At 38.6% G+C, this 72,089-nt stretch overlaps 2 protein-coding genes and 1 long non-coding RNA gene across 3 annotated transcripts; 2 read left to right on the top strand and 1 right to left on the bottom strand.

Annotated features, from left to right (window-relative positions):
* Positions 1 to 28,572: 28,572 nt before the first annotated feature.
* On the top strand, positions 28,573 to 29,676 carry LOC138874605 (uncharacterized). The gene is made up of 4 exons (XM_070153354.1): positions 28,573 to 28,708; positions 28,881 to 29,046; positions 29,154 to 29,436; positions 29,524 to 29,676. The coding sequence occupies exons 1-4, from the start codon at positions 28,573 to 28,575 to the stop codon at positions 29,674 to 29,676; spliced, it is 738 nt and encodes a 245-aa protein (XP_070009455.1).
* Positions 29,677 to 52,891: 23,215 nt separating this feature from the next.
* Positions 52,892 to 53,506, top strand: LOC104232432 (uncharacterized). Its single transcript, XR_712334.2, has 3 exons — positions 52,892 to 53,033; positions 53,239 to 53,303; positions 53,388 to 53,506. It is a non-coding gene; the product is annotated as an uncharacterized lncRNA (long non-coding RNA).
* Positions 53,507 to 56,109: 2,603 nt separating this feature from the next.
* Positions 56,110 to 61,204, bottom strand: LOC104232439 (ATP-dependent Clp protease proteolytic subunit 5, chloroplastic-like). Its single transcript, XM_070168060.1, has 9 exons — positions 60,972 to 61,204; positions 60,760 to 60,876; positions 59,954 to 60,068; positions 59,762 to 59,854; positions 58,784 to 58,829; positions 58,555 to 58,627; positions 57,680 to 57,714; positions 57,497 to 57,585; positions 56,110 to 56,538 (listed from the first exon to the last, which is right to left on the bottom strand). The coding sequence occupies exons 1-9, from the start codon at positions 61,088 to 61,090 to the stop codon at positions 56,332 to 56,334; spliced, it is 894 nt and encodes a 297-aa protein (XP_070024161.1). The 5' UTR covers positions 61,091 to 61,204; the 3' UTR covers positions 56,110 to 56,331.
* Between the last annotated feature and the right edge of the window lie 10,885 nt (positions 61,205 to 72,089).

The raw sequence follows: 72,089 nt of genomic DNA, 5'->3' as shown, positions 1-72,089 counted from the left end.
GGCATCATCTTCAAGTATAATCTTGTGTATGCAAAAGGCGGGGCTTATTCCCCGAATATCAGCTAGAGTCCATCCAATTGCCTTCTTCCTTCTTTGGAGCACCTCCATTGTTGCATCTACCTGCACGTTAGTAAGACAAGACGAAAGAATAACAATTGAAGTTGAACTAGGGCCAAAGAATTCATACATGAGGTATGATGGCAAAGGCTTCAACTCCAAAACGGGAGGTTCCTCAATTGAGGGCTTTGTTGGGGGAATCTTTCTATTCTCAATATCCAAAGATAGCTTACGACGCTCATAAGAGTAAGAGCCCATTCCCTGCAAAGCATTGACACACTCCACCCGACCTTCATCATCATTTATATCAAGGTTCAACAATACCGCTTATAAGGGGTCCTCCACATTAACCATGGCACTAGTATCATCAACTATCACCTCCGTGACAAGATCCACGAAAGAGCAAACTTCAGTACTATTCGGCTGCCTTATTGATTTGCACACATGAAAGATAACTTTTTCGTCACCTACCCAAAAGGTGAGCTCCCCTGCTTCCACGTCAACCAATGCATTCCCTGTTGCAAGGAAAGGTCTTTCCAATATTATTGGTACCTCACAGTCGACTTCGCAGTCCAGAATCACAAAGTCAGCAGGCAAAATAAACTTGTCCACCCGGACAAGAACATCATCAATAATACCAAGCAGCCTCTTCATTGTTTTATCAGCCATTTGCAATCTCATTGAAGTAGCTCTCGGTTGACCAATACCCAAAGTTTTGAACACAGAGTAAGGCATCAAATTGTTACTTGCTCCCAAATCACATAATTCTTTTGCAAAATCTGCACTCTCAATGGTACACGGAATGGTGAAAGCACCGTGATCTTCAAGCTTTGGAGCCATCGAGTGCACAATTGCACTTAATTGATGAGTCATTTTGATGGTCTCACAATCCATAGATCTCTCTTTAGTCACCAAGTATTTCATAAACTTGGCGTTACGCATTTGCTCAAGAGCTTCCACCAAAGGAACATTGATCGAAAAGCTTTTCATCATCTCAATAAACTTATTAAATTGGTTTTCATTCTTTTTCTTCACAAGTCTTTGAGGGTAAGGTAGAGGAGGCCTTGGCAAGGGAGCTTAGACTTGGGCACTACCATTTTCGGTATGTCTATTACGTTTTCCCTACATGGATTCATGCCATCTTGAGTCTCCACCTTATTATCATGAATATCATTTCTAACTTCCGCATTCAAACTCTCTTCACTTACTTGCTCATCAATTATAGGAACATCATTATCATGCACTTCAACCTCATCACTCATAACTTTCTTTTTCTTGGAGGTATTCACTTCACCCTCTCTACCACTTCTTGTGATCACCGCTATTGTATGCCCGATATTATTTCCACCCTTTGGGTTTACTATCGTATCACTAGATAGAGCCTCCTTAGAGCGAGTGTTCAAAGATTGCAAAATCTGGCCAAGTTGAACCTCTAAGTTTCAGATTGAAGTATTATGGGATGCCAACTGGGCATCAGAGTCGGCATTCTTCTTTATCATTTGTTCAAACATCATCTTGATTCTTCCCATCTCATTGTTTGACGAGCTAGGACCTTGGGACAGAAATGAAGGCAGGTTGTTTGGTTGCTAATACATCGGAGGTGTTTGAAAGCCTTTCCCCCGATTTCCTTGATTGCTATTATTCCAACCCCCTTGGTTGTTGTTTCCTCCCCAATTGTTGTTGTTTCCACTCCAGTTGCCCTAGTTGTTCTGGTTGCCCCAATTCCGATTGTTGTTCCCCCAATTTCTATTTCCCTGTTGGTTTTGATTTCTCTAGTTTCCTTGGGATCTCCACTGTTTTTGTTGGTTGGGAGCATTGCCCCTTTGTCTTTGGTAATTGTTCACGTACTGGATTTCTTCACTTTGCTCATCATACCCATCATCTTGGTTGAAACTACCACTACCCTGCTCATATTGATCCAGACTACCTTTACCTTGTTGACCTCTTTGTCTCCTCTTATTGGCCAACATATTGACACCTTCCATAGCATTTACTTGTCTCGGCACTTGAACTTGTTGCAATTGAGCTTTTGCCAACTGGTTCATTATTGTAGTTAACTCTGCTATTGCCTGGCCATGGTCGTGGAGCCCTTTGTGCAGGTGAATGACTGTAAGATCAACCTGTGGCGCATTAGCTCGACTTTGCCAAGCTGAGGAAGTATCTGCCATATCATCCAATATCTCACACGCCTCAGCATAAGGTGTGTTCATTTAATTTCCCCCTACTAGCTCACTACACATTGATTGGTCGTGTTAATGCCACGATAGTATGTCTCCTGGATCATTGCTTTGGTCATGTCATTGTTCGTACATTCTTTCACCATTGTCTGATACCTTTACCAGATCTCATGAAGTGGTTCATTAGGTTCCTATTTGATGGCCAAGATCTCATCTCTCAATGTCTCCATATGCCCCGGCAAGAAAAATTTAGCTATAAACTTGTCCGCCAACTCATACCACATAGTGATGGAGTGGTTGGAAAGCCTTTCGAGCCAGTCCAAAGCTTTCCCTCTAAGTGAAAAAGGGAACAATCTCAATCTCAATGCATCCTTCGACATATTTGTCTGTTTTCTTTCCCAACAGGTATCCACAAAGCCCTTAAGATGTTTATATGCATTCTGATGGGGAGCCCATATGAAGTACCCTCGCTGATCCAATAAAGCAAACATCACATTTCTAATTTGAAAATTGCCCGCCCGGATCCGGGGTGGGACAATTGCACTACGTATCCTTCATTTGGAAGCACCTGAGAAGCGACTCTTGGAGGAGCTGGGGGAGGGTCTGGAATGTTTTCATTGGCCCGGCGGCCTCTTCTTTGTCCTTGAGGTACTAGAGGCACCTCATCTTCACCATTATCATCTACCTTCTCCCCCGAGAGAACATATCCAAGAGGATCATTGTTTGCCATTTTGCACCTGAATTAATTGACTCAAACAAGTTAGTAAAATAGAAGGAAAGCAAAATAAGACACAAAACTAGTCATATCGATAGCCAAAACCATTTAGCTCCCCGGCAACGGCGCCAAAAAGTGATCGCCTCCAACCCTATACCACTAAAGAATGGCAAGAATGGTCGATGCAGCTTTTACTTGAAAGGTCGGGATCGAATGTACAGAGAGCTAATATTGGTTTGGAATTGGGTTTCTATCTAATCTAGCTATGAGCGATGTTCTTAATTACACTGCTAATCATGCTTTGTTTTGGTTACTATTCTACTTTTAATCACTAATGAAGAATGAAAATAAGCTAAGTATGATATTTTGTAAAGTTTTCTCAATTGGTAAATAGGCACTAGGGAAGTGACTTACACCTATGTGGGTATCTAATGGGGTCTAAAACTTAGGGAAAAGTTGTTGTAATTGGGATCATGATATAACCATTGAACATAGTTACTCACTCTATACCTCTCAGTAGTTTGAGTGACTTTGCCCTAATTGGCTTTCTCAAGCCTAATTGGATGTTTACACAATGCAAGCAAAATTGGCTCAAGTCGGGTATTACTATCTCTAGGTTTAACCCTTTAATTGGGGCTATCAATCTCTTGAATGCACACCAATTCCTTGTTAGCTTGAATTTCCTAGACTTAGTCTCTCTTTCTCAAGAAGATCCTTAGTCAAAAACACAAATTAGTGTTTACAACCACCAATTCAACAAATTAAGCATGAATCAAGCTAAATATCATTAACTCATAAATATTTAAGCCCTAAAATTGAAAAACCATTAAATACCCACACTAGGGTTGGGTCACAACACTAGCTAATGGGTTTAGCTACTTATAATCAAAGAAGAAATCAAATATGGAGATGAAATATAAGCCATGAAATATAATTACAAGAATAAAATATAAGATTAATTGCTAAAGATGTTCTAAAATTTCTTTAAAAGGCTAAAAATGGTTGTTCACGTTCTTTACCAAACAACAGATAACCTAAAAATCTGAAAATGAACTATTTATACACAGCTCAATTTTCCAGACAAAACTGTCCCTACAAGGATTCCGCTGACAGCGGAAAATAGACCACTACAACGCTATGACTACCGCGACCGCGCAAAAGCAAGCGCGGACCGTAGTCGTCAATTTTGAGCTCCACTTTTAGTTCTCTGATTCTCACTTCCGCTGAGGGCGATAACTTGACCGCGGTTACGTCAAAAGATACCGCTACCGTGCAATTTCACCGCGGGCAGCAGTGCTTGTCAAGCCCAAAATATATCTCTGAACCTTGCCGCCGCTGAGAGCGTAATCAAGACCGCCTCAGCAGTGGACCCTCCATCCACGTCTGTTTCTTCATTGTCAGCGCCCTTTTGACTCAGCTTTGCACTTGTGCAAGTTTCACTCTTTTATGAGCTGGTTTTGACTTTCTTTGTCTCTCTTTGACAAAACACTGCAAACAAGCAAAATAAGTTAGCTTTCGGGAACACTTGTACACACTTTTAATCCAGAACTCAAGCAAAAAGGAGCATAAAATAGGCTAGAATCCCTAGTTATCAGCGAGATGAGATCTCTTCCCTACCTGTCTTTCACCTTGTAGACGATTTGTCTAATGGAGAAGAGTCGCCATCGAGGAAAAGGTGAAAAATGGTGCTCGAGAAGTCCGTCGCCATTGGTATTGAACCGGAGAAGCTCGATGCTCTAGGAGCGACGTCTGCACTTATACCAAACGTAGAGGCCACATTTATAGTGGATACCGTTATGGAGAAAAGGCCCTATAGGGTCTAGAAGATGCATGACGGCCGGGAGATTATAAGGACCGCAGAAGGGGGTGCGTCATCGATGGCTGGGAAAGATAGAGCGTTACCTGCATGGGAAGACGATTCTCGCTCGGACATCGATCCTGAAGAGGTACGAGCCTTCTTGAAGCAGAATACTTGCATGGAGGTGAGGACTGAGGGTCCTAACCGGCACGTAATCATTCCCGTGGGTTATTACCTTTTGGCTAACTCTGAACGGGCAAAGCCGTACTTTACCCCCTTATTCGCGGCTTCTAAGAACACGGTGCTACAAAAGATGAGTGATGCAGAGGAGTATTTCTTGTATGGATTTGCGAGTAAGTGATTTTTAATGTTTGGATTATTTTTGCAAGCGTAATCTGCTCATACTGACTTTTTTCTTTTGCATGTCAGACTCCCATCATGGGGATCGAGCGCGACCGACAGAGGAGTGTAGGACAACCATTTTTAAGAAGGTGACCTCTAAGTATAAAGAGTACCGTACCAAGCAACAAACGCTGGCCGATGTCTTTGTTGGCCCAAGTAAAGGCGAGTTTTGAAGACTGACAAAGGAACTCAGACATAGACCAGGTCCATCCTAGTGAACCACAGATATGGTCAACTCAAGCATGTGAGATGCACGTGAAAGAGATAAGCCTCACTTACCAGAAGTGATATCTCCTGATCCTGATCGAAAAGGTTGCATATTGGATAATGAGAAAGACTCCTTATACAAAGAGAACACGGTTTAAGAGATGGATAGAGTTAGAGAATGAGACTAACTAGAACTCTTCCACCAAGGAAAAGTAGCACCAGCTTTCTAATCTCTATTTACTAACTCCATAAATATCAGTGTTGTTCTCTTTTACAGGTAATACAAAAACAGAAGTTAAACGTGAATTGAGAGCAAAATAGCAAGGCAATTTTGCAAGCAATTTATGTGTGATCCAAGCGTGCAATCCTGAAGCTACATGAACCAGATAGAAGAACTAGTTCCAAGTGTCTATCTTTTATTCTAGTTCAATTGTAGTAGGTATTTTCATATTGTACCTTTCAGCTTTATCTAGAAGCAATTATATTAGGTGCTCATAGTTTTCAAGTTAGAGTTAACTTGAAGGTGTCACAACAGTTGAGGTTGTGTGCTACAACGGGATTAGAGTTAATCCTAGGTTTACATAAGAGTTTTGTAAATACAGTTTTTGGCTCAATGATTTTAGTGTAGTGTTTGGGAAAATCCTACTGGAAGGTAAGTCGTGTTTTTTTACCTTTTGAGCAAGGTGTTTTCCACGTAAAATCTCTGTGTTTTTTAATTTCTGTATTTATAATTCCGCAACATTAGTAGTTGGAATACATAGAAGAACCAGGTCCTTCTATAATTAGGTTAAACGAAAAATTGGGAACCACACAAATCACCCCCTTTTGTATGGTATTGAAGTATAGAATCAATTGGTATTAGAGCGGGTTATCCTTGAAGTGGTTAACACCTTAGGAACAGATCAAGATGAGTGCACCACCTGGAAACTAGGAAGGATAATCCACTGCTAGGCCTCCACTCTTTAATGGCCAGTACTACTCCTGGTGGAAAAACAGGATGAGGGATCATATCATCGGAGAGGACTATGAACTCTGGGACATTGTTACTGATGGTCCCCTGGCTACCACGAAGAAGAATGCTGAAGGAGTGGATGTGCCAAAGACTAAAGTTGACTGTACCGGTGAGGACTTGAAGAAATGGGAAAATAATGCTAAGTCCAAGAAATGGCTTGTGTGTGGACTTGGTCCAGACGAGTACAACAGAATTCAAAGTTGCACTACTACTAAGGAAATTTGGGACACTTTACAAGTAGCTCATGAAGAACTCCTCAAGTGAAGAGATCAAGAGGAACACTGTTGTATTCTCAACATTAGAATTTCACCATGAAGGAAGGAGAAACCATCTAAGAGATATATACAAGGTTCACAACACTAACAAACGAACTTAAGTCTCTTGGAAGGATTATCCTTGAAAAGACAAGGTTGAGAAAATTTTGACAAGGGTTTTGCCAGTTACTTGGGAAAGCAAAATCACTGCTATTCAGAAATCGAATAATATTTCCACTCTCAGGTTGGACGAGTTGATTGGAAATCTCACTGCCTATGAACTGAGAAGGCAGACCATGAAGATGGATGCTCCCAAGAAAGAAAGAAGCCTGGCTCTCAAAATTGCTGAAGGTGCAGATCTAGAGGAATATGAAATAGTTATGATCACGAGGGACTTCAAAAAGTATCTAATGAGAGGAAAGAGTTCTTCAAGAGGTGCAACTTACAACAAACCAAGGGTCCCTGAAAAACAGACCAACGAGGGCTGTTACAAATGTGGTAAGACTGGCCACATGATCAAAAACTGTCCTCAATGGGAAATTAAATGGAAGAAGGAAAGGGCAAGACGAAGGAACAAGAATAAAGAATATGTCCATCCCAAGAAGAACAAAGGATCTATGAAGGCTATGGTTGCCGCCTGGGGAGAAAGCTCAGATGAGGATTCAGAAGATGAAGATGGAGATGAACAAGCACTTATTACCATTGGAGAATCAGATGATGAATAAGAGGTAAGTGTGATTCATCTCAAAGACAAGATAAATTTTTTGTCTAAAGAAAGGCTATCTGAGTTACTGCTAGATTTCATTGATGAGTCTGAGGTCATAAATAATGAAAAGGAACAACTATCTAAGGAATGTGTAATCTTGGAAACTAAGTGCAAATTTGGAACTCAAGGCTAGTGAAAGTGATAGTAAAAATATTGAGTTGAAGGGCCAAGTTCTTGAACTTGACACCACTTTGTAAGAGCTTAGATCTAAAAATTTAAAACTGAAATTAGGAACAGGTAAAAAGAAAGTTGATCACATACACCTCACCTTAGAAGAAAATTTAGGAAAAATGAAGGATGATTTGTATAAAAAGGATGGGTAGATAAGAGTTCTAAAAGAAGATCTAGGCAAGGTTAAGCATGAACTAGACAGAACTTGCAAATGGAATAAGTCCTTTGATGCACTATTCTGGCTACAAGAACATCACAGTAGCAATAAGAGAGGACTTGGCTATGAGACCCCTACACCTAAGTGGGATCCCAAAAGCAAGTATATCACACTTCCTGAGAACAAAATCTGCACACACTGTGGTAAGACTGGTCACTTTAAAAGTGAATGTAGTGCAAAAGAAAAGGCTAGTCAAAAGAACAAAATCTTTGTTCAAGGGAAAAATAGGCTGCCAGGATGGGCTAAAAGGAATTTAATTCACCCTTTTGCATATAGAAAGGGACCCAAACTAGTTTGGGTTCCTAAGACTAACCCCTGATTTTCTCTTGCAGGTCAAAGTGAAGAGAAGCAACCAAATATGGTACATAGATAGTGGCTGCTCAAAGCATATAACTGGAAGCAAGAACCAGTTCCTTTCACTTGAGGACCTCAAAGGAGGTAATGTCTCCTTTGAAAATGGTAAGAAATATGAGATCATTGGGGTTGGAAAGGTAGGTAAGACAGACTCACATTCCATTGAGAGTGTCTACTTGATAGATGGCTTGAAATATAGCCTAATCAGTGTATCACAACTGTATGATAGAGGTAACTTGGTAGTATTCACCTCTACCAAATGTTTTGTGATAAATATTACCACTGACAAGATTGTTTTGCAGGAAAAAATAGTAAACAATATATACATTATAGATCTGTCCACTCTTTCAAAAAATGAACTCACTTGCCTAAGTGTGTTGGACAATGATCCCCCATTTGGCACAAAAGACTTGGACATGCAAGTCTAAGTCAAATCAACAAATTAGTCTCCAAGGACCTAGTGATAGGGTTGCCTAACATCAAGTTTAAGGAAGACAAAGTTTGTGACGCTTGTGCAAGGGGGAAACAGGTAAGATCCTCTTTTAAAAGCAAGAAAGTGGTAAGCACGACCAGGTCGATGGAACTGGTTCATATGGATCTCTGTGGTCTAATGAGAACATTAAGCAGAGGTGGTAAGAAATATGTGATGGTGCTTGTTGATGATTACTCTATGTTTACTTGGACATTGTTTTTAACATCTAAGGATGAAACATCTGACATGTTTACTGTCTTTGTTAGAAAAACTCAGAAACAACTAGGTAATCAACTTGCATCAATTAGGTATGATCATGGAACTGAATTTAAAAATGCTAAGTTTGCTGAATTTTGTGATGAGCATGGTAAAGATAATAATTTTTCTACCCCTAGGACTCTTCAACAAAATGGAGTAGTTGAAAGAAAGAATAAGATTCTTGAAGATATGGCTATGACAATGCTTCTTTATAGTAAACTGACCCATAACTTCTGGGTAGAAGTTATAAACACTGCATATTACATTATTAATAGGTGCATGACTAGACCTCTTGTAGAGAAAACTCCATATGAGTTACTTAAAAGGAGAAAACCAAATATATCCCATCTTAAGGCATTTGGATGTAAATGCTTTGTGCACAACAATAGAAAGAACTCCCTAGGTAAGTTGGATCACAGAAGTGATGAGGGAGTATTCTTGGGATATTCTTCACATATCAAAGCTTATAAAATGTATAACAAAAGAACTATGTGCGTAGAAGAAAGTGTATATGTAGTTTTTGATAAAACTAACATTCTTTATGAGAGACATGAACATGAAGATGAAGCTATTGGGATGGTAAAAGAGTTAAATGAAGCTGCACCAGAAGAAGGAACAGGTTCTTCCATCCAGGGCAACCTGATAGGGGGAACTAAACAAAGAAGAACTGAATCTAATCCCCAAATGGAACCTGTCCATGAGCCTGTTCCTCAACAACAGAACATGGGAGAAATATCAAACAGAAACCAGTTGGTTGTGAAACCTTACAAGTACCAAAGTTCTCATTCCATTGAGAACATAATTACTTATCCAACCTCTGAAATTAAAACTAGATCTCAGTTAAAGAATTTGTGTGCTTTTGATGCTTTCTTATCTCTTATTGAACCTAAAATGTTGCTGAGGCTTTGCAGGATGCAGATTGGGTGAATGCAATGCAAGATGAACTCAATCACTTTGAAAGAAGTCAAGTTTGGCATGTGGTTCCAAGACCCAAGGACAGATCAATAATTGGCACTAAATGGGTCTTTAGAAACAAACTTGATAAAGATGGAATTGTTACAAGGAACAATGCAAGGTAGGTGGTTCAAGGTTATAGCTAGAAGGAAGGCATAGACTATGATGAGACCTTTGCTCCAGTTGCAAGATTGGAAGCAATAAGACTCCTCATAGCCTTTGCAGCATACATGGAATTTGCTCTTCACCAGATGGATGTCAAAAGTGCTTTCCTAAATGGCTACTTAAAGGAAGAAGTATTTGTCAAACAACCTCCAGGGTTTCAGAGCAAGGAGTGTTCGGAACATGTATACACATTAGACAAGGCTCTCTATGGACTCAAGCATGCTCCTAGAGCATAGTATGAACGACTATCCAAATTCCTACTTGAACATGGCTACAAGAGAGGTAAAATTTACAGTACTCTATTCTCGAGGGAAAAAGGTAAGGATCTTCTTCTAGTACAAATATATGTTGATGACATAATTTTTGGGGCAACCACTAAAAAACTAAGTAAGGAATTTGCAAAACTTATGGGGAGTGAATTTGAAATGAGTATGATGGGTGGGCTTAATTTCTTCTTAGGCTTACAAATTAAACAAAACTCAAATAGAACCATGATACATCAGCAGAAATATGCAAAAGAGTAGATTAAGAAGTTTAAAATGGAAGAATCAAAGGAAATAGACACTCTTATTGCGACAGCCAAAAAATTGGACATAGATGAACCTGGTTCATCTGTTGATCAGAAGTTGTATAGGGCCATGATTGGTTAACTTTAGTATCTTACTGCTAGCAGACCTGACATTATTTTCAGTGTAGGGCTTAGTGCTCGATTTCAAGCAAATCTAAAGGAATCCCACTTGACTGCTATCAAGAGAATATTGAGATACTTGAAAGGCACTACTGACCTTTGTCTTTGGTATCCAAAAGGTAGTAACTTTAACCTGGTGGGATGTGTTGATGCTGAATATGTAGGTTTCCTGGTGGATAGGAAGAGCACATCAGGTATGGCACACTTCCTTGGTTCATGTCTTGTGTCATGGGATACTAAGAAGCAAAATTCAGTGGCCTTATCCACTGCTGAAGCTGAGTATGTTGTTGCTGCTTCCTGTTGTGCTCAATTACTGTGGATCAAACAGCAGTTGATGGATTTTGGTATTGAAGTTGGTTGCATCCCTATTTTCTGTGATAACACTAGTTCTATTAGTATGACTAAAAACTCGGTTCATCGTAAGAGAACTAAGCACATAGATGTTAGACACCATTTTTGAGAGAAAACTATGAGAAATGACTGATTACTATAGAATTTTGTGCTATTGATAAATAGATTGCTGACATCTTCACTAAAGCACTGAGTAGAGAGCACTTTGAAAGGAACATGTTAGAATTAGGGATGATTAAGATCACCTAATGGGACCAGTTTAGAATGCACAATGAAAAAAACAATTTGGTTAGAAAATCTAGAGCTTGTGTAAATATCTAGATTAATCGTTGCTCAGTCTCATACTGTAAATAGTATACTCTTGTAGCATGTGTTGATATGACTCACTGATCTCTAACAAAATTTTCTCTACTTTGGTAAATTGAGACATGATCAAGAGGATTCACAGTGAAGAACCTGGTTCATCTGAATAACGAGGTATGTTTTCTGCACTCTGCATAATTAGAAATATTAATATTTAATTCACGAGCAGAGTCCTACATTTGTTCAAAATCGTCACAAATACTTATCCCTCTAAAGTTTGAACCAATTCTGTCTCAAATAGAATCCTCACCGCATAAAATGCCTAGAATCTATGGAAGCTTAACCGCTCATTCAACCTGAAATTTTAGGTTGATTGGACTTCTAATTGACTACAAAAAGCTGTCGTTAGTCATTAATTAAACCTCTTTATTTCAAAACTGTCAAGACCCCAGTTTGCCCTCCATGAACTATCGTGACGCCACCTAGTCTCTACGACTAGGTAATCCTTACAATGCAGAAAAGAAATAATTTGCGGAAAGAAAATAATATAAAACCGAAATAACAAAATAAAATAGTGTTTAAGATACTGCCTAACACATAATAGTACAAGAATCTCAACCTAACACTTCCCAAAATAAGGAACCCCATGAATCACAAGCTAAGAGATACATAAGAAGCTCCAACTCCAGAAATGTCTAACAAAAAGGAAAATACTGAAGGGATATACTATTATAGAAATATAGAAAGGGACTCCTCGGTCTGCGGATGCAGCAGAAATACCTCAAAGTCTCTACAGATGTGTCTCGCCTCAAGGATGATAAGACTGAGTGGAAGCACCTAGATCTACACATGAAAAACATGCGCAGAAAGGGCATGAGTACACCACAGCGGTACCCAGTAAGTGTCAAGCCTAACCCCGGTCAGGTAGTGACGAGGAAAGTCAGGGCCCTACTAAGGTTAAATAAAATACAAGGTATAACAGTGTAAAAATGAGACAGTATAATAAGTGCAACAGTAAGGAGTAACATAGAATAACACAAAATAAAAGAACATCAACAACTACTACAAAGACAAGGTAAACACAAAGAGAATTACAGCTCAACACAGAAATAACAACCGGGAATCTCCCAGGATACCATCCTGTAGTCCCAGATATAAATATCTAGTGGATCTCCGGGGATACCGTCCCGTAGTCCAACTTATAATGCGAGGGGATCTCCCAAAATACTGATCCGTATCCCAAATGTAAATACTCAGTATAGGGGGAATCTACCAGGTGCAATATCGTAGTTCCAATGTAAATGTGCAGGGGGATCTCCCAGAATACCGTTTCGTAGTTACAAAGTAAACATACAAGGGGATCTCCCGGGATACCATTGATAATATTGGATTTTAACATGTTTTATGCCCCTACCTGCCTATGCTTTGATCATATATTGTTATAAAATCATCCTAAAAGGCTCACAAGTTGTGCTTGATTGCAGGTTTGATCGACAAAGTGACGAAATGTCAAAGATCGGCTCAAAAAAGAGTGAAACCTGCTCAAGTATCAAGGACCAAGAAATTTAAGAAAAGAAGGCCTAGTGCGGACCGCGCAAAGTGGAATGCGGCCACACTAGGTGGTTCAGAGAGTTGGTGAATCAAGCTAGAAGAAGCGCGACCGCGGTACACATCTCGCGGTCCGCGGTGAAGGCTCTGCGGCCGCACTACTCTTTTATGCGGTCTGCGGTCATGGGATTCAGAGAGATGAAAGTTTGCAAAGTCAGTGCCATGCGGTCCGCGGTCGTGATTGCGCGGACCGCGCCAGTTCCCTCCGTGACCGCGGTCCATTCTACGCAGTCCGCGGAGTCCAAGTTCACAGAAGCACAAGTCAAAGTTAAAGAGCCCAGTGCGGCCGCGGTCCATTTAGTGCAGCCCGCACTGACCCCGTAGGGGTATTTTTGTCTAGTTTTTCCAGCCTAGTATAAATAGAACATTTTACCATTTTTTAGAGGAGGGAGAGATCAGAAAAAGGCTGCACTCGTGAGAACGAATTTTGTAGCCATTTTTGGCACTTTTGCTTTATATTTACAATAGATTCTTGTACTTTAATTTTAGCAATTAATTAATATGCTTAGTTCTTCATCTATTTCTGTATTTTATTCTTTAAGCATGAGTAGCTAAACTCATTAGCTAGGGTTGTGGCTCAACTCTAGTGTAGGTAATTGATGGGTGTTGCCATCTAATGTTAGATTGGCTATGGGTATTTGCTATTTGGGTTGATTTTATGTTTTAATCTAGAATTGGTGGTTGCAAACACTGATTCAAGCTTTGTGGGTTTAACTCTTCTTGAGAAAGAGAGTCTATGACCCCAAAATTGACCCAACAAGGAATTGGGATGGACTCATGAGAAATGATAGTCCCAATTAACGGGTTAAACCTCGAGAGAGTAATTACCCTACTTGAACCCTAGTTGCTTGGACTAATTTGCCTACCCATTTGGTCTCGAGAGAGTCAACTGGGCAAAGTCACTTTCTCTACCGAGAGTTGTGAGAGTGGGTAAAATTGTGCAACAGTTATAGCATAAGCCCCAATTATGTCAATCGAACCTTAGTAACATCTACCCGTCAATTAGCCACCTAGGTAGTGTCACGACCCTAGTGCCCTTCTTCCCATTAGATACAACTTAGCAATATTCTCGTAGCATAATTTAGTGTTAATCAATAGTTTTATAAAAATAGTTATAATTCGAAAACCCAAAAATGTTTGAAGTGACATTAGGAGTACAAACACATCTCTAGGCTAGACAGACAATCCAACTCCACTACTAGCTCCCTGAGGAAGTCGATCCCGACCTTCATATCGGGTAAAAGCTATTGCGACCCGCTCTTCCTACCTTAGTGTAACATTGAGTTGGCAGTGATCACTTTTTGGCGCCGTTGCCGGGGAGCTTACGGTGTTGACTATCTATTTAGTTAATTTTGTGTTTTGCTTCTCTTTCCTTCTTGTTTACTAATTCTGTTTGTGTCGATCAATCAGGTACAAGTGGCTCTTAATGCAAATGACCCTCTCGGCAATGTGATAGCAGGGAAGGAGGTAGAGGATCTAGAACAAGATGAGGTCTTACCTCAAGTTCCACGGAGGGGCCGAAATGCCAATATAAATGCAAATGGGAACAACAATATTCCAGACCCTCCTCCGTAACCGCCGAGAGTGGCTCCCAGAGTTTTACCAAATTAAGGATACTCAAGTGCTATTGTGCCTCCCCGAATCCGGGCGGGGAACTTTCAAATCACAAATGTTATGTTGACCTTGCTCGAGCAAAGAGGGTATTTCACGGGCACCTTCGATCAAAATGCCTACAAGCACTTGAAGGGGTTCGTGGATACATGCTGGGGTAGCAAGCAGGAAAACGTGCCCGAGGATGCGTTGAGTTTGAGGCTTTTCCCGTTCTCTCTACGGGGTAAAGCATTGGATTGGTTAGAAAGGCTCCCCAATCATTCTATTACAACATGGGATGAATTGGCGGACAAATTTATTGCCAAGTTCTTTACTCCAATTCATATGGCGGCTCTTCGGGATGAAATTCTAGCCTTCAAGAAAGAGCCAACGGAACCTTTGCACGAGATATGGGAAAGATATAGAACAATGGTGAAAGAGTGCCCTAATAACGACATGACCGAGGCTATGATTCAACCAACCTTTTATCGGGGCATCAACACCACAAATCAATGCATTGTGAACCAATCGGCCGGAGGGAACTTTATGAAACTTTCTTACCAAGAGGCATGTGATGTACTTGATGAAATGGCCGACACCTCTTCGGCATGGCAAAACCGAGCAAATGTGCCCCAAGGTGACCCTATGGTCATCCATTTGCACAAGGAATTGCACGATCATGGCCAAGCTATTGCCGAGCTTACAACAACTATGAATCAACTGGCAAAGGCGCAATTTCAACAAGTCTAAAGCCACGCCAAGTCAAGGTAATTGTGAACAATATGACAACAACAATTATGGTGGTGGTTATTCAAATGAGTGTTATGATGATCAAAGCGAAGAGGTCCAATATGTCAATAACTATCAAGGGAATAGAGGCAACTCTTCGAATCAACAATGGCGTCCTCAAGGAAATTGGAGAAATCAACAACAAGGTGGTGGCAATTGGAAGAATAACAACCAAAACAAAAATTGGGGTAATCAAAGCAACCAAGGGAATTGGAATGGTAATAACAATAATTGGGCAACAACAACAATCAAGGAGGGTGGAACAATAGCGGTAACCAAGGTAACCGGGGGCAAGGCTTTCAAAGGCCCCCCATATACAAACAACCGAACAATCCACACCCCTTTCCTTCTCAAGGTCCGAGTTCCTCCGAGAGTGATATGGGGCGAATTGAAAGCATGTTCGAGCAAATAATGAAAAAGAACCAAGATTCCGATGCCCAATTAGCTTCTCATAATACATCTATCCGGAACTTGGAGGTGCAATTAGGACAAATCTCTCAAGAGTTGAATACTCGTCCCAAGGGTGCGCTATCAAGTGATACGGTAGTGAACCCGAAGGGTGGGAATAATTTTCATATGATGGTGGTTACAACAAGAAGTGAGAGAGGCAGTGATGTAAATGCCTCAAAGCAAAAGCAAGTTATGGATGAAAATGTTGAGTTGCGGGATGATGATGTACCTTTGATTGTTGATGATGTGGTTAATCAAAATGTGAACAATGATGTGCGGATTGATATTGATGATGAAGCCGAGGTAGAGACTCAAGATGCCGTGAACCCGTCTAGGGAACACGCGATTGACATGCCCAAGCCGGTTGTACCAAAGGCCAAGGCACCTTTGCCTAGGCCACCTCCACCTTATCCTCAACAGTTAGCAAAGCAAAAGAGTGACAATCAATTCAAAAAGTTCATTGAAATGATGAAGAGCCTCACAATCAATATGCCTTTGGTGGAGGCACTTGAGCAAATGTCGGGGTACGCTAAGTTCATGAAATATTTGGTAACAAAGAAGAGGTCGATGAAGTGTGAAACAATTAAAATGACTCATCAAGTGAGTGCCATAGTGCATTCAATGGCACCCAAGCTTGAGGATCCCGGAGCTTTTACTATCCCTTGTACTATTGGAAGTGCGAATTTTGCCAAGGCCCTTTGTGACTTGGGGGCTAGCATAAATTTGATGCCGTACTCGGTCTTCAAGACTTTGAGAATTGGACAACCTCGACCCATCTCAATGAGACTTCAAATGGCGGATCGATCAATGAAGCGACCTTTGGGCATAATCGATGATGTACTTGTCTGGGTGGATAAGTTTATACTGCCGGCCAACTTTGTCATATTGGATTGTGAAGTGGACTTTGAAGTGCCGATTATTCTTGGTAGGCCTTTCCTAGCTACGGGGAAGGCATTGGTTGATGTTGAAGTGGGTGAGTTGACTTTTTGAGTGGGGGATTAGAAGGTGGTATTCCATGTTTGCAAATCAATGAGACAACCCAATAACACGGAGGTATGTTCATTTGTAGACATTGTCCCGGTTGTGATAGTGGATGACACAAGTTCCATGATCCATGTTAAAGATCCCCTTGAGGTCGTGCTTCTTAATATGGATGTCAATGAGGATGCTAGTAGAGTGGGATGTGTGAATGCATTGCATGGTATGGGTTCATATTCATATGAGCCTACGAGGCTATCCTTGGATCCTGAAAACCGCAAAACTCTACCAACAAAGTCATCGATTGAGGAGCCACCGGTGTTGGAGTTGAAGCCACTTACTCCACACCTCAGGTATGAATTCTTGGGTTCAAATTCTACTTTACATGTTATTCTTTCTTCTTGCCTTACTAACATGCAGGTTGAAGCCACCTTGGCGGTTCTTCAAAAGCGGAAAAGGGCAATCGGATGGACTCTAGCTGATATTCGGGGAATAAGCCCTGCATTTTGCATGCACAAAATCATCTTGGAGGAAGATGCAAAGCCTTCCTTGGAGCATCAAAGAAGACTAAATGAGGTGATGCAAGAGGTGGTGACGAAAGAGGTTATCAAGTGGCTAGATGCAGGGGTGGTTTATCCTATTTCTGACAGTTCGTGGACCTCTCCGGTGCAATGTATGCTGAAGAAGGGTGGTATGACCGTGGTGACCAATGACAACAATGATCTCATTCCTACTAGAATGGTCACCGAGTGGAGAGTTTGTATGGATTACCGGAAGCTAAACAAGGTGACTAGAAAAGATCATTTCCCATTGCCATTCCTTGATCAAATAATTGATCGTCTTGCGGGCCGGGCTTTCTATTGTTTTCTAGATGGTTACTCGGGTTACAATCAAATTCTAATTGCCCCAGAGGACCAAGAGAAGACCACATTTACATGTCCTTATGGCACATTCGCTTTCTCTAGAATGCCATTTGGATTGTATAATGCTCCGGCGACCTTCCAATGTTTTATGATGGCTATTTTCACCGATATGGTGGAGGATATCTTGGAGGTCTTCATGGATGATTTCAGCGTGGTTGGGGATTCTTTTGAGGAGTGCTTGGTAAACTTGGATAGAGTGTTAGCCCGATGTGAAGACACCAACCTTGTTCTCAATTGAGAAAAGTGCCATTTTACGGTAGAAGAAGGTATAGTGTTGGGTCACAAGATCTCGAAGCGAGGAATTGAAGTTGATAAGGCCAAGATTGAGGTTATTTCGAGGCTCCCTCCCCTACTTCTGTCAAAAGGGTGGGGAGTTTCCTTGGGCACGCGGGTTTCTACCGGAGGTTCATAAAGGATTTTTCTAAAGTGGTACCTCCGTTGTGCAAGTTTCTAAAGCCCGTAGGCACGCGGGCTTCGATGAGAGTTGTATGCAAGCATTCGAGCTTCTTAAGCTCAAGTTGACTTCTACCCCCATCATTACCACACCAAATTGGAGCTTGCCTTTTGAGCTCATGTGTGATGCTAGTGACGTTGCGGTTGGGGATGTTTTGGGCCAAAGAATCAACAAGATGTTTCATCTGGTGTAATACGCAAGCAAGACCATGAATGAGGCTCAAAGAAACTATACAGACACCGAGAAAGAATTGTTGGCTACTGTGTTTGCTATGGAAAAGTTTCGACCTTACCTTATGGGGGCCAAAGTTATAGTGCACACCGATCACGCCGCCCTTAGGTATTTGGTGACCAAGAAGGACTCTAAGGCAAGATTGATGAGATGGGTGCTACTTCTTCAAGAGTTTGATCTAGAAGTTGTTGATCGGAAGGGTAGTGAGAATCAAGTGGCGGACCACTTGTCCTGTTTGGAAGAGGAGGGGAGGCCTTGTGACGGCCTTGAGATCAATGATTCATTTCCCGATGAACAACTCCTTGCAGTGTCAATGAAGGATATGCCATGGTTTGCCGATGTCGCCAATTACCTTGTGACCAGAATAATCTCGTGTGAGCTCTCTTCTAACCAAATAAAGAAGCTCAAGAAGGATAGTTTGGATTTATATTGGGATGAGCCATACTTGTTCAAGATTTGCACGGATGGTGTGATTCGTAGATGTGTCCCGGAGAAAGAACAATTGAGTATCCTAGAGGCTTGCCATTCTTCACCCCATGGTGGATATCATGGCGGGGCGAGAACGGCTTCTAAAGTGCTTAGTTGTGGATTCTATTGGCCCACCTTGTTCAAAGATGCGGGCGACTTGGTGAAGAGATGTGATGAGTGCCAAAGAGCGGGCGAAATTTCAAAAAGGGATGAGATGCCCCTCAATACGATTCTTGAAGTGGATATCGTTGATGTTTGGGGCATCGATTTTATGGGTCCATTTGTTAGCTCTTGTGGGAATACTTACATTCTCGTGGCGGTTGATTATGTATCAAAGTGGGTTGAAGTCGTGGCTTTGCCTAATAATGAAGCCCGGCGTGTTGTTGCATTTCTTAAAAAGAACATCTTCACAAGGTTTGGCACTCCTCGTGCTATCATTAGGGATGGGGGGTCTCACTTTTGCAAAAAAGGTTTTCGACACATTGCTTTCTAAGTACGGTGTCAATCATAAGGTTTCGACCCCCCATCATCCTCAAGCTAGTGGCCAAGTGGAAGTCTCCAACAGAGAAATTAAGAGTATCTTGTCTAAAACTGTGAATGCTCATATGACCAATTGGTCGAAAAAGTTGGATGACGCTCTTTGGAATTATCGGACGGCTTACAAAACTCTGATTGGTATGTCACTGTATCGGTTGGTGTTTAGAAAAGCTTGTCATCTTCCGGTGGAATTAGAGCACAAGGCCATGTGGTCTTTGAGGAAGTTGAACTTAGAATGGGATGTTGCGGCAAGTCTGCGGGTTGAACAACTTATTGAGCTTGATGAGTTTAGATTCCATGCCTACTCCAGCTCATCCTTGTACAAGGACAAAATGAAGTACCTTCACAAAAAATATGCTCGGGGCAAGGAGTTCAAGGTTGGAGATATGGTTCTCTTGTTCAATTCCCGGTTACGTCTGTTTCCTGGTAAGCTCAAGTCAAAGTGGAGTGGACCGTTTGAAGTTATGTTCGTGACCTCATTTGGTGCTCTTGATCTAAGGAACAAGAATGGTGAAGTATTCAGAGTCAATGGACATCGTGTCAAGCATTATCTTGGGAAATTTTATGATAGCCACGTGGTGGCACTTCTCCATCTAAAGTGATGTGCTGGTAACATGCGTCGTGCCGCGATGTTAAATCAGGCGCTGCTTGGGAGGCAACCTATGACTTTTTTCCTTTTTGTTGTTTTCTGTGTTTTCTTGGTAGTGTAGGTTTGATTTTTGAGCTAACTGATTGTGAGATGTTGCAGGGATTGAGTTGATGCAGTGCAAAATAGTTTGAAAAAAGAGTTGAACAGTCTCTGAAGATTGCCAGTACGACCACGGTTGCTTTTGTGCGGTCCGCACTGGTGATGGTCAAAAGTGGTGCTCTCTGAAGTCTGCCACCGCGGCCGTATTCCATTTAGTGCGGTCCGCGGTGGACCTCCGTGGCCGCATTCCATTTAGTGCGGTCCGCGGAGGTTGCCTACTCAAGCTTCATTTGAGCAAACCTAGAGCAGTCTGTGGTCGGTTTGTGCGACTGCGCTGGTAGGTAAGGCTGGGTCCCATGGTTTTTCTATAAATAGATCCCACATGTCACTATTTACCCTTTTCGAACTTTTTACACTCAGGGACATAATAGTACTGTTCATAACCTCTTTTGACCGTGATTCTTGCTTGAGATTAACTAATTACATTTCATCTTCTCATATGGTAATGTTTTACTCAGTCCTTGTGCATTCACTTGATTAATTTTGTTTTATTTTTTAGCTCATAACTTCTTTTTCTTCTCGATAATTTCGTCTTCTTTATTTAGTTGTTAGCTTAGGGTAGTTTTAAAAGCTGAGTTTGTGTGTTGGATATGCATAATGGTTGGGCAAATGAGTAGGGACAAAGTAGGTGAACAAATTTGAACAATTGTGCAAAAATATGAAACCCTAACTTATTGCCTGTGCAAAATACTCTATGCGGCCCGCGGTGCCCTAATGCGGTCCGCATTACCATTTTACGCAGACCGTGGTGCCCAAGTGATTGAAATTGAACTTATGCTCAGCGCGGCCGCATTGCACTTTAAGCGGTCCGCGCTGGCCCACTGCGACCGCGGTGCTACTTTCTACGGGCCGCGGTGGTTGGATTCATAGAGGTGGTGTTACAGTCCTTACATCAGTGCGGACCGCGGTCGCTTTTATGCGGTCGGCGGTGCCCCAATGCGGTTGCACTACTTTTTGTGCCAGCCACGGTAGGGAGAATCAGAGAGTTATCCAGGGCCTTGTCCCAATGCGGACCGCGGTCGCCTTTGCGCGGTCCACGGTGCCCCCAATGCGGTTGCACTGCTTTTTGTGCGGGCCGCGGTGGGGAGATTCAGAGAGATGTTTTCCAGGGCCTTGTCCTAAAGCGGACCACGGTCGCCTTTGCGCGGTCCGCGGTGCCCCCAGTGCGGCTGTACTCCTGTTTGTGCGGGCCGCGGTGCCATGTTCTGCAATTATTTCTGCAACATTTAACCTGTTGTCTGCAATTCAATTTCAAGACTTGTTTCACTACCTGTGCTGATACTAACCATGTTAGATGTGTATGCTTGCAGATAATGGTCAAACAACGAGGTAAAGGTGCCAAACAACCCGACCGAGGTAATTCCTCCTGGGGAGGGAAGAACGGATGGTAAAACTCACTCCCCAGGCTAGACAAAACATAAAGGACACGAGGAAAGCAATCAAAGCGGCTGATAGAGCCCTTGACACCTCGGGGAGTGAGTACGAGCCCTCCCGGGAGATCTCTTTAGATTCAGTCCCTCTATACATCCCATATCCGGAGAACACCATACATAGAGACACTACCCCATCTTCCCCCGATGCTCGAGCCTCAATCAACATTTCTTCTGAGTCGTTTGAGGGCTTAGTGGTAGGTAGTGGGTATGAATACTCTACCTCTCCCACATCATCAATATCTGGAGAGGGTGCTAGAGGTGATGAGGGAGATGAGGAGTTACCAAGGGTGGTGTGCCGCAGGTTGGGGGTGTTGATCGGACTAGGAATCTCGCAATATGGCCCACATCTTGAAGGGCACTAAGGTGACCAAAGTGAGAAACAAAAATGTGGTATTTACCGGGAAGGAAATAAATGAATACCTGGGGTTCAATGATGAAGATGAGTCCCTTTACAATGAAAAGTTGGCAATGGGCGAGGAGGTTCGTCCGTGGTTAGCTTCATACTTGGCAATCCCGGGTATGGTTCCAGAGTGGTTACAAGTAGGGACCAAAATACTTTGGAGAACCTTTAACTTTGAGGCTAGAGGGTGGTTGACTTTTGTGTGCAGTCGGCTCGACCCCACTACCCATGATCAGACTATTCCACTCGCCCGGGCTGTTCTTATTGCTTCTATTATGGCGGTATATCCTATTAATGTGGGCAATGTGATGTCCCACGTCATTTCTGCAGTGGGGGTTGAGCATGACCGGCACTACCCGTTTCTTAGCACCCTCACTATGTATTTCCGGGACCTGGAGGTAGAGAAGAGACCTTTTGACGTCAAGGTCATACCTGTGGCTCCGTTTTCATGGTACAGTTTGAAGGGGTCAGACAACCCCAAGGACAAAAATTACAAGCCGCCTGCTTCTGCCCCAACCGGCCAGTCTGAAGAGCCGGCTACGGTAGAGCCCTCCACTGAGCCTACTTCCACAGTTGCTGACGTACCTCCCAGACCTTCCACTACTGCTGGTCCCTTTATTTCAGCTGGCCCGGGGATTCCATCTTCCCGGGTCCATCCTATCACCGCCCACCAGTTGAGCCAGACACTTCATAACTTGAACAACTGGATAGCGACTGCTTCATCAAAGTTGTCCACCTTGACTTCTATCATTGCGGCTCAGTCGGCACCACAGCCAGTGCAGGTGCCCTAGTCTATCGAGGATTCACTTAAGTAGATTATTACCAACCAGCAAAAGATCCTCGATTCTCAGGCTGCCTTGGCTAAGGTGGTGGATTCACATGGCAAGGTCCTTAAGGAGCTTGCCATGGAGCACAAGAAGATGCGCAAAACACGGGCATCCAAGGAGTCTATGAAGGCTCTGAGGGAGGATGTTGACAAACTGAAGGCAGACCAGCTGCCTTTAGACTTGCTATTCGAGGATCCATCCCTAGGAACAACACCAGTAGCAGAGCCACAGTAGGAGTAGACACAACAGCTTCCAAAGAAGAAGAGGAAGCTCCCTAGTGCAGATGAGGCGATCATCCAATTGGCGGACCCACCGGAGGCTTCCTCCAGTCAGCCACAGGATGTTCCTGATATTCAGCCCATACAGGTGCAGGCCCCAGTCCCAGCAGCTGAGCAGCAAGAGACCGGGAACCAGTTTGAGGTTCCCGTACATATAGAGGACCCGGTGACCACTCATGTTCCCATGCATACAGACGAGGCTTAGAGAGCCCCTATATCCTTTCATTTTGTTTTTTTTATGCTTAATTGTTTAGTTGGCATTGGGGACAATGCCAGCTTTTATTTGTGGGGGTGCGCCCTACTCTTTTTTTTATCCGGATGATTGTATATATTAGTTGACTTAGTTTATGTTTCTGTTGATTTTTTTTATTTGGTCTATATATAACTTTACATTTAGTTACTTTTATCGCACTTTTTATCTTCTCTTTGGTCTGTATATAAAGTTACATTTTTGTATATATATTCATCCCCCGTTGTATATTCTAATCCCCTATTGTAAATATTTATTCTATTTTCTATTTTTGTACAAAGTTTTCATTTTTAGCTTATTAGATAGGCTCGCAGCCTTTTTGTTTCGGTTTTGGTGCTTTCAATAAGCCCTTGGCTTTATTAATGCCACGGTTCTTTCCAAGGGTGGAGTATTGTGCGAACCAGGTGGCTCTTCCCGAAGATGGATGGCGTGACAACCTTCTTAAGGGTTTGAGTACGTTTTTGATTTTTTTTTTGTTTTTAGTAGTTTATAGTTAAAGGTACCTCAAGCAAAGCTTCACTTAGGCCTAACATATTTACCTTTGATCCCATGGTCAAAGACAAGTGGTTGTGTTTAGGATAATGAAAGTAGTGACCTTGAGACTCTTGTTTTGACCAAACAAACATCATGTGGTCTTTCGGGACTATTGTGTGCTCAAAGGTGTCTAAGGTTGTTGTGGGCCCCCGACTCTATGTCTTAAGAAATCCTTGAGTGTGTGGTGAGAAATCGAATTGTGAGTCCAAGTCCCGAGCCAATGGTCAAGAACTTGCCCTGAATGTTTGTTGAGGCAAAATTTTGAGTGAAATTCGACTTGAGAAGTGATTATAGGCTCTCCTTGATCCAAACAATAGTCAAACAATTCCATATCCTACCAATGATATAATCCATATCTAACCCTTTTGAGCCTTAAACCTTTTTCTTTTAAGAACCAATGCTACAAGCCTATGCCCGTTCTAAATTATACCCTCTCTTGGCACCCAAATCGTCCCTTAGGTAATGGCAAAAGTCTAAGTTTGGGGGGGAAGATACAAGAAAGGAAACAAAGTGATAAAAGGTACAAAAGCAAAAGGAAAGGAAGGCGATGAAAAGAAAGAAAAGGAAAAGACAAAAAAAAGCCCAATGTGCAAAGAATAAAACAGGATTCAAGAAAAACAAAAATGAAAAAGGTGTGGAAAAAATATAAAAAGAAGAAATGCTTTGAATTGCATAAGAAAGAGTGACAATGTGTCTCTCTAACCCCTTGAAAAGAAGTGAAATACTCAAAGAGTCAAAGAGAATTGTGCCAGAATGAATCAAAAGAAGTGCTTAAGAGAAGATGGAACCCATATAGACTAACAACTTTTCCTACCCTAAGCCAAAATCCTTCACATTGACTCCACGAAAACCCTATATGATCTTGAGTTGGATGACACTCGCATCAGTGGATACTTACATGAGGGTCAAACATATGGTACTTAGAGCCGGACTTGTGACCTTTCCTTGAGAGAGACGAGTGAATCCACATTAACCTTGGTTTGCGTGCTTCTACTCTAAAAGGTGAGGGTTGCTTAGGGAGAGTTGAGGATGAGTGAGTTTGAGTTCCACAGCGACCAAAGTAATTGAGAGAGTTCTTTGATGTAATGAGTCAATTCTTGATGCTCTTGTGTCACACTTGATCCATAGTTTTTCAAAGTTTAAATTTTGTTAATGATCCATTCGTATTGAGGGCAATTGTTAGTCCCAATTGATGCTTGTTGAGGTTACTTTAGGACAACTAGAATTACTTGGGTTTTCCTTTAAGGGGTGGGTCTTATTTTGTTTGCTTGAGGACAAGCAAAGGTTTAAGTTTGGGGGAGTTGATAAGAAAGGATTTTGACATGTTTTATGCCCCTACCTGCCTATGTTTTGATCATATATTGTTACAAAACAGTCCTAAAAGGCTCACAAGTTGTGCTTGATTGCAGGTTTGATCGACAAAGTGACAAAAGGTCAAAGATCGGCTCAAAAAGGAGTGAAACCTGCTCAAGTATCAAAGACCAAGAAATTTAAGAAAAGAAGGCCTAGTGCGGACCGCGCAAAGTGGAATGCGGCTGCACTAGGTGGTTCAGAGAGTTGGTGAATCAGGCTAGAAGAAGCGCGGCCACGGTACACATCTCGCGGTCCGAGGTGAAGGCTCCACGGCCGCACTACTCTTTTGTGCGGTCCGCGGTCATGGGATTCAGAGAGATGAAAGTTTGTAAAGTCAATGCCATGCGGTCCGTGGTCGTGATTGCGCGGACCGCGCCAGTTCCCTCCGCGGTCGCGATCCATTCTACGCGGTCCACGGAGTCCAAGTTCAGAGAAGCACAAGTCAAAGTCAAAGAGCCCAGTGCGGCCGCGGTCCATTTAGTGCGGCCCGCACTAACCCCGCAGGGGTATTTTTGTCTAGTTTTTCCAGCCTAGTATAAATAGAATATTTTACCATTTTTTGGAGGAGGGAGAGATTAGAAAAGGCTGCGCTCGTGAGAACGAATTTTGTAGCCATTTTTGGCACTTTTGCTTTATATTTACAATAGATTCTTGTATTTTAATTTTAGCAATTAATTAATATGCTTAGTTCTTCATCTATTTCTGTATTTTATTCTTTAAGCATGAGTAGCTAAACCCATTAGCTAGTGTTGTGGCTCAACTCTAGTGTGGGTAATTGATGGGTGTTGCCATCTAATGTTAGATTGACTATGGGTGTTTGCTATTTGGGTTGATTTTATGTTTTAATCTAGAATTGATGGTTGCAAACACTGATTCAAGCTTTGTGGGTTTAACTCTTCTTGAGAAAGAGAGTCTATGACCCCAAAATTGACCCAACAAGGAATTGGGATGGACTCATGAGAAATGATAGTCCCAATTAACGGGTTAAACCTCGAGAGAGTAATTACCCTACTTGAACCCTAGTTGCTTGGTCTAATTTGCCTACCCATTTGGTCTCGAGAGAGTCAATTGGGCAAAGTCACTTTCTCTACTGAGAGGTGTGAGAGTGGGTAAAATTGTGCAATGGTTATAGCATAAGCCTCAATTATGTCAATCGAACCTTAGTAACATCTACCCGTCAATTAGCCACCTAGGTAGTGTCACGACCCTAGTGCCCTTCTTCCCATTAGATATAACTTAGCAATATTCTCGTAGCATAATTTAGTGTTAATCAATAGTTTTATAAAAATAGTTATAATTCGAAAACCTAAAAATGTTTGAACTGACATTAGGAGTACAAACACATCTCTAGGCTAGACAGAAAATCCAACTCCACTACTAGCTCCCTGAGGAAATCGATCCCGACCTTCATATCAGGTAAAAGCTATTGCGACCCGCTCTTCCTACCTTAGTGTAGCGTTGAGATGGCAGTGATCAACCGTCCCAAAGTAAATACACAACAACAAGAAGAAGAATACACAGTTTAATTCAAACTCCATACCAAGGTAAAATAAGTATTTCTAGCCTAGCATGCTACACATAATCCAAATAAGGTAGTTTGAGCAAGTAAAGCAATTAAGTCAATTAGACATGCTTCCCTAAGCTAACAACATGCTTAAATTGCAAGTAGTATAAACAGGAAAAAGAAACACAATTAAAATTACTTAAAGAAAAACTGGATTTCTCAACAATTAGCACAAGTACACACTCGTCACCTCATGTACAAGGCATTTCAAATATCAATAATACCAAATCTTAAGGGGAGTTCCCCCACACAAGGTTAGGCAAGCCACTTACCTCGAACTGGCTCAAAATTAACCCGAACTCACGTTCTTGCCACAAGTACTCGACTCCAAATGGCCCAAATCTATTCAATTCAATTGCATAATGTAAATAACACTTCAAGTAACTGATTCTAGAAATAAATTCTAAGCTAATACGCAAAATTAGGTAAAATGACCAAAATGCCCCTCGGGCCCACGTCTCAGAATCGGGTAAAAATTACATTTTTAAAATCTTCATACTCTCACGAGTCTAACCATACCAAAATTATCCAGATCCAATGTAAAATCCTCAATCAAAACTCAAACTTTTGATCTAAGAACTTTCTCCCAATTTTCATACAAATTCCGAAATTAAATGATGAATTCATGTTTAGATTAATGGGTTACAAGTAAAAAGGAGTTAAGAATTGTTACCTAATCTATATCTCTAAAAATTCCTCAAAACGTCGCTCAAATCCGAACTCCCAAGCTCTAGTTTTCACAAAAATGGCTGAACCCTCGGTTTTGAACATAAACATTTTGCCCAGACGCGTTCTTCTTCGCGAACGTGAGACAACAGTCGTGAACATGATGCACTAAAGTTCCACTAGCCAGTATCCCTCTTCGTGAACGCGATGCCCGAGCCGCGAACTCGATGATCATTTCTCTTCTCCTACGCGAATACGAGACTGCCTTCGCGAACGCGTAGGAACAAGGTCCCACACCCTCGCGAACGTAGGAGCTCCTTCGCGAACGCAAAGCGTTAATTCCTCACCAGCCCCAGCTCCTATTCGCGAACGTGAGACCCCAATCGCGAACCCGAAGAAGGAAACCAGAACTGACTGCAACAACATTTTTCTACAATTTCTAAGTTCTAAAAATGACCCGTTGTGCATCCAAAACATACCCGAGGCCTCCGGGACCTCAACCAAACATGCAAACCAATCCTAAAACATCATTCAAACTTTTTCCAATCTTCGGAACGCTCAAAACAACATCCAAACACCAATTAAACAACGGATTCAAGCCTAAGAACTCCAAAAACTTTCAAATTGCGCTTTCGATCAAAAAGTCTATCAAACCTCGTCCGAATGACCTAAAATTTTGTAAGCACGTCATATTCAACACTATAGAGCTACTCCAACTTCCAGAATCCCATTTCGACCCCGATATCAAAATCTCACTATCGAACCGGAAACTTCAAAAATTTGACTTTCGGCATTTCAAGCCTAAATAAGCTACGGACCTCCAAAACACAATTCGAACATGCCCCTAAGACCGAAATTAGCCAACAAAGCTAAAGGAACCCACAGAATTCCATTTCAAGGCCGTCTTCACACTGCTCTGACTACGGTCCAAATTCTAAACTCAAAACCAAACATCCCGGCAAATTAAAATAGCAGAAACAAACACGGGGAAAGCAGTTAATAGGGGATCAGGGCGTAAATTCTTAAAATGACAGGCCGGGTCATTACAAAAACCCATCATCGCAATCACTGGCACTCTCATAATTTTCTAAACCGTCGAATTACTTTTGCTCTCCATTCTTCTCTCTTCCAAAACCACAATTCAGAATTCCTCTTCCAAAATTAGCAAGGATGTCTAACCCCCAAGATAACCCAGGCACTCCTCCACAACCTACCCCCTCTGATTCCTCCACCCCCTCAACCCAGCACAACCCCCAACCTAGGAGAAGGAGAGTGAAGATGTTTGCTCGCAAAACTGTGGCTACAGGTGCGCTTTCAAAGAAATTGAATGCGAAATTAAAGGCAAGCCAAGCCCAAGATTCTAAAAACTCAGATGACTCCTTCAAATTTGAGAGTGAGGGGGAGGAACTGGGTCTTCTAACTCTAAGAAGACTCAAAATTCCCCTTCTGAAGTACGTTCTATTTTGATTGAAAATTAGATAGTAGGTTTGTTCTGGTTGGGTCTGTTAGGAATGTGGAAATTCCTGAGTCAAGAAGAAGAGGTGGTAAAAATAAAAGTAAAAAAGAAAAGGAGAGTAAAGGTATGAGTAGTGATATGAGGGGAAAAGGGAAAGAAGTAGCTGATCCCTCACCCACTTCTGAAATGTTTAGGCTGGCTATCTGAGAGGCTGAACATGAAACTATGGAAGAGAGTAGCAAGAAAACAGGGGGAAGTGGTTCAGGGAAGCTGCTGAAGGGTTGGTTAATCTCAGTTCACAGGCAGATGAACCTGGTTCATCTATTAATGAGACCTTAGCAGACCTTCTGAAGAAAGTGGGTGCAAGCTATGATCCAAAGAAAAGAAGAACCCTAACACCAAAAGCCCCCAGCAGTGCAAAAACTACCAATAAAAGAAAGGCTTCTTCTCCAACAACTGTTGAGATTTCTCTACCAAAAGGAAGGGCTACAAGGAGTAAGTTGAAACAGAGTGTGGAGGAGTTACAAAAAGCTATGGCTGAAAGCAAGAAGATGAGAATGGACAAAGGTAAAGCGAAGGTTGCAGAGCCTAGTGAGGCAGTTAATATGAATGAGATGGAACATGTCCATCAAGATAAACATGTGAATGTGGATGTGGAGGTTTAGACCCCTAAACCAAAGAAAACCAAGCCTTCTTCCAAGAAGTCTTCATCGGTTTCCAAGGCTGATGAACCTTCTTCCTTGGCTAAAAGAACAAGGTCTGCTGTAAAAGCCAAGCAAGTTAAGATTACTGAAGATGACGATTGGAGTGATGAATAAGAGGGTGAATTTGACTATGAACAAGATAAGCTGGCCAAGTTTGGCAAAAGAAAAATCTTGAAGGGTAGACTTTTGAAGGATTTGGTGGAACCGGGGATGGTTCGATTGGTTAATGCTCTAGCTGCTCAGGGATGAAGGACATGGTCCTTCAGTTGGATGGTAGGCTAGCAAGGAATAAGGTCATTGAATTCATGGCCAATGCAGAGGTCAAGGATGGCAGAGTTACTAGCCAGGTGAAAGAGGTTCAAGTGACCTTTGATGCAAAGGAGCTAGTTGAGATTCTTGACATCCCTTCTGAAGGATATGATGACTACACAAGGCAAATATGGCCAAGTCTAGACTCCCTTCCTACTGCCCTTGTAATCACTAGGAGATTCTATGATGTCACAGAAGTGAATGAGGCCAAGGTTGTGCATAAGAGTGAAATGAAGCCATGTCCTGTTTGAATTTGTCAACATATGCTTGCTGCCCAGGCAGTAAAAAGGCATATTGCTAACTATATGGACTTGGTTTTGATGGAGTGTCTTGAAAGTGGAAGGCAGATCAACTGACCTGCATTTATTATCAAGTATGTGAGATGCACGTGAAAGAAATAAACCTCACTTACCAGAGTTTTCAAGTTAGAATTAACTTAAAGTTGCCGCAACAGTTGAGGCTGTGTGATACAACTGGATTAGAGTTAATCCTAGGTTTACAAAAGAGTTTTTGTAAATGCAGTTTTTGGCTCAGTGATTTTAGTGGATAGTTTGGGAAAATCCTACTGGAAGGTAGGTCGTGGTTTTTTCACCTTTTAAGGCAGGTGTTTTCCACGTAAAATCTCTGTGTTCTTTAATTTCTATATTTATAATTCTGCAACAGTAGTAGTTGGAACACATAGAAGAACCAAGTCCTTCTATAATCAGGTTAAACCAAAAATTGGGCACCACACAAATCACCCCCTCTTGTGTGGTATTGAAGTATAGAACATCAGTCTTTAACCAACATAGCGAGTTTCAGTAGTTTCGTGGCGGGCTTAAACATAAGGAGAAGGAGTTGGTGAGGAAAGTTGAGGAGATAAAAGATAGGGACGATGAGCTGATGAAATCCATCGGTTGGTGCAGCGAGCTTGAGGCAACTCTTAAGGCCAAGGAGGATGAGCTCGAGCTGAGGAAGGGGGTGATGGCTGAGAATGTAAATCTTCACGCGCGGATGACTCTTTAACTGCTGAACTTGGGCAGAGGGAGGCGGAAGTTGTTGAACAATGGGGCGAGTTGAGCGCCAAGGTCGAAGAATTGGCTCGTGCTGAGAAAGGCAGAGTGGCCGATGTGGCTAAAGTGGCAGCCTTAGAGGATACCCTCCACATCTGCAGGTCCGAGCGGGAGAATGAGGTGGAGACTTTGGCGCTTACAGTAGCGAGGTTAGTGGAGAGAATCTAGAACCTGGAGGCAGAGTTATCTGGATTGAACAAGCAGGTCGTTACCTTAAAGGCTGAGGAGGTGTGACGGAAGTCACAGACGTCCACGTCTCATACTTCTGCCGATCCCGGCGTGCTGCGGGAGTTATATGAGATGTGGGTTCACGCCGAGGCTCAGCTCAACGTGTATAAGTCTTTGAAAGTTGACGGGAAATTTTTGAAGCAGAACTCGAGGACGTCCGTATTAAGGCATGTGAGGCCCGTGAAGCTTGTGGTTATACCCCTGATACACCTAGTGGGGATGATGTTGATAATGATGTGGATAGGCTTACCTCTAATTCTTGGTATGATGATGAGTATGCCGATGGGGATGACGCGGCGTAAAGCCTCCATACTTAGTTTTTTGTTTTTTTTTTGCTATTTTTGTGAGGGCGTTCTCGAACCCCTTTGTAAAATGTAATTTGAACAGTTGAAATGGATTGATTTTCTTTTTGCTATGTATTTTTGGATTGTCATTATTTTTTTGTTTGCTATGCGGTGAAGTCCCTGACTTTTATGGCTGCTTGGGTGTAGTGTTTTGGCATAGTCGATCGTAGATCGTAAAGCAATTCGAGCGAGGTAGAATGCAAAGAAATTCGAGCGAGGTCGAATGCAAAGCAATTCGAGCGAGGTTGAATGCAAAGCAATTCGAGCGAGGTCAAATGTAAAGTGTAGAACGACTTGGTGGAGATGTGCAAAGATGCTGCTTTATTTCATCCATTTGAGAGTATTACATGTTTCAGTTTGTTCCATGTCTCATACTAGAGAAGTTCTAGTGCACCTAGTCCCTTTATCACTCGGCTTGGAGAAGAAGTCAGTAGGCGGAGCGATAAATCATACTTGAAATTTTAGATATCCCTTTTGTCGCCTCGTTAAAAACCTCCCCGAGAAAACCCAATTGGGACAAAACTCGGGTGAGGGAAAAAGAGTACGACTTGGGTGCGTCCGTTTTCAGAAGTTGAAGTATTTGAGGTGGGCGATGTTCCAATTGTTTTGTAGTAGTTTTTCCTCCATTGTTTCTAGTTGGAATGATCCTTTGTTTGTTGCTGCCGTGATTTTGTATGGCCCGTCCCAATTGGTTCGTAGTTTTCCTTCTCTCGAATCTTTTCTCGCTTGTGTTTTGGCCTTGAGAACATAGTCTCCGACTTTGAGTAGTCGTATTTTGGTTTTTTTATTGTAGTACCTTTTTGCTTGTTGGTTTTGGGCTATCATTCTTATGTAAGCCATGTCTTTTCGCTCCTCTGCCTCGTCGAGGTCTTGTTTTCTGTTCTCGTTATTGTTTTGTCTGCTTTCATTGAAGTTTATCAGGCTAGGTTCCTCGACCTCGACTGGTATCATGGCGTCAGTCCTGTAGACTAGTGAATATGGCATTTCGCCTGTGCTTGTTTTTGGCGTGGTACGGTAGGCCCATAGTACCTCTAGTAGCAATTCTGGCCATAGTCCTTTGGCGTCCTTGAGATTTTTCTTCAATATGTTCAATATTGTTTTGTTGGAGGATTCGGCTTGACCGTTACCGACGGGGAGATATGGCGTGGAGAGTATTCGCTTGATGTGCCATTTTTTGAAGAACTCGGTGGTCTTTTTTTCGGTGAATTGGGGCCTGTCACAACTGATTTCTTTGGGGATGCCGAAATGGTATATGATGTTTCTCCATATGAATGTGATGACTTCCTGTTCTCATATTTGGGTGAACGCACCTTCTTCTACCCATTGGAAAAGTAGTCAGTTAAAACCAAAAGAAAACATACATTACCTGCCCTATTGGGAGGGGTCCGATGATGTCCATTCCCCATTTGATGAATGGCCATGGCGAAGTAACAAAGTAGAGGTGTTCTCCTGCTTGATGTATCATAGGTGCATACTTTTGGCATTGTTCACACGTCTTGACGTAATCGACGTCTTCATTCTTCAATGTGGGCCAATAATAATCTGCTCGAATGAGGCATCTGACGAGGGCTTGGTTTCCTGTATGGGCACCGCAGTGGCCTTCGTGTACTTCCTTGAGCACGCATCTTGTTTGATTCAGCCCTAGGCATTTCGCCAAAGGGCCTCCAAACGTACTCTTGTATAGGTCATGATTTATGATGTTGTACCTAGTCGCCTGCATTCGAAACCTTTTAGCTTCCTTTTTGTTTGCTGGGAGTACTCCTTCCTACAAATATGTTATAATACAATTGCGCCAATCCCAATTCAAATTTATAGAGTGTACCTCGAGCTGGTCTATTGATGAGTGTAGGAGGGTGACCATGTTTTCTTTCGTGATATTTTTGGCGGCCTCCGCTAACTTGGAGAGACTGTCTGCCTCTATGTTTTGTGTCCGAGGTATCTGATCGAGTTGACATTCGTCGAACTCTGGTAGCAGTTTATGAATTTCCGCCTAGTACTTTTGTAGCCTCTGTTCTTTGATTTGGAAAGTCCCTCTGACTTGGTTGACAACGAGTTGTGATTCGCATTTAAGGACTACTCGTCGTGCTCCGTATTTGAGAGCTAGATTCAATCCTACAATTACGGCCTCATACTCGGCCTCATTGTTAGTCATGTCGTTGCACCGTATGGATTAACGAATGACTTCGCCCGTTGGCACTTCGAGTATGAGTCCCAATCCAGATCCTGACGCGTTGGATGCTCCATCGGTGTATAGGAACCATAGGTCAGGTATACCATACGAGGTACGAGAAATTTCTTTTTCGACCTCGGTTACTACTTTGGCACTAAAATCGGCGACGAAGTCGGCGAGTACCTGCAATTTTACCATTGTTCGCGGTTGATACCTTATATCATGCTCGCTCAATTATATGGCCCATTTGGCCAATCTCCCCGATATCTCAGGTTTATGCAGGATACCTCGTAGGGGAAAAATTTGTCACCACCAATATGGGGTGGCATTGAAAATAGGGTCTAAGTTTTTGTGAAGCTATGACCAATGCCAAGGCCAATTTCTCGAGGTGAGGATATATACCTCGTTTTGGCGTCGACGAGTATCGGAGACTGCGTACCTTTATCTTCGTGGACCAATACTACGCTTACCGCGACCTCTGATACGACTAAGTATATAAGGAGACGCTTACCAGGTTCTGATGTGGCGAGTAGCGGGGGAGATGACAAGTATGCCTTTAATTCTTTAAGGCCTTGATGCATTCTGTATTCTATTTGAGCCCATTTTCCTTTTTGAGCACGTTAAAAATTTGTGGCATCTGTCGGAAGATCGCGAGATGAACCTTGACCGGGCAGCGACCCGTCAATTTTTGCACCTGTTTCTTGCTGGTTAAAACTTCAGATATTCCCTCAATGGCTTTGAGTTGGTCGGGGTTGACCTCAATGCCTCTTTGTGATACCAAGAACCCGAGGAACTTGCTTGAAGTTATGTCGAAGGCATATTTTTCGGGGTTTAGCTTCATACCGTACTGCCTTAGTATTTCGAAGGCTTCTTTCAGATGGTCGATGTGGTCTTCCTTCCTTTTCAATTTGACCAACATGTCGTCTATGTAAACTTCCATAGTTTTGTCGAGCTGATCCTTGATACCAACCTTTGATAAGTCGCCCTTGCATTCTTTAAGCCGAATGGCATGACTTGGTAACAGTACGTTCCTTGGTGGGTGATGAAAGTAGTCTTTTCCTGATCCTCTTCCTCTATGAGTATTTGGTTGTAACCTGAGTAGGCGTCCAAGAAACTCAACAACTCATGTCCTGTCGTTGCATCAATGAGCTGATCGATATGAGGCAGGGGAAAGAAGTCTTTTATGTAGGCCTTATTTAGGCCTGTGAAATCCACACACATCCGCCATTTCCCATTTTTCTTTTTCACCATGACTATATTGGCGACCCATTGTGGATATTTCAACTCTTGGATGGAGCCGTTAGTGAGCAGTTTATCTACTTCCTCACTAACAGCCTCGTTTATTGCGGCGTTGAATTTTCTTCTCCCTTGTCGTACTAGGGGTTAGTAGGGTTCGACATTCAACTTATGTGTGGCAACGTCTTTTGGAATACCTAGCATATCTGTGTGGGAAAAAGCAAACAGATCGGCATTATTGATTAAAAACTCATGAAATTTACCTGGCTTGGAGAGCTTATGGTCTATATAAGCCTTTTTGGTGTTGTTGTTTCTATCCAGTTGGACGAGATCGAGATCCTCTATTGTTTATCCCGCGGTTTCCACGACGTCAGGGTCCTTGATAACGTCTTTCTGATCATTGAGTTTGGGCCCCGACTTTGATAATTGTTATGCTTCTAAGTTTGTTCCTTCAACTGTTGAGTAAATGTGTAGTCTTGGGCGATGCGGTAGCATTCTTGGGCTATCCATTGTTCGCCTCGGATGTTGAATATGCCCTACGGGGTAGGGAATTTGATTACTTGATACAAACTGGACGGGATAGCACTCATGACGTGTATCCATACTCGTCCTATGATTGCATTGTAAGTTTTGTCCTGGTTCATAACATGGAACATTGTTTCTAGGGTGAGCCCCCGGCCAGAATGCGAAGCGTTATTTTTCTTGAGGTTCGCTCAGCTGCATTGTTAAAACCTATTAGAGTTATGCAATGTGGTACTATTTTTCCCTCGAGTTGCATTTGTGCAAGCACTCGAGGGTGAATAACACACGCACCACTTCCGTCGTCTACCATTATTCTTGTAACATCAGTATCTGAAATACGTAAAATGATGACAAGAGCATTGGAGTGAGGAAAAATAAAACTGTTGGTATCTGACTTATCGAAGATTATACTTTTTCCGAGGTCATCATACCGGTCGTGGGTGATTGACCGCTTCAGCTTGTATGTGGTGGTAAACTGTATGTGGTTGATTGCTGTTTCGTCGCCTCCACCAATGATCATTTGAATGGTGCGGGAAGGAGAGGGCTACTTTGGAGGGTCTTGGTGTTGTTCTCGTCCGCGGCCGACGTTGGCTCGTCCTCGGTCACTCATCATCTCCTTCAGGTGCCCTTGGTTCAGCATGTTCACTACTTCTGGCCGTAGGGATATGCAGTCCTTGGTTTTGTAAGCCCGCTCCTAGTGAAATTCACAAAGGACGTTCGATTTTTGGGTACTTGGGTTGGACTTTATTTTTTGCGGCCACATCGCCTTCGTGCCAAGCTTCTCTAGTGCGTACACTATTTCTGAAGGAGAAACACAAAAATTGTGAGTAGATAAGAGTGGGGGCATACCTCTCTCGTTTCGCTGAGTCCCTATGTGCGGCCTGGACGACCCTTTCGTATGTCAAGGGGATGGAGGAAAGGTTGTTCTAACATAGGGTTGATGCCTGTCTCGGTTGAGGTGTGGGCTTGACTAGTCTCTTCGACCGTCGTTACGATGATCTTTCCTCAGCTCTGTTTGGATCGACATGGGTTGGATCATTGAGGTCGTCGTTGTCTACTCTCACCTCGGCGCAGTAGGCGTTCTAAATTTCTTCCCAAGTGGTTGGAGAGTATTTCATAAGCCTGCTTAACAACTTCCTGATCGCCCTCGACCCATTCCTGTTCAACTTATTTTGGAAGGTTGCTACCGCCATCCCTTCCGATATGTTTGGTAAGCTCATTCTTACCCTATTAAACTGAGCAAGGAAGTCCCTGAGTCCCTCGCCAGGAGATTGCCTCACGGCGAATATCGTTCACCCTGGCCTCCGCTTTCTTAGCTCCAGCATGGGCGGTGAACTTGTCGGCCATTTCCTCGAACGTTGTTATAGACCATGCTGGTAATTGTGAGTACCAAGTTAAGGCTCCCCTAGTTAAGGTTTCACCAAACGTTTTTACTAGCACTGACGGTACTTGCTCCTTTGATAGGTCGTTGCCATTTACCGCTGTGACATAGTGAATGATATGATCTTCTGGGATTGTGGTGCCATCATATATCTTCAAATATGGTGGCATTTTGAAAGTCTTGGGTATGGCATGTGGGGATGCCTCCTCTCTATACGATTGTTCGATGAATAGGCCGACATCCCGCTGTGGTAGCAGTTTTGGGGCGCCCAATATCTTATCTACCCTTTCTTGATGTTCTCTCATCTGGTCGTGGAGTGCTTTATTTTCGTTTTCCATCTCTTCCATTTTCTTTAGAATGGTTGTCAGTGCATCATTACCTGCATCAACAGTGGTGTGAGCGATACCTGTCAGGGGAGCGGGTTGTTCATCGGTAGTTGTTGTGGTATCAGCTAGCGCGGCATTTCTATTCGCCCTTTAAACGGGTTTGTCGAGTATGTCATTTAGGGTACTTGTCAACCACTCCTCTAATAATTTTTTTACTGCTGGTGGTGCTTATTCAGTTGTAGACATGGAAGCTCCCTTTTCGCGTGAAATGGTTACACTTTCATGAGGGGGAGGTGAATCACTCCGCTTGGGCGTAATGCTCGGCATCACATTCTCATTGTCTTCTATATCATCCTCGTTGATGATGTTCAAAATGTTGGTAGTGACACCCGCTATTGCTTTCTGTCTTGCATCTCCTTTTCCTGCTATTGTTAGTTTGTGTGCACGAGGAAAAGATGGTTGTCCCTTTTTTTGATCTAGAAAAAACTAAATTTTAACTAAAAAACTCTCCACAGGCGGCGCCAAATTGTTTGACCAAAAAAATGTTGAACCTTTTAATTAAACTAATTAATGATGAGATATAGGATGAATCTTAGTTAAGGATAATAAATTCTAGATCAAATGTGTTGAGGAATCGATGTAGTGATCGACGTTTGATAGCGTTAAAGAGCACGTTTATATTCAATGAATGCTAATAATGTGATAACATAAATATGCAATAAATGTAATAAGAAGGAATCTACTACCCAATTAATGTATGATTTGGATGGTTCCTTCCCATGGCAATAACGTGGAAAGAAGAGAGATGAAGATGGTTATGGAATCTTTGGATCTTGTTGATCAAGATCGAGTAATATGTACTTGAATAATATAATCAATGAACAAGACAACTTTTCGAATGTTCTCTTGAGTCAACCCTTTACAATGTCTTTTTCTTAGAAAGCCAAGATCCTCATTTGTTCTCTATCTCTTACTATTTATAAGGGTTATTTCCAAAAAACCCTAAAAAGTACAGTGTGAGGAATATCCAAGGGAATATTCCTGGTTTCATCTTCTAAGCCTATCCTTCTGTCATAATTATAACTCCTGTTGCTCGTCCTCAGCAACGAACCTTTATTTTAGGCTTCCCCTTTATTTTATTTTATTTTTTTATTTTTATTTTTTTTATTTTTCTTTCTTTCTCTTTTTATTACTATTTGTAGTTAAAATGTGACCGGATCCGATGAGGATTGCCTACGTATCACGATGCCGCGTGAATCAGATCTTGCGTAGTTCGGACTAACAAGTGCAAAAATAAAGAAACAAGTGTTCATTTTGCATTGTGCTCATCCTGCACATTTATTAGGGTGATTTAAGCAAAAATGATTTGGCTCAAAAATGATTTGAATATATTTTAGAAAGAAAGATCCGATTTTCGAACACGGCCTTTCAGCACTTCGGGGATGAAGATTTTAAGGCTGTGAGGGTCAATCGATCAAAACTTTAAAAGATGATTTGAAAGTGGCCGTTTATGCAAAGTCAGTCTTCCGTCGTCCCTTTCGGAAACATTTGGCTGTTTTTGACAAAAACAGCATCACTTTTTTTTTTTTTTTTTTTTTAGAATGGTGACCCGATATTGGGAACATGGCCTCGCGGCTCCTCGGGGACGAGGATCCTAAGGCCATTGGGCCACTTGGTCAAAATTTAAAAATGACCAAAATGGCTGTTTGTGCAAAGTCAGCCTTCCGGCGTCCCTTTCGGGAACATTTGGCTATTATTGACAAAAACAGCATCACCCGACTTATTTATGACTCTTTTTTATCGTTTTTCAAAAATGGAAAACTCAATATTGCAGACACGGCTTTTCAATGCCTCGTGGACGAAGATTTTTAAGGCTGTGTGGGTCAGCTGGACCAAATCTTAAACATGACCCAAACGGTGGCTGTTTATGCAAAGTCAGCCCTCCGGCGTCCCTTTCGAGAACATTCGGCTATTCTCGACAAAACAGCATCACCTGACTCATAAATTAAAATTCTGACGTTTTGGCCATTTCTGAAGAAAATAGGAGGTTGGACCCGATGAGGGTTGCCTACGTATCTCATACCCTGTGAGAATCAAACCGGCATAGTTCGGGCCAGATCAGAAACTACGGAAATATTTATGAATTTTAAACTTCTTTTCACTTTTTTTTTCTTTTTGAAATTTCGAAAATATTTTAAAGAGATACTACAAATGAAACAAACATTTTTGAATTTTGAATTTTTCCCCTTTTTTACTTTTAAATAAATACCTTTTTTTGGATTTTGAAGGAATTTTTTTTATATATATACCGGCGAGGTTTTTTTTATAAATAAACCGGCGAGGTTTTCATACTACTCGGACATTGGTTTTATTTTTCCAAAAATAAGTAATTATCTCCCTACGCTGCTATTTTTCTTTCCCTTTTTGATTTTTTTTTTAGAAACCGGTCAGCACGCAGATCTGAAGCAAATAAATGCGCCAGCAAACGGGATGCAGAAGGATGGTCTCTTCATTTCAGGTTGCCTGTCCTAGACGGACCCAACCCCTGTGTTGAGTCCCCTACGTCAAATGCAACATGATGCAAATAAGCGTTCCTACTAGGGATCCGGCATGAGGTTTCGTTATACTAGGTTTATAACCTGGGTATATGTTCTAGACTGTGTACCCGAGCGGACAACTCGAGTCGAGGAGGGGGCTACGTACCGGGGACCCGCGAGATCGTCCGGCTTTGTAACTTGTCCGGCCTCTTTCTTATTTCAGGTATTGACACTAACAGAATAGGGAGTCTCGACCAGCGAGCTTCTCCCCGGAGGTAAGAAGAGAAGGGTTTCGGCACAGTTTATATACAGTTCAGATAATATCAAAGCGGTAAAAGACAACATTTAGCACGTTATGCCAAAACATGTAATAAAGATCAGATAATAAAGCCAAATATAACAATTATTCTAAGCTCGAATTCTTGAACCCTGAACCGGAGGTTCTGGGTTCTGAAGTCCCCAGCAGAGTCGCCAGAGCTGTCACACCTCCTTTTTGCGCGCCCGCCCCGAAGGGTAAAGTGCGCGATGGAGTTTTTCCAATTTAAGTGACAATATTCGAAATGGGATTATTTATTTAATTCAGAGTCGCCACTTGGGAAAGGTTTGGCTTTTGGTGTCCCAAGTCACCGGTTTATCTTGAATCCCAAATCGAGGAAATTTTCGACTTTCCAAATGAAGTCTGCGAACCAGAAATTCTAAGTAAGGAATTCTGTTGACCCGAGGGAAGGTGTTAGGCACCCTCGAATCCCGTGGTTCTAGCACGGTCGCTTAAATTGTTATAATGGCTAAATATCTGATTTAAATACATGTTGTGACTTATGTGCTTTTATTAAGTTTAAACCGCTTTTATTATTATCATTTATTTTTTATAGAATTGCAACGTCGTGAAAATGCATCTCGAACCACGTCACAATCAATGCACCCGTAGTTGTTAACACATTTCAACTCCGTTGAGATTTGAATTTGGGTCACATAAATGCGCACCCGAATTTAAGAATATAATTAGATCGCGCCTAAAGAGTCTGACGCGTTATTATCTTTGGGGAAGACAGTGAAATTCACTAAACAAGCCATTCCCAAATCCTAAGTATTTATTATGATCGATTATTGAGGGCCCCGCGATTTGCGTTTTATTTGGCGAGGCTCGTCTCATTATTTGAAAGGATAAACCTACAGCGACTACATTTCTATTATGTTTGTCTCTAAAGAAAATGGAAGAAAGAAAATACATGCTATTAAATTACATGCTTGGCCAATTCTGGCCTCTTATTAGTTATTGGATTAATTCTCTGCGAGGTGGGGAATTTTGTGCCTTATTGAACATGCTTTCAATTTGATAAAAGAAATTGCATACAAGGTAAATAGCATGCTAAGCTCATCCTAGACATCTTTCAAGTTTAAATTTAAGCTAACTTTTAACTAGATTAATAGAATTGATTACTAGAAGCTACTACCAATGGGATTCGGACATGGTCCTATAAACTGCCTAACGAAACCCAATTTGATAGAGTTAGTTTAAATGGCTCAGAATTACGATGCGTCTTTTGCCGAATTAAAAGCATCCTGCCTTACATGTTTAAAATAAAGATAGAAGCTGAGATTTAAACTGCCAATATACTAAGCACATGCGCACTCTACGTCATACAGACAACTAAAATCAATAGTGTTAAACAAAATAAAAGCTTCTATTAAGCACACACTGCATAATGTATTTTTCTATTGAGCTACAAACTAAAAATTACACAAATCTAAACACATTTAAAAAAACTGTAAGTGCAGCAGCCGATGATTAAAACTCATCTGCATATTTCATTTCATGCTTTTAACTGTTACATCAGTATGAGATTCAAATGTGTACCTGGAAAGTGCTTACAATCGAAGAGGCAGAAAGTCAGTAGGGCAGTAGTAGCATACACAAAGCAACAGTACAGCAGGACTTAGTAAAACCAATAACAACAGCAGCAAGAATCTCCAGGAAAGAAGAAGCCAGTAGCTTGAAAAGTAGTGCTTGAAAAATCAACAGACAACTAGGCTGCCCGATAAATCCCACAGTACAAGAAGATTGCTAAGATTGCAAGCAGAGACAATAAAACAGTAGTTTCTGAGCAGAAGACAAAACTGAAGTTCTTTGTTTGCGAAACCTAAACTTTAACACACTAAGACCCTGGAAAATTCTTCTTTATGGTTTTTAAAACTCTTGCTCTCTTTCTGATTTCAGTACTCTCTCTTTTCTGATTTTTCAGAATTATCTCCTATTTTCAGAACTCTCTTTCTAATTTTCAGAACTTCTTTGCTAATTTTCAGAACTAAAAAAAATCTGAACTCTCTACTGTCTGTTTCCCCAGTTTTTAGCTTCTGTCCCTCTCTCTTCTTATTTTCCCCTGTTCCTCTCCTCCTCCTAAACTGATGGAAAAAACCCTCTACTTATAGCCTCAGCCCATTCCACAGCCTGTTAGACAAACTCAATTCCCTCCCATGTTCTCTTGCTGTTCTTTCCACTCAACAGATTAAAATAAAGCCCCCTCCCATGAGATTCTCCTGACAAAAACTCTCTTTTCAATATTAAAATGCTTTATCATTTTATTAAACTAAACCAAAACATGGGCAGCAGGAATGTATCCTGACAGCACATGCTGTCCAATTATTCTAATTCCCTACTTCTGACAAACACATGCTGTCACTGGTTTCCAGCCATTAAAGTCACTCAATATGTCATTAATTCCACTATTGGTCAATTAATTCCATTAGTTGAATCAATGTTTTAGTACTTTATTGTCAGCTCACTTGCCTTTAAGCATTTCAGAACTTTGTAACCCCAGACCAAACCTTTTAAAACCCCTGACCATTACTGTTTTATCCCAACTTCAACAAAAAATGAAATTCTGAACTTATGGGAGTTCAAATTCAACAACTATCCTAACTGAATTCCAACTATTGTATTATAGCTAACAAATCATTCACAGATAGTTTCAAACAATCAGCTAATCGACAATGGTTCGATCAAATCATATGAAGTTTATCAGAAATCAGGACATTTGAACATTCAGTCCTATAAAACTAATCGACGACGTTTATCTAATCGACTATACTAATTATAACACAGGACAAGCAGTCGACCAAACAAACAACACAAAATAAGGCATAAAACTGTTCTTGACAATGTGCACGATACAGGGGAAAACCAGACATTATTGATTTGACGATGTTAATCACATTGAAATATGTATACTACTATACGGATTCAACATAATAGAATAAACAATCGACCAAATAACAGGTCTTATGGAGATGGAGAACAACTGACAACAGAAATCCCAAAATAAACAAACAAACTAAATAAACATGCCGATAAACTAATCTAGACTAAATAGATAACAAAAGGGAACAATGAACGAACCAGAAAAGCTTAAACACAGATGACCCAGGCCCGAGCTTGATTTGCCCATTTGAGGTCGAACAGATCTTAATCGAGGTATTCTCGACTGAGAACACTTCGATTAGGGTCTATTAGATCCCGAACTTCCGTTAAATCTAAACAGACTCCACAAATTCTTGTGCTCTAGGGTTTGAATCTTCAGATTTAGGGTTTTGGGATTTGTGGGTAGATTCGGACCAAACCAAGCTTGGTTTGGTCACGAGGGAGGTCAGGGGAGTGTCTAGTGTGAATCTGGGGTAGGTCGGTGTAGATTGAGGTTTTGCTCGAATCTTCAAATGAAGATTCGAGAACCTAGGGATTGATTCGAACTAAACGGTTGGTGGATTTGGATTCAGGGTGATTGAGTGGTCCTAGGGTGTTAGTCTGGTGGCCAACGGCGTTGATGCCGCCGGGTTTCAAACGGAAGGGGGCTAAGGAGGCTTAGGGTTCTAAACCCAGGTCCGTCTCTGAAATGAGAGAGACGGAGGAACAGTGAGGACGGGGGTCTGGCTTGGGGGGTGCGGGGTGAAAGAGGTGAGCTTATATACGGAATGAATGGTTCGATATTGGCCGTTAGATCAATCGAGATCAACGGCCTGGATCCAAAGGTTAATCAAACGGTGTCGTTTGGTTTAGTATTGGGGTCGGGGTTGGTCCGGGTAACGGGTCGGGTATGGGGTTATGGGTGAGTGATCTGGACCGTCAATCTAGTGAGATTAACGGTCCAAATTGAAGGTGACACAACGACGTCGTTTGGACGGTCGTGTGGCCAGCTTAATTGGACCGGGTAAAATGGATTTGGACTGGGCTATTTTGGTTTGGACCTGTTCTTATTTAGTTCAAATTGGCCCAATCCGGAAACCCCTCTCTTTTCTTCTTTAATTTCTAAAAATCTCACCTAAATTGTAAAACAATTATTAAACAACTATCACATACATTAATATTCAATAAAAAATAAAATCACTCAAGGACGACAAATAGAATAACAGCTGCATATTTTATGATTTTCCTTTTAATAACCGAAATACGGTTTAATCACACACGACATATTTTTTGTATTTTTGTTTGATAAGACTAAATGAGAATGGACAAAACCACAAATAACTACCAAAAATGTCACGTAAATTCCAAAAATTGTACAGCAAGACCATTTGTTATTATTTTGATTTCTTTTGGAGTGATTGCGTAAACAAAAATCACGTGCTCACAATCGGTAATGTAAAAAGGGAACATAATTATAACTGTATAGACTATATATAGTATTGTGATTTTTTTTTTTATTTTCTCAGTCTATAAATCCTTCTTACATAGATACTATGCTAGAATTGTTATCCGATAAAATATTTCGCACCAAATAAAAGTTATCGTATAGCGAAGGTATATTTAATGTGGTAAAAAATAATTTATCAAATTTTCATGAATTTTTCAGTAATAAATCGTAAGTTCAATTACCATAATTAGTAAACTTTATTGAGGCTAACATGGCATAGTGATCCATTTACCATTTGTTTTTAAATCAATATTGCATGCTTATTAAGGCTTCAGGTGAATTCTGAGGAACATTGTTACAGTTCAATGATTCTATACTTGGTGCCCAACTTTTGGAAAAGCTGAAAGATTCTTCTCTAGTGATATCTAATTTGATAAGAAATTCAAATTTGTTTTCAATTAATAAAAAACATTAATTTGATAAGATTCTTTCGCATACAAAAGGGGCATGACCTGAGGCTAGCGTATTTGGATGTATAAAAGTAAGAATTAGCAAAGTATGAGCGGTAAATTTGAAGCAAATGCGGTTTAATAAAAATAATGCTCTAAAGCCAGATTCTAATAAGAAGTTTTAATTTTTAATAAAATTTATATAAGATGCACATGTACAAAAAGTTAGTGTTGTCTTTTTTTTTTTTTTCCTTCAAACTTTTTGTTTATTATCTCATCATCATCACATGTGGTTTTAGAGGGGCGGAATGGATTCATTCGAACTCCTTTCGTCGAAAAATCATACTTTATACATAAGGCAAAATCTGTTATTTCTATTTCTATATATTGCGTTTTGAATCTCTTTGACACAACCTAAAAGCATAGCTTAGTGGTTAAGGAGATTTAAAATTTTTGTGAGAACACTTGTTTAATTCTCACTAACCATAATTTTTTATCTTTTTTCTTTTTTGAATTTTCTTAGTGAAAATCCTGTCTCCGCCACTAATCATTATCATACTATATTATAGGTGTAAAACTTAAAGTTGAAATGAATTACTAAATTATCCATCAAAAGCTAAAAGACCATTTGATTGTTCCTTTAAAATACTACTCTTATACTAGTTTTGTACCAAAAAATGAATTTATATTTCAATAAATGATAAATATCTATAAAAGTTAATTAAACTATTTGCCTGGGAGGTCATTTATATCTTTTTATATCTAAAGTTGGTTTTTGCCCTTTTTCATACTTATTTGTTTACTGTTATGGCTTGATTATTATTCTTGTATTTCTTACCCTTAGATTTTGTTATTAAATGTTATTTATTTTGCTTCTCTTATCTTATTATCTTATTGTTGATATTACTTCTCTTTTATGGTTTTTCTCACTATTGTATTGTTTAGAACTATTATGATTGTGCTTAATTTGCATGTGCAGGGGTCAATCGGAAACAATCTCTCTACTTTCGTAAAGTAGGAGTAAGCTAAGGTTGCATATACACTAGGGGTGTTCAAACCGAACCGAAAAACCAAACCAAACCGATTAAAAAACCTGACTAGGTTTGGTTTGATTTGGTTTGGTAGGTATTGAGTAAAAATACCCGAACCAAACCGACATATAAATATATAAATTTTATTTATATTTTTAAGACTTTATAGTGATTTTTCTTTAGAAAATATAGAAAATTTGGGATTTCTCATGTATTAACCTTGAAAGTGTAAATTAACGAAAAATTATTTTTAGACGACTAAGAAAATAACTATCATGTGTTACTAAAAAATTTCTATAATTAGAATATTTTAATAGATCATATATTTATCAATTTTTTCCATATTTACTAAACATATATTCACTTATCAAAGCTTTATCTATAATTTTAATAAAGTAAGATTGAAATAATATTCATGTAACAAAAAAACCCAAAAACCCAAAAAACCCAACAAAACCGAACCAATCCGAACCGATATAATTGGTTTGGTTTGGTTTTGATAAAAATCGACCCAACTCGGTCCATATACCCTCCTCATGCTCCACTTATAAAGTTACACTAAATTGTTATTGTTATTGTTGTAACTTTTTTTTTTTTTTTTTTTTAGCAAACCGGAAGTACGTGAAGAGTTGTGAGGACAATAAGAAGTTGTAATAGTGAGGCAATGAAGAGTCAAAATATTCATTAATCCCTTAATGTTTGAGGTAATGAAGAGTCAAAATATCCATTAATCCCTTAATGCTTGATGGTGGATGATTAATATTTTCGGTTCTCAAATTTCCTCCCATAAAGCTTTCTCCTCTCTTCCAGCTACACATTCATTCTTTTTGAGCTCTCTCCCTTTTTTTTCTTTTTTCTTTTTTCTTTTCTTTTTTTTGCAGCGTTACGTCTATGGCGAAAGCACTACCAAACCAAGCAATGGGAGTTATTGGTATCTTCTAGCTCATTATTTTCATTTGTTTTCTTTTTCTTTTGCTCATGGTTATTTTTAAGTCTCCTTTAGTTTTTATTATTTACTATATAAAGAGTTTTATACTTTCATTTCGACTGAATAATCAGAGACTAAGATAACTTGAAACGGAAACTGTTTATTTACGTTATAAAAAGCTCTTGTAAATTGTGTATGATATAGTAATCTATGCGATTGATAACTAATTTTTTGTTGAACTAAGCGCGCTGTTGTTTTGTGATAGGTTGGAATGCAGCATCATTTGTAATTCAATGCATGCGATTCCAACATCATTTTAATCATGTGTTTGCAAATATTATTATTGTAAAAAATATATTTACTAATATGAAGATCTTAGTAGTTTAATCTAAAGTTCTAAGTAGGCATTTGGACATAAGAATTATAAAATTCCAAAAAAAGAAAAAATGAATTTGTTTTTCAAGTGAAAATGGTATTTGAAAATTAGAGTTGTATTTGGACATAAATATAATTTTGGGTTGTTTTTAAAGTTTTGTGAGTGATCCGAGTGAAAATTTTTAAATACAGCTTTTTGGAGTTTTTCAAAATTTCGAAAAATTCCAAGATTCATCATCAAGTGAAAATTGAAAATTTTATGGCGAAACACCGATTTCAAAAAAAAAATGATTTTTTGAAAAAGTAAAAAATTTCTTATGTCCAAACGGGCTCTAAAATATTTGCATTGGTAAAAGTAAGCATTATTTTTTTTTATACTGATTGAGTATAATTTTTTTTATTTACAAAATTTAATACTCCCTTCGTTTCAAATTAGATAAAGTACTTTTTTTAGCTTGTTTCAAAATAAATATCACATTTCTAAATTTAAAAATAATTCAATTTTAAACACTTTGTTTTACCCTTAATGAGAAGCTTTTATAATCACACAAATGTTATGTCCTCAAAAAGATTTTACCCCTTAAGCTTTTAAGACCACAAGTTCAAAAGTTTTTTTTTTTTAAATTTCGTGTCAAGTCAAACTATCTTATCTAAATTGAAACGGATGGAGTATTATTTAAGCTTAAATAAAATTATTTTTTGGAATCTTAAAGCAAATTAAAGGCTGTTGATAGATAAAAAAAAAAAAAAAAAAAAAAAAAAAGGTGCTGTGGGTGACGTGACAATACGCTATGTTTCGATTGGTCATTGGGCGGTAAAACTAATAAGTTTCACTTTTTCTACTGTTTGATGGATTGTTCATCACACAACAAAAGCATGCATTCTTCTGTTTAGTCATTCAAAACAGAGAAAAAGGCTCAAAAAAAGACCACAATTAGTACTATGTCCTAAAAGAACGGAAACCGAAACCTCAGTTACTCCTCTTCTCAGTTCTCATCATCTGAGTTTGCCAAGAATTATTGTCCCATGCCTCTGAGCCTTGTTATTATTGCTTCTGTGAGCAAAAGCGGACCTATGTTCTGAATTGAGGGTTCACCGGACCTCGTTATTTTCATGATTTTTTTTAGATATATACATGTATATATGTGAAAAATAATTATATAATTTAATTTTTTATTTGAAATCCTTAATACTGATTAAGTAGTTTGCTCATAATCTCCGTCACATTTAAATTCTAGGTCTGCCTCCGTCGTACTCCTTTTTGCTTTTTACTAGCTACTTCTTCTCAAAGGATGCATGGTGTCCCCACGAATTTATTTAAGTGATTGTTTGCTCGTGTGGTGTCCCCACGAATTCATTTTTACGTCATATTAAGTGATCGTTTGCTCGTGTGAGTTACATTCAAGGTTGAACACTTCCCTAGTTTGGAATGTTATGTACTCCCTTCAGTTTATGCAATAGTATTTCTATTTTAGTCCATTAAAAAAAAGAGTAATACCTTTTAAAGTTTGAAAAAAAAAAAATTAATTTTATTTTTGTAGACAAAATTTTTTACCCGTATAAATATACATTATGACATGTTTAAAATTATAATTAAATTTAATATAACTACATAAATATTAATATTTTAGAAATCATAAGTTTTAATAATTTTTTTATGTTTTAAATTTTGTGACGAGTCAAATTATGTCTCATAAATTATAATAATAGAAATACTAGACTTAGAATGGACAAGATTGATTAAAACATCCCTAGTGGTAATATGAAGCAGACAAGCAGTAATATTGTACTCTATTATCTTTCAGATGGAAAACAATGAAAACGAAATGCTGTCAGAAGAAAATATTATTTGACGACCCAAACACGTATTCTTATGGGATATAGGTAAAAGATAGTAAAATGAATATAATGGATTTCAAAGTAATCAACTCTAATTACCTAGTGGTTGAATTAGTGAGATGAAAATGCAAAGTAATATATGATGGAAGAGAAGATTTGCTAATTAAGACCAAGTAGCACCACTAATTAAGTGTGATATCTTAAAAGTTCAACCATATCATTGAACCAAATCTTTGACTTTTTTCAAGAAAGGCAGAATCCTTAGCTACTAATGATTCTCCTCCCTTTATGTCCGAGAACATAATATGATAACTTTATCAACAATGATATTTTTTTAATTTAAAGTTTGGGTTAATTTATTTATCAAATGATTGGGCTCTTAGCCAGCACATGTTCGTTTCACTAAACTATTTGTCTTCCATATATTTATTAAACACGAATATAAAACCTTAGGATCCTGAACATTTTTCCTCATAGTGTAACCTATAGCTAGCTAGCTTCCAATCTAATAATCGGCCCCAACACTTTTATTTTATATTGGTTTAGCTTTGGGCAAAGTGCTATCTCAACATCGGACGTACCTGATTTTACTAGTACAAGATCGTCTTAATTCCCCTTTGCCATTTTGAAGAACGCAATTTAATTACGGGGTATTATCATTTTTAGTTCGCGCCATAAACTATTTACATCGGATAGTCGAAAAAGTGTATAAAATCTGTATAATTTTTGTATATAATATACAGAATATATATATACAAAAAATATATAAATTTTATATATTTTTTCGACTATTAATTTTACATCGGCTATATAATGTCATTTTTCTTTTAATCATTGTGTTCAACTTGTTCTATTTTAAGAATGTTTTTTATCCTAGGTTCACAATGGTAAACTTCAGCATTCAATTCATTCATTCTTATTGTAAAAGATTCATTTTAATTGATCATTTAGGGTTAAATTTGTATTCTTTAATGTTTCATTACTACGTCGGCACATAACCTATGAATATTTTTAAAAAAATAATGAAATAGACTTAGTTCATTAAGTAAAAGACATTAACAGAAATTATAATATGACATATAACTCGTTAGCATGCTATTTCAGGTTGGACGGGAAAGGAGACGTGGTAAGTTAATCATGATTAAAATTATATATGTTGATAGTATTGTAAAGACTATCAATGTAATATTTTTCAGGAAACCAATTTTATTTATTATGAGATACTTATAGTTATTTTAAAAAAATTATTTTACTGCTAGTATATAAAAATCAAACTCATAATTATTATGGTGATTTAATATATTGTAGCATGTTACTTCCCTTATTTTCTGAGTAACTAATTTCATTTTATGCGAATTACTACCTGTCGTTATCTTTTAATGATAAATTAATGAAAAAATTCTTTTTGTTGCCATAAAAGTTGAACTAACTTTTTAGCAATCGGGCATATAAGCTCCACAACCAAGAAAATGGGTGTGATGATAAGAAAACTCACAGAGAAAGAGAAAAATTTAGATAGGACACGAGTCAAAAATTCATTTGGGGGGGAGATCAATCAAGGGGTAGATAACAAGTAAACTCGCGGACATGAGAAAAATGAAAAATGGCAAAAAATATGTAGACTAGGTATATGTGGTGTTTGAACAAAAGGAGAAAAGAACAAAGGGCATGAGTTTGAAAATAGAAATTTAAGTATGAATTGGCTTTGTTCATAGTATAATAATAATAATAATAAAAGAAGGGCAAGTCAGAACCCAATTGCATCAAAGAGTGCAGACCATGAGAGGTTAGTGAGTTGTTAACCCTTGAGACAATACGTCCAAATGGACCATACTCCTTCCCGCAATTTCTGGATCTCTGTTATTCTCATATTTCACTTCATTCCTAAAATTCTGTCCGGCCTCCATACAAAAAACAATATTTTTAACTTTAATATCTTGTACTGGATGTAAGCTTTTGAATGATAAAGTAATACATTTATTAGTTTAGTAAAAATTCAATTGCGAGCAAATTATTGCCGATTGTGAATAAGGAGAAGGTAAGAAAGAGGATGGGAGAGTTTTCAGTGGTGCCTGTTTGGATGGTTATTATGTATCTTTTCATAATGTATCGTATATTATTGTATTGTACTGTATCGTATTGATGTATATAATGGTTGGATATATTGTATTGTTTGTCGTTGTTTCATTATATCATGCACCAACAATATGAAAAATAAACTTGCAATATTATAAAGAAAAAGTATAGTACTAGATAAAATCTATATATATATATATATATATATAAAAAGTTGGGAAATGGCCGGCTGATGTGGCATCCCTGAATGGCCAGCTTTCATATTTTTCTTTTTCCTGGTTTTTTTGAATTTTTTTGTTATTTCACTCCTTTTCTCCATTTATTTCTAATAGTATTTTATTAGCACACTACTCCAAATAATAACTGCTATTAAAATGCTAATAAACATCTCAAACATTAAGCTCACTAACCATTTTGTTTTACCCTTCACGATAAAATTTCAATTTGCCGTTTTTTTGTTTCCTCTTAACACACCCCACGTTTCACAGCTTCATGCCAAGGTAAAATCCCTTCTTCAGTTTATGGCATGTTGTAGCCGTTTGATTTTTTCTACTATCTTCTCCTAATAATTCTCCATTCATCCTCATAATTCCTAATTACAATGATATTTATTGTGTATTAATTTTTGATTATTAAATTGATGATTAATCTTCTGCCTATTGGTACTCTTTTTTGATGGATTATATATAGATGGTGATGAATGTTTTTCATACTGTAACTAGCTTACTTTCTCTTGCTTTTTATTATTTTCTTAGAATGGCATACTCTTTCCTTTCAGAGTTAGCTCTTCATAGGGATAATTGGTTGATAAGGGTTAGAATTTGCAGAATGTGGGATTCTTTTAATCCCAAGAAAAATGGAGAGTTGATTGGCTTGGATATGATATTTATTGACGAAAAGGTACCTTCATGATTCTTATACTTTTATACATAGATTCTCTTCGTGTCTTTTCATCTCAAAATATTTACGTCTTTTCTTTTATCAACGCCACATAATAGGTATGAGTTCATTTTTTACTATTTTTATAGGCCCTACTCCTTTACCGATCTCCCAGTTCAATAAAAAAATGACAAAAACATTAAAAAAAAGAGAGGATTATTTAACCCTGTGTTAATAGAGTACGAATATAAGATTCAGTTATATATGTTTATTTCTACATGTATAATAAGCATTCGTATACCATATTAAGCCCTGTGAAACGGAATTATCCATCTCGATAATTGTTGAATTGGTCTACAGGTAGTAATCTCTTATTGCATCAAAAGCAAGTTCGACATTAATTTTTTTAAACCTCTATTTAAACAATTAAAGATTTATGCTTTTGGAAGTGCAAAGATGTTGGTACGTGTTATTTTTTGAGAACTATATATTTTATATTTGTTTGCATCTACTCAGAATTTTTTTCAATTACCATAGGTGTCTGTGGAGCCCAATATACCTACATTTGATCTCGCTATTACAGGACGCATGAATTGATCTTTAGGGCTACATAATACACAAATGCAATTCATATGTGGTCAGCTGGTTGAGTTTTCGCTGAGGTACTTTTAGTTACAAAATTTAACTTTTCTTATGTTGGTCTTAAAACTTTACGGCCATCTATAATACAAAACAATAATTATAACATTAAAAGAGTTTTAAAAACAATCGACTGATTGATGAATATTGTTCTGTTTTTATAAATTTTACACTGGTGAGATTCCGAAAAAGATTTCGCTTTAATGTATATTCTTTCTTATTTATTATTTATCTTTTATACACCTATTCTCTCATTTTCCTCTTTACCTTCCCATTCTCTCATTATTCCACTAAATCACTAACGACTCTTTCCTATTAAAAAAATAAAATAAATCCCTAATCATCCTGCTATTATCATTCAAATTGTTGATACACATCTTTTTTCAAGATCTCCAGCGATTCAAACAAACATTCAATTTACCCCTATAAATTCAAGAAAGACACCATGCAAGGAAGGTGGAAGGATGATTCAAAATAACACAAAACATAATACAACCACGAAGAGGAGCAGTTTTTAAACATCAGGTTTATTCCTAAACTATACATTATTCTTCCATTGTTCTACACAAATCATATTCCTTTGCACAAATACTTTTGTCTCTAAAGTAGCATAAAGATTTAAGCATATAAAATAATACATAATTATAGAGATCTATATTAAATATACATTAATAATATAATTCATGATATGCTTATATCTGCACACTAAAATTTGTCTTACATTATACAGGATTTCTACAATGGATAAACAAATTATAGATCAACGACATCAAACTTCCTTGAATAATTGTCAAGGTAAATTATTTTTGCTAAATTAAATAATTTTATTACTTTACTATTCTTAGCTATATTAAAACTACAATTCGTCTTTTGTTACAGAGGTAGAAAAACAACCTGAACCCTCCATGGATGAGATGTATACAAGAATCACACAAATGAGGATAAAATATTTGAAGTATGAGCAAGCACAACTTAGAAATGAATTATATAAAGGAGTATTACCAGATAAATCATGCAAAGAATGACTATATGTATATTCGAATATTATGTTATTGCATTTGCAAAATTTAAGTTTATATTGTTACAAATAAATGTTATTTACCCCCCATTTATTAGACGCTCAAATTGATGGACTTCGTTTTTCATTTTCACCATATCTAATATCCAACGTGGGAATATGATTACATAATTATAGCATATTTAAATGATCGCGCGAAGCGCGGTCAAGTTCCCTAGTTATTATATAAAAAGGTAGGGTAAAATATAAAGATTGATTATTTAATAATAAGGAAGGACAAGATGAAAAAAAAAGAAGAGGAAACAATGTAACCACATCAAATCGGTCGTTTCATAAAGTGGTATTTTTCGTCGTTACATAATAACGAATTTAACGATACGATACAATAAAATTTAAGTAACAATCAAAACAAATATTGTATTTAAAGTAACAATGCAACGGGTAACAACCATCCAATACTGATAAATACGTGGGATTATGGGATTATGACGAATTAATTTATAAGTTAAAAGAAGATGTTCATGAAAATACGGCAGACGTTGTTGAAATATCCACCGTTAGCCATTCAAATTTATCTATAGTAAAATCAAACGTGTCTTATATTATAGCTCATATGTCCCATTTATAATCTAATATAAATCAAATATCTACTAATAAAAGAATATTCACTAAATAATATTGCAATTATTTAATTTTGATCTTATAATTTCTGTATAACTTGTTTAGAAATCGAACGACCCCTTAATTTGTGCTAGTAGTTAAACCTCAAATTCATGCATAAAGCGAGCGTAACATGGAATTTTCCCTGGAGTAGGTAAAATGAAGGGGGGGAACAGAAATAAGAGGAAGACTTGATGATATCAAAATTGCTACGAGAGGAGCACTTCAGAAAGGAACTCTGAAGCAGTTACGTTTCACTGCTGGGCTTTATAGTGAAAAATAACTCGTGATTGCAAAATTATATTAAATAACCGCGATTTTTATGCGGAAATAAAATCTGAACAATAATATCCTTAGCAAACATAGAAAAAATCCAGCATAACATTCTGAATAATGAAACTATTGCATATAAAGCTCCAGCATATTGTACTGGAGTTGAAACTTCAAAGACCTTGTAAGCGAATTTCAACATATTATGCTGGATACAAGTTAAACTCCAGTGTATTATGTTGGAATTCACATACAGGATATTTTGAACTCCAATACATTATGATGGAACCTACATGTAAAATAATAGCTAATTTTGTATTAGCAGTTATAAATCAGATTAATTTTGAATATCTCCTGCTACAGTCCGATAGTAAGCCCAGGCAGGTAATACTAAGGAAGGTCCATTTCAGAGAGGGGCTACCTTGGGCTGACGAAACGGTCTGGTCCCATCTCATCAGTTGTCAATCGTTTTGGTTGAAGAATGAAGTACACTTTTAGCCCCTGAATTCTTGACTAATTTTATTTTTGTCCTTGTGATATTCGTTTAGACATATTTAAGCTTCGTTTTAATGAATAGCCACACATTTAATGAATTTTTATATGTTAAACTACGTCACTACTTGTATGTTATGCTAATTTTTTTTTGTTTTATTTCATATTATGAGGGTAGTATAATTGCAAAAAAATCTAAAATAAAATATTTTCTATATAAAAGGATAAAAATACACTTAAATTAATTAAAGATTAAATGTGTTTTACCGTGCATCGCAAGGGCCAAAGGATATAATAAACGATTGTATGTCAATTGCCTTAAAAACAAAAATAATTGAACTTACATTGAAATCTCATTTCACAAAGAACCTTTCAATAAAGAGTAGCATTGTATAGGCAAACTAGGAAAGTTCGTCAATATTCAATAAAAATCTTTTTTTTCCCTGTTCACACAGTTCAATAATTATGTTTCCTTTCACATGTTGAGGAAGAAAAAAAGAAAAACCCAACTAGGGATGCAAACTCTTAGGACCAGTTTGTCCATAAGTTATTTTTTTTCAAAAATGCATTTGTCCATAAAATTTTGTAAGTTTTTGAAAAAATTACAAAATGAGTTTTTCAAAAATTTCAAAACAAACTTTTTCCCTACTCACAAAAATGCAATATTTTTTTAAAGTGAAATGCATGTCCAAACACAATTTCAAAATATTATTTTTCAACTTAACAGGAAATACTACTTTTATAAAAAAATTACAATTTTTATGTCCAAATGCGTACATAGTAGTAACACCAGAATAAGTTGCAAACCTCTTTGTCACTTAGCTGTCCTTTGGAAGCCTTTGTTCTTCAATAACAATAATATAATCCACTTAGCCTATAAATTGGAAATCAAATAAACTAGCTTCCACATTCGCCATTTATTCAACTTATATATGCCCTTTAACCTGTATCGAAACTGTCTAGAGTCACAGGAAACAAGCTTCTCCACAGGGATTGCACTTGATACAGTGCCAACATTTATCTTGTGCCCTCATCAAGCAGCAAAACATGAACAGAAAGAAATAGAAGTTTCTTTCACATGGCATGCCATCCGGACGAATTTGAATGTTATTAAAGGAAAAATGAGAGTAGAAAATAATCTTTAAAAGAAACATCAAGACCTGCGCGAAAAACATTTATGGGATTAGGTCAGATACATTTTACTCTTCCCTTACTGTCGCTCTGATGAACTTGTAAACGTTCGTGTACAATTGCTCCTGGCAGCAGGAATGATAATTCTACCCAAAACCCAGTAATCAATTACAATCTCTAGTCATGACTATCAATATCATCCAAGCGCGAGAGAAAAATGATGGGAGAAAATTGACCAGCCTCGGAATTCAGCTATGATTGTTCAGCAGCTGCTACAAGAGGTTGAAGGGCTTTCATGGGATTCAAGATGACACCATCGATTAGCCCATACTCTTTAGCTTCCTTTGCACTCATGAAAAAATCACGATCTGTGTCCTGGTTAATCTTCTCAAGGCTTTGACCAGTGTGGTAGGCAAGGTACCCATTCAGGTTAGCTTTGTGATGCAACATCTCATTAGCCTGAACACCATGCCAGCATGATTTAGGTCTAACTATCCCATCATTACCAATTTACAAATACTAGAGTTATAATTCAATGAAAGCCATGCATTTATATGTGGTTTAGCGTCTTAGCATGAAAAAAAGAAATGATTTCACATACATATTTCAGTATTATTAACTTATCGAAGAGAAGTTGCACTATTTGAGTTATTGCACAAGAGAGATGGAAATCTGTAAGCTCTGACTAACTTGTGTGCATAAGCTGAAGTTTTGGAAAATTAACTCTCGTCATCGCAAAATTGTCTAAACTAAGATACAACAGCTACTACTATGCCACAATCCCAAGCAAGTTGATTAGCTCTCTCAAAGGATTGGATGGGAATAATCCACAAGGTTTGGGGTTGGTAAAAATTATTGTATTTATATTTCACCACCGCCAACATCGCAAAATTGTCCCACGTGTTATGCATTCTCTAAATGAACAAAGAATTGGATATTTCCTTAGTTTCCATTACAAGTGCACTGTCCAAACGTACTTTTCTATCCTTTTTTATGTAAATAGTTCAAAGGTACTTTTCTTTGAAAGCACACAGTGCAGGCTGATTTTAGTTTTTCAAGGGTCAGAGGTTCTGTCATGGGCAGTTTATAATTGGATCCTGTAACTTATAAACCACCACTTATAATGCATTCTCTAAATAAACATAGAATTGGACATTTTCCATCTATTTTATGTTTTAAGGGGCACTGTTCGGATGGTACTTTTATTTGGCCCCACATTATGCAGAATGTAATTTTTTTAAAGTAAGGAATTGTGATTATAGCATCTTTTTGTATGAGGGATTGGGATTCTGCCATGGGATGAAGCCAGATGTTGTACTCTATATACCAATATTTTTTGATGAAGAAGCAATATTGCAATATTGACTACAAGATGCAAAAATTTTGAACAAACTGTGCCATAAAATAGAGTGATTACCTGTATATCTATATCAGTTTGGCCACCTTGAGCACCACCAAGAGGCTGGTGAATCATTATCCTTGAATTTGGCAAGCTATATCTCTTTCCTTCAAGGTGATAATCACATCAAAGTTGAGAACAAAAACTAGAAGTATAGCATAAAGAAAGTTGTTTTATCCTTGAATCAGCTATTTAATTTACCTTTGGTGCCCGCGCTGAGAAGAAAAGCTCCCATACTGCAATGCCCCAAAACATAAAAATTAGCTACGTAAAGGAAATCTAGTTATTCCATGAAGGGGGAAAAAAAAAAGCTAAGGCAATCACCTTACAGTACCAAAAGTAAAATAGACTCCATAAATTCCATTTGTAACTGAATCTAAGTTTTAATTGAAAAAAAAACCTTGTGAAATAAACTTGTAAATTGTCCGCAACTCACCCATCTATTGATATGAAGGTCAAGGAAATAACCGCATGAAAGGTGGGGTGGATTGTAAAAGCAATTACATCAACCTGGAAATACTATCAGATAACACATCTATTCAAACAAACAAAATAAATTTATATTAGATTAATTTCTCTGAGATTGGATACTTCTTCATTCAAGGGAAGTCCTCAGGAATTTGGGATCAGATGAACTGACACAGTATAGGAAGAGGGCTTACAAGGGGCTAAAAGTGAGAAAAAGGAGGAAGAGAAGGGTAAAGGGAGAGGAAGAAGAGAAAGGAAAAGCAAATCCGATCCCAACATTTTCAAATATTTCCCCTAAATTCCAGGAAAAACTATTTTTGACGAACTTCGGCACCAAAATAGAGGAGTGTGAATACCGATCCAAAAAAAAAAAATTAGAGTGCAAAATACCAAATGAAAGGAGAGGTTGTCAAAAATGCCAATAGCATGATCGGAAGTGGAAAGATACTAATCAGAAATTTAAAAAAAAGAACCTATGCGGGAAAGCTTTGGTGTCCCATCATGGGTTGTGTAAAGGTCATTTTCACAAAATATGCATCACAAGCAACAATGTGCAGTAAGATCATCTTCTAGGAGAAACACAAAGGTATAAGCAACCAAAGAAGTACCTTGCAGCGAGTCCAACACAGACAGTGGAGACATCAGGTCGAATATGCCGCATGGTATCAAATATGGCCATTCCTGAGATATAATAGGTGCACAACAATTGATGAACCATGCATTAAAGTAGACAGTAAAACTGATTATAACAGTCAACACTATGCAATCAAAACTGAAATAACTATGGCAAATTGGCAGCAGAAACAAAGTGAGTTGACTGGAAACACTTGGTTGTACCTGCCGTTACTGATCCTCCTGGAGAGTTGACATACATGACAATGTCCTGCGCAACGAATTAAAGAGCTGCTCAGTTGAATTAAGAGAAAGCCGTGCAAAAAGTAATTAAAATGATGTAATTCAAAAATGTAGGGAAAAAAAGTGGAAGAATTAAAAGCTTCACTGAAAAGGGATGCTACTGCAAAAGTCACACAAGCATATGCCAAAAAAAGAAGCAGAGCTGCATAAGAAAACCATAGAAGCATCCCTTTATTCTTTCTTGTTCAATAAAAAGAAGCTTTTCTTCATTTTAAGCTGATCAAGGGCTAAGCCTCACATGGCATAAGGGCTGTCAGTTACATCAGTTTATAAGATTTAGACCAAGAGAAAGAGATAGAAAGGTGGAATTTCACACGATTTCCCTTAGGCCTCAACTTTCTTCACTCATTACTGGGCCAATGTGGCCTCAGTAGGCTTAGCTCAAGCAAACATGTTAATTGATACCACATGCTGAAAATCCACCATGAAAAAGAGACAAGAAGTTCATAAATTGCTCAAGCAATTAAGCAGTGGACAGATAATATTCGGCAAGAAAATGCGATGGAAGAGCCAAACACAAAAGATGATGTATACTACTGTGTTTTGACGGGATATCAACTCCTCCTATGGTGCTTAAGGCTAGATGTCTTCTATGGTTGTATAGTTGGCATAATTTAGTTCCTAATGACTGTCATATGAAGTTTTTTGATTTTGTCAGCTCTTTAGCTCTTGCTTAGCTCCTTTTTGTTCATAGCTGACTGTTTTTTTAAGTACTCTCTTTTGTACACCTTGCATCTTCTGGATGCCATATATAAAATTCCGCTTACTTTTTCAAAAAAAAAAAAAAGATGATGTATACTACTGAAGGAATGCCTACTGCAGAATCCTCTTTGAATTAAAACATCTAATATTTGAACCAAGAGTATCCCAGGAAAAAGAAATGCAGTCTTGAAAATATACCTTTGTGGGATCAACAGCATCAAGATAAAGAAGCTGAGCAACTATTATATTAGCCATATCATCATCAACTGCTCCACCACATCGTATGATCCTCTACAAGAAGATAATAATAATACAAGAGTTAAAATTTTAGCATATACTTCAAAACTTGGCAGTCAGTGTAAAATTTTCCATAAAAACACAAATCCTTACATATTGGAAGAGCTGGCTGATCACACTCTGAAATCTCTCTTGTACCATCGGAGGTGGTCCTTGAGCTTGGGAATATGTAGGAAAATAAGGTGATGATGGAACTTGCAAATCATCTCTGCAAAACACAATAACAAGGAAAAATCATATGACATAACGGATTTCTGTGGCACATAAGATGACAAAGCAACTAAGTCATTAACAATGAATTCTTAAGATTTATGAAACAAGTCCACGAAACTGAAATTTTCTCTCAATAAATCCTACAAAAATGACCTAAGAGAACATCCTTCAATATATTTTGCTGGAGAACTTACGTGATTCTCCAGTGAAGCAAAAGAAAATAAAGAAAAAAAGTAGTACTTCTTCTGTCTCAATTGATATGAACTCTTTCAATCTTGGGAAATCGCAAATTGTTAGACACCATTCCACTAACAATTTTGATTCCACACAACCTTCCCAAATTTCAAGAATTCAAAATTCACTTCAGTATTCAATTTTTGAACTTTCATGTGACGTTTTTGATATGGAACAAACTTTTCAACCCTCACTTTAGTATTTTCTTCTGCTACTAATATTGAAGTCAAATTGACATCTTAAACAGGAGACAGGCCGGCACACCCATATTTCTTATGCATTGTCTAAACTTGGTTTAGCTAAAATTGAGCATAAACCCAAGATATACAAGTCAAATTGACATCTCCAATAGACAATTTCCTGCTAACAAGGAAAAAAGAACAAAATTTGCAGATTTAACAAGGAATTCCAACAAGACTCAAAAGATTGGGGTTTTAAAGAAGTTTAGAAACCTTATAGACCAAATTCCTGTAGGTGAAGCCTTAGCTGAATCCCACTCAGCTCCGGAATATACGGCTTTCACGGTGCTGTTTCCCCTATTCTTCACCTTCCCAACAGTCTTTAATTTCCTGGGGAATTAGCAAAAAAAAAATCAAAACTTTAAAGGAAAAAATTCAACATTAGCTACATATAAAAGTGAAAATATGCAAACCCATCTGAGTACCTGAAGGGAAGATGTTTAAATGGGAGGGAAACGGGGTGGGCTTGGGGAAGAGTGCAAGATTCAATTGGGTACTTGAATTTTGAGACGGAGGAAGTTGTAGCTATGCAAGAATGTGCCATTTTTCCGGGATTTTTTTTGCTGAGAGAGAGAGAGAAGGGTGTTGATATTTGCTGAGTTTGGAGTAGAGGGGAAGAGTAAAAAGATAGGTTTTTGGGGCAAAGAGTAGTTGAGTGTTGGAGTAAGCAAATAACGAGAACGACGAGCTTGGACGTTGCGGAACAGCGCTCTCAGCGTAACTTAGCACATATCCCATAAACGTACGCCCCTCAACCAAATAGTAATTGGGAAAAATAGAGGTGTTAAAATGAGAAAAATGAAAATTGATAGGCCGGTTTTAAAATTCTGTGCGAATTTAGGGGGTACTTGGGCCATTCTGCCAAAATAAAAAGACTTAACCAGGACTTAGCTCAGGTTCATTGCAAAAGTAATTGGGTCGGTCTTGGCTTGGCTTAACTTAATAGTGTAGCAAAACAATATTAAGCTCAGCTTTCTCAACGTTCAAGCCTAGATAAAGTAGGTATCGAACATAAAAAAAATCTTTGTGGCTATTCTTCATTCGGTTGAGGAGAGATATACTATTAAAGTAGAGGCATATTAGTTGTGGTAGTTACATTAGTTACTGTTGAATTTGTCAAATCTCACATCGGTGGTTTTGCCTTTTGGTAGAGAATATTTCTTTATAAAAGGAGGCCTAATATTTGGGATTTAAACACACCTCTCATTTGCCTTTTTTATCTTCTTAAGACATTTGTATCTTCTCTCTTTAGTATTATTTCACTTGTATTTTTGGAGTGGAATAAAATATTAGTTGTGTCCGAGGAAGTAGGCAAAATTGGCCGAACCTCGTAAATTCTGTTGTTCCTTTTATTGTTGTTTTATTGTCTTATTTATTATTTGGTGGCTGTCATAATTTTTTGGTATAGTAGTTGTGACTCGTTCACACTATATACATTTGGCTTCCGCAACAGTTACATTGTGAGTGTGGGATATTTTAGTCCTTTCACCTGCTCTACACACGTGAATCGTGTAAGCTCATGTGAGTTGAGTTGTATATAACTAACTTACTCATTATGTATTAACATGGCAGTTAATCACATAATGAAAGATTCACTTTCTTCTTCCTCTCTCATTCTCTCATTTTCATTCTAGCTTCTTTCAATCGCATGCAATTGTTTTCCTTGCTAAATCTGTACACAGATTCTATCATGGTATCAAAACAGGAGATTTGAGATTAGATTGACGATTTCAAAATTCCAATTGACGGCCATTTTTGAAGCTTAAGCTGGCGAGTCATGACAAAAATTGGAAATCTGCAAATTGATCACAATCACCCGTTGTTTTTACAACAAACTGACACTCCTGGAATAGCGTTGATAGATATCAAGCTTACAGGACCAGAAAATTACGCCTTATGAAGCAGATCGATGAGAATGGCCTTGTTGGTGAAAAACAAGCAAGGGTTCATCGATGGAACTTGTTTAAAAAGCTCTTATAGAGGAGAATTATGGTATCAATAGGAACGGTGCAATGCTATGTTGCTTTCGGGGATAGGTCGCACTGTATCTACTGAATTGCAGCCAAGCATCATTTACGCATCAGATGCGAGGAAGATATGGAATGAATTTAAGGGACGTTTTAACAAGTCAAACCTTATTAGATTTTATCACTTGTGGACGACAATAGGAACACTGAGGCAATGAACCGACTCTATAACATCCTATTATACTAAGATGAAGGATTTGTGCGATGAAATGAATTTAATGGTGGCAGGAGTAGGATGTGACTGTGAGGAAACCAAGCTTTTTCTAGATCAGTTTAAGAACTTGCATTTGTTGCAATTCCTTGTTGGTTTAAATGAAAGCTACAGTCATGTGAGAAGTGAGATTCTACTTAAAACACCGGTGTTGACTGTGAACAAAGCATATGCATTAGCAGTTCAGGAAAAGAGTCAATGTACACTTAGTGTAGTTAATTTAGACAAGGAGCCTTTAACTATGCTAGCTGGAAGAGGACAAGGTTTCAAAGCAGGAAGGAAACCAGGACTCATATGTGATTACTGTGGCTACAAAGGTCACTTAAAGAAGAATTGTTACAAGATTATAGGCTATCCACAAGACTTTAAAAGCAAGACGAAATATCAAAACTCTGGTGTGAAGGGTTATGCAAATGTGGCAGCTGGAGAAGGAGGGAGCTCTAATACGCCGGGACACTACTTCACAGAGGATCCATACAAACAGCTATTAGGACTCTTGAACAAACCAGATCCCGATACAGGTGACTGTCATACTCTTATGGCAGGTATAACTTCATTGTTATCCAAGACATTTAACTATGATTGGATAATAGATACATGTGCATCACATCAAGTTACACCTTATAAAGAAGTATTAGAAAATATACAAAAGATTGAAAACCAAAATAACAATGGTGTGCAAGTACCTACATGAGGTAAATACCATGTAGCACATACAGAAAATGTAAAGATATTACAGGATTTGATACTAAGGGATGTTCTGCATGTTCCTGACTTTAAATTCAATTTAATATCAATCTCTAAATTGACTAATAAGCTTTCATGTTGTGCTGCATTCTTTCCAGATTTTTGTGTATTTCAGGGTCTTTACAGTGGGAAGGTACTGGGGATTGGTAAAGAGCATAATGGTTTATATCTGCTAAAGAAAGAGCTCAATAAGGAATTCCCAGCTATAATAGGAAGTGTAGTGCAAATGCAGGAAGATTCAGCACTCTGGTACATGAGATTAAGTCATCTTTCAACTGTTATAATGCACCATATTCCTCTATTAAAGAATAAGGTAGATACCAAGTTACAACATAGTTGTGAAATGTGTCTTTTAGCAAAGCAAAATAGACTGCCTTTACAGCTTAGTACTAGTAAAACAAATCAGATTTTTTAACTTGTCCATGTAGATGTTTGGGTCCTCACGGGATATCAACATATGACGAAAAATACTACTTTGTAACTTTAGTGGATGATTTTAGCAGATATACTTGATTATATTTGTTACAGTCTAAGTGTGAAGTAGTTGTTGTGTTGAAGGATTTCTTTACTATGGTGCATAATTAATTTTGTTTGAATGTCAAAAAACTGAGATCAGATAATGGAACTGAGTTCTTCATTTCAAAATGTAATCAGTTGTCGAATTCATTAAGAATTGTGCATCAAAGTAGTTGTCCATACACACCCTAACAAAATGGGGTGGTGGAGAAAACACAGGCATATACTGGAGGTAGCTAGAGCCTTGAAGTTTCAAAGCTCCTTACCAACAGATTCTGGGGAGTCTGTGTAAAAATAACAGTTTACGTGATAAACAAGTGGCCAACTTCTATTCCGTCAGAGCAATCACCCTTTATAAGAAACCAGCTAAGATTGAGCATCTAAAGGTGTCTGGTTGCTTGTGTTTTGTAAGCACTCTACCAAAAAGGAGACAAGTTTGCTCCAAGATTTAGGAGAGCTGTAATGATAGGGTATTCAGAGACTCAGAAGGAATACATATTATATGATTTGGAGAGCAGGACATTCCTAGTAAGCATGGATGTTATATTCAGATAGCAGAATTTCCTTTTAAAGGAATGATCTCAGACTTGGATGACATATTTCCACAAGATCCTCCTTAATGCCTATTGATGAATCATCTAATTCTAACACTTTTCACCGCATTTCTCATGATATCCATGCACCAGCTGGAAGTGACTCTCCAATTACCACACAAACAGAACCACAAAATCAGCCACTTGAAGAATTGCCTATAGACAATGTTAATCATTTATCATCACAAAACCATGAAGAGGCAGATGAACACATCATTCATCCAGATTCTTTAGCTACACATACAGTAGAAAAAGTAGCAGAAATTCCAACTAAAGGAGATGCTATTATTGATATTAGAAAATCAACAAGACACTTTAGACCACCTATATGGTTAAAAGATTATATGACAATAGGGAAGTTCACAGACAACAGTCTATATCCAATCTCACAATGACTGTCATATGCAAACCTCACTGTAGAATATCAGTCTTATTTGAAAACCTTCTCAACATACACTGAACCTGATTCATTTAAGGAGGCTGCTCAAGATAGCAGATGGGTTGAGGCAATGCAGCAGGAGATAAATGTATTAGAAGAAAACAATACATGGAAGTTGGTTGATCTACCACTAGAGAAGCATGTTATTGGATCAAAGTGGGTCTACTAGATAAAGCATAAAGGAAATGGAGAAATAGAAAGGTTTAAGGCCAGATTAGTAGCCAAAGGTTACAACCAAAAGGAGGGTCTAGACTACCATGACTCTTTCTCTCCAGTGGCAAAAATGATAACTGCTAGAACCATTATGAGTATTGCTGCAGCAGAAAGATGGAATTTGCATCAAATGGATGTCAACAATGCCTTCTTACAAGGCGACTTATATGAAGAAGTCTATATGGCCTTACCACAAGGATTTCATAGATATGGGGAAAGAAAGGTTTGCAAGCTGATAAAGCCACTTTATAGATTAAAACAAGAATCAAGATAATGGAATATAAAGCTCACTGATGCCTTGATCACATATGGCTACATAAAGAGTACATTTGATCACTCTCTCTTCAGCAAAAGGCAAGGCTCAGATATGGTCATCATACTGGTCTATATAGATGATTTATTGATTACTGAAAGTAATTCTCAACTAGTCAATGATGCTAAGAAGACATAGCAAAGTCAGCTCAAAGTGAAGGATTTGGGAGAATTAAGATACTTCCTTAGTATTGAGGTCCTCAGTTCACAAAAGGGGATCCTACTGAATCAAAGAAAATATGCGCTTGAGTTGATTTCAGAAGTAGGCTTAAGTGGTTCTAAGCCTGTTTCAACATATCTGGAGTTGAATCAAAAGCTTACCACTATAGAATATGATGCTCATGTAGGGAGAATAGGAGATCTAAAATTTGATGACATCACTGCATATCAGAAGTTGATTGGGAAGCTCTTATATTTAACAATCACACGACCTGACATTAGCTTTGCAGTCCAAACATTAAGTCAATTCAAGCAAAGTCCAAAACAATCTCATATGGATGTAACCTTAAGAGTGGTTAAATACATTGTAGGAGCACCAGATCTAGGAGTACTTTTGCAAGCAAAGCCAATTGACAGTTTTGTAAGCACGTGAATTTTGACCTTCCCCGGGAATTTTTACGTTCTTAAGCTTAAATATCTAATTTAGGACTAGTATAACTATTTTAACTATTTTTACTTTATTTCGTTGCAAAAAAAAAAAAAAAAAAAATCACAAAAAATATATATATAATTCTAGTTTATGTATCTCTCATAAACTTGAAAAATACAAAAATTTGTACTTTATTTTGGTACTTTATATAAATTCGAAAATTATAAAAAATATATAGTTCTATTAATGTTTGCAGTCATTATAATTTTGAAAAGTACAAAAAATATTACTTCATATTTTTGTCTTTATTAAAAAACAAAAAATTACAAAAAAAATAGTTTTATTAATATTCTATAGTCGTTTTAATTTTAGAAAAATACAAAAATATTACTTTATATTTAATCTTTATATAAAAAACGAAAATTACAAAAAATAGTTTTATTAATATTTTGTAGCTATTTTAAATCTTGAAAAAATATTTAAAAAGATATAGTTTTGTTTAAATACTAGTCTTATTTTTGGTAGTTATTTTGCTTACATAGGACTAGTTAAGCAACGTGTTCCTATTTCTCGGGTCCGGGCAAAAGAATAATATTCGGGTTCAAACTACCCGGTTTTAGGCCTAATTTCGGACCTAACCCATAATAAACCGTGTCCAGGACACATGGGGAACCCCACCACGCGTGGGGGACATAAACCTTGAACCCCACCACGCGTGGGGCTCATTTTTCTGGGCAAAACCCAGTACAAAACACGGACAAGGGCCAAAAAGCAGGGGGAAAACGAAAAAAGATTTTGGAAAATTTTAAAAAGCAAAAAACTATTGTTCCTCTTTCTTCTTCAAACGAAGAAAGAAAGGAAACCTACTGGGAAAAAGAGAAAAACCAACGACGCCGGCACCCCCCACGCACCCGCCACCACCATTGTTGTCGTTGCGAGCTCCCTCACGTCTGCAACCAGTCACCTTCCCCGGCTTCTTCTTCCCTACCCCGAAAAAACCAGAAAAACGGACGACCAAAAAACCCTACCTCCCCGCGTCCAAACCCAACACCAAACGAATGCCATAACCACCACCCCCCACGTCCAAAGTCACCATCAACGACGCCCAGCTCCATCACACCCGTCGCAACCCAAAACCAGTCGCGACGCCACTTCCTCACGTCCGAACGACCATCGCTTCCATCCTCCATTAAATCCGGCGAGTACTGCTGCTTCGCCTTCGTCGTCAAACCTTCAGCTCCCAAACACCACCTTCAACCAACCCACCTGCTCGTCGAACCCCCTCCTCCTCACGTCCAGCAAAAACACCAACTCCCTCACCTTCCCCATCGCCCCGACGACCCACTGTTGCTGCCCAGCTCGCAGTCCCCAGTCCAGCATCCAAACGACCCCTTTTGCTTCATATTCGCGTATCAGTCTGTTGCGTCGAAGAACGGAAATACAGCAGCAACCAACATTTCGTGCGTTGGCGGTCTTGGCCGAGGTTTCAGTCTCCATTGAGGTCGTCGTTGTTCGTCGAGGTCCGGAACGTCGAGGTCATTCCGAGTTTTCATTGTTGTACCTCGTTCAGTGAAGTCCAGCTAGAGTCCCGTCGGGGTCTTGTTTCGTTCTAGGATTGTCGAGGTTCGAAGGTTGGTGTTCTTCGTCCCTTGTTTCATTTTGTTCGTTTCGCATGTTATGATTCAAGGCAAATGAGAGTATTTGATATTGATGAATGTCGACAATGAAATTTTGTTGTTTTGTTAAAAAAAAATGTTTATTTTATGGATAGTTACTGCGTGTTTAAAGTGAATGTGAGAATGTATGAGCGGTTTGCGAGTCATCTTGGTTGAATCGTTTTTTTTTATTATTTTTTATTTTACCATGGATATTATTATTTATTAGAATCGTTGTTTTCCTTCAATCTCGAGATGACGTCATCGGTAGAAAATTTTAATTATTTTTAGGCTTGCCTTTAATAAAAATGAGACGAGCCTCGAAAAAACGCACAAGCTGCGGGGCCCTCTAAGTGTATATATTAAATACTTAGATTCCGGGACGGGTCGTTTAGCAAATTTCACGGCCCTCCCCAAAAATAATAATGCGCTAGTTGCTTTAGGCGCGCCTTTAATAATTTAATTTTCTTAAACTCGGGTGCGCATTTCATGCGACCCAAATCCAAATTCTAAAACATCAAATAAAATATGTTTCGGATTGTGGGTGCATTTCATGTGACACAGTCCAAAGATATGTTTTAAGCGATGTTCACATTTCTTAATAATAATAATTAATAAAGCGGTTAAAAGATAAAATTTGCACATGGTTCATAATTGTATTAAAAATCAGATAAATAAGCCGAATATAACAGTTGAGCGACCGTGCTAGAACCACGGAACTCGGGAATGCCTAACACCTTCTCCCGGGTTAACAGAATTCCTTATCCGGATTTCTGGTACGCAGACTGTAATATAGAGTCATTCTTTTCCTCGATTCGGGATTAAAATTGGTGACTTGGGACACCCTAAATCTCCCAAGTGGCGACTCTGAAATAATTAAACCAATCCCGTTTCGATTGTCCTTTAATTGGAAAAAACTCCCCCTGCGCCCCTCGGGCGCGGAAAAAGGAGGTGTGACAGCTCTGGCGACTCTGCTGGGGAACTCTTAACCCAGAACCACTGGTTCAGGGTTAGAAATTCGAGCTTAGATAAATTGTTATATTTGGCTTTATCTGATTTTTTACATGTTTTAAGCCTAATGTGCTAAATGTTGCTTTTACCGCTTTTGATATTATGTGGACTGTATATAAATTGTGCCGAAACCCATCTTCTCTCTGAGTCTTCTAAATCATGAAGAAGGGCGTACTTCGTATGACTTCTTTTCTGTATAGTGTCAAATCCCAATTTAGAACGAGGTTCGGATAAGTTGCTAAGCCGGTGAAGCTTCTGTATTCCCGGTACGCTGCCCCCCCTCGGCTCGAGCTGTCCGCTCGGGTAAGCCAGGTCTAGAACAAACACCCAGGTTCTGAACCTAGTATAACAAAGCCACATGCCGGATCCCTAGTAGGAACGTTTATTTGCATCATGTGCATTTGACTTAGGGGACTCAACACAGGGGTTGGGTCCGTCTAGGACAAGCAACCTGAAAATAATAGACCATCTTATGGCATCCTATGTGCTACATGTTGTATTCAGTCAAGGGCGAATGGGTCATTTGGTCATTTCCAGCATGATGTTATTTTAATCAAAGCATGGGGAACATTTGCGGAATCCAAGAAGCCTTGGAATTCCCTATGTCCCCCACGCTTGCTTTTTGGGAAAACACATGGGGAACATTTGTGGAATCCAAGAAGTCTTGGAATTCCCATATGTCCCCCACGCTTCATATGTTGGAAAAAGCGCATGGGGAACATTTGCGAAATCCAAGATGTCTTGGAAATCCTTATGTTTCCCATGCCACATTTTGAAAATAACAATAAACATAAAAAAAATAAAAATACATATAAAAACAAGGAGTGAAAATTCAAAAGATTTTGTATGTTGTCATTTTCCACAAATTAGAAAATCGTGAAAAGATGAGGAAATGGCAGTGTAGAGATATAACTACTTATTTTTAGGAAGAAAAAGAAAACAAATGTCCAAGTAGTGTCGAAACTCTGCCGAAATTTTGAGAAAATAAAAAAAAATGTGTTAGTTTGCTTTATTAAAAGCAAAGGAAAAAAAAAGGTCGTCGCTCTATTTTGTTTTTCAAAAAAAAAAAAAGGGGAGAAAAGTTATATAGTTTGTCTTGCCATTAAAAAGAAAATGAAAAAGAGTCTTATTTTAAGAAATAAAAAAAAATTGTTTTTTTATTTATTATTATTTGCTTAGGAAAATGCAAAATAAAAAAAACATATAAAAGAAAAAATAAAAGGAGTCTTTCATTATCTGTCGCAAGTATATATATATAATCCAAAAAGTTTTTCTTATTTTCCAAAAAATTTATATATATCTTTATCTGTTGCAAGAACAATTGTCTTGCCAAAAGTTTTTAGAATCCCAATTCTCAAAACAAATAATCCAAAAATATTTTCCCTTATTGACTTCCTTAGAAAGTTTTTTTTCAATTGTTTTAAAAAAAAAAAACTAAATAAACAAAATAAAATAATAATATAAAATAAAAAATCCGAGAATATTTTGATCCTTCTTTCAAAATTGACAGGGAATTCAAAATTCAAAAAAAAAAAAAAACATTTTTAGAGCGTTTCTTTTATTAAAGGTAAAATTCCAAAAAAAATATATTTTTCTTCTTTAGAATAAAAGAAAAAAGCAAATGAAATTCAAAATATATCTTAGAAGTATTTCTTTCAGTCAAAAAAAAAAAAAAGATTAATCAAAAATCCAAAAAATATACTTCATTTCTTCTTTTTAAGTAGTTCTTTTGCCCGAACTACGCGGGTTTGATTCTCACCGGATGTGAGATACGTAGGCAACCCTCATCGGGTCCAACCCCACCTTTTGCTAAAATAGCCAAAAAAAAAACAAATAAATAAAAAAATATATGTCAAATTTTAATTTTGTCATAAAGGAGTCAGGTGACGCTGTTTTATCAAGACATAGCCGAATGTTCCCGAAAGGGACGCCGGAAGGCTGACTTTGCATAAACAGCCACCTTTGGGTCATTTTGAGATATGGACCCACACAGCCTAAAAATCTTCGTCCCCAAGACGTTGAAAGGCTGTGTTTGTAATATTGAGTTTTCTAATTTGAAAAACAATAAAAAAAAAAAGTCATAAAGAAGTCGGGTGATGCTGTTTTGTCATAAATAGCCGAATGTTCCCGAAAGGGACGCCGGAAGGTTGATTTTGTGCAAACAGTCACCTTTTGGGTCGTGTCTGGGAGTTTGGTCCAGTTGACCCACACAGCCTTAAAAAGCTTCGTCCCCGAGACGTCGAAAGGTCGTGTTTGCAACACAAGGGTTTTATCGTAATTTGAAAAAAAAACAAAGAGTAAAACGGTCAGGTGAATGCCGTTTGGATGTTTAGTCAAAAAAAAAATGAAAGAATAAAATAAGCCGAGCCAGCTTCGGCCGCGTCTTAAACCGTTCTTGCCGAAATAGCCTTAGAGTATCTTTCAGTTGTCGAACGGTTATTTTCGTAAAAGAATGGACAAGTTTGTAAAGTGTCAAAATAATCTTCTCCGGCCTCAAAATCATGTGAAATTTGGAAGGGGCCACATTTGCAAAAATAACCGTTTGGTTGCATTTGTCAAACGGAGAAAGGGAGCTGATCATCTGTTTTTGGAGTTTGTAAATCTTTTAATTAGAATATGAGTGTTGTTTGATTTTTTCAGTTATAGGTCATCTTCAAACCTTTGAAACCCGGTATTTTTTTTAACATGAAAATTGAAAAATGTTTATTATTGTTTATCTCTTATTGACCCAAACTACGCGGGTTTGATTCTCACCGGATGTGAGATACGTAGGCAACCCTCATCGGGTCCAACTCCCCTTTCCATTTTACCAATAATGATATACCATAAAGCATATATGTACACACATGTATATAAATACATATACTGTTTGTTTTGTTTTCCAAGATTTTTGTTTAGAGTCAAAATAAAGGTTTCTGTTTTGGCCTAAAAGGTCACCTTAATAAATGTGCAGGATGAGCACAGAGAAAAATGAACCATTCTCGGCCCTCAGCGAGGTCCCCCTACAACTCCACATGTGGTGGAATGATTTGGAAGCCAATAGCAAAGAGGTAGTAGGAAGAATATTGGGAGGTTTTGTAAATTTGTTGGGCGTTAGGCCAAGGACAGATATTCTTGAAGCTCTAATACCATTTTGGGACCCAACCCGCAATGTATTCCGTTTTGTTGACTTTGAACTTTCACCAACACTTGAGGAAGTCGCCGGATATGCGGGATTGAATGAGAGGTTA

Source organism: Nicotiana sylvestris, chromosome 1 (assembly GCF_000393655.2).
Source record: "Nicotiana sylvestris chromosome 1, ASM39365v2, whole genome shotgun sequence".
NCBI classification, from domain to species: Eukaryota; Viridiplantae; Streptophyta; class Magnoliopsida; order Solanales; family Solanaceae; genus Nicotiana; species Nicotiana sylvestris.
Note: the sequence above shows the minus strand (reverse complement) of the source record. Positions and strands in the feature narration are given on the sequence as shown.

Excerpts from the sequence above, each read along its gene's own strand:
- LOC104232439 (XM_070168060.1), bottom strand. The coding sequence starts at position 61,090 with ATGGCACATTCTTGCATAGCTACAACTTCCTCCGTCTCAAAATTCAAG. Across the intron at positions 58,628-58,783 it reads AGGAGGATCAGTAACGGCAG|GAATGGCCATATTTGATACC; the intron begins GTACAACCAAGT and ends ATTATATCTCAG. Across the intron at positions 57,715-58,554 it reads TGTGTTGGACTCGCTGCAAG|TATGGGAGCTTTTCTTCTCA; the intron begins GTACTTCTTTGG and ends GGGGCATTGCAG.
- LOC138874605 (XM_070153354.1), top strand. The coding sequence starts at position 28,573 with ATGTCTAACCCCCAAGATAACCCAGGCACTCCTCCACAACCTACCCCC. Across the intron at positions 29,047-29,153 it reads CCCTCACCCACTTCTGAAAT|TTCACAGGCAGATGAACCTG; the intron begins GTTTAGGCTGGC and ends GGTTAATCTCAG. Across the intron at positions 29,437-29,523 it reads TGGACAAAGGTAAAGCGAAG|ACCCCTAAACCAAAGAAAAC; the intron begins GTTGCAGAGCCT and ends GTGGAGGTTTAG.